A 68,873-nucleotide genomic window follows, 5' to 3' on the forward strand; every position below is an offset into this window, starting at 1 on the left:
GACCCCCGCCTTCTCTGGTAATGGGCCCCAGATCCCGACCCCAAGCTCAGGGTCTCACTAACTACTCCCTGTTAAAGGGTCGGGACTCCTTGTTTTCCAACAGCCAGGCATGAAGGACACCCCAGACCTTCTTTAAAGGACAGAGGAGTCCTGCCCCTCCCGCCGCCCCGGGCTCTGGGTCCTTTCGTCCGTTCGCCTCTCCGCACCTGCCGCAGGAGGACCGGGGCTCCGGACGCGCTTTGCTGGCTCAGCCGCCGCCCGGCGACCCTAACGACCGCGCTCGCCATCGCGCCAGAGCCCGCTCCGCACTGAGCCCTGTAGCCGCCCCGCCAGAGCCCTACGCACCGGGGCTGACCCGGGAGGGCGGGCCAGGGCGGGGCCTGCCTTAAAGGAACCGCAGTACACACGACCCAGGAAGACCAGGAGCAAGGGTTGCAGTGAGACCCTGAAACCGACAGGAAAGGGGCCAGGGACTCAAGGCATTCAAAGATACTGTTATAGAAACAGAGAGAGAGGTAGGGCTCCCTAGACAATTAGAGCCACGGGACGTTTTCCAGGAAAACACGTGTTCGGCTAGTCACCTGCTAAGGGAAAAAAATTAAATTCACGATCATTCGTATTTTGAGGACCTGTTGGACCAGTATCTGACACAGGTTCTCACTACAAAGCTAGTTGGCTGTTCCGGAAATCGTTCTGTAGACCAGGGTGGTCTCGAACTCAGAGATCCGCCTACTTCTGCCTCTGTAGTGCTGAGATTAAAGGCGCTTGCACACACCATGCTTGACTGAGACAGGATCTTATATAGCCCAGGCTGGCCACAAAGTCGTGGCTATCCTGCCTAAGTCTTCCAAGGACGGCAACAACAATAAATATTTAAGATTCTTCTTTGTATTATTTAAAATTATGTCTGTGTCGGGTGTGTGCAGACGAATGGGTGTGACGGTGTAGATCGAAGGCATTGGATCCTCGGGAACTGGATTACAGGAGGTTGTGTACTGTCCATGTCGGTGCTGGGAACAGAACTTGGATCCTCTACAAAAAAACAATACATGCTCTCCGGTTTGTGTGTGTGCGCGCGCACATGCATATTCTTTTTTGAAGGGACATATATGTGCAGTTTAACTTTGTAGGGTCAGGTTCCACCTTCTACTTTTACCTAGATTCCAGGAACCGAACTTGCTGCAATGGTTGCTTAGCAACAGAGCCTTCCGCTAGCCCCTCACAAGGGTTATTTAAGCACCTTTGTCAGATATAGTTATTTTTCTCTTTTTTTTTCCTTCTTTTTCCTCCTTTTGTTGTTTGCAGGAGCTCTCTCTCCCTCTCCCTGTCTGTCTCCCCCACCCCCACCCCCGTTATTGTTGTTTTTAGACTGGATCTTTGTAGCCCAGGCTGGATTCAAACTCCAATGTGCCTTAGAATGACCTGGAACTACTTGTGCACATACACATACACACACACATACGCATACACATACGCACACACATATACACTCACCCCACATATACATACACACCACACACACGAATACACGCACAACCCCCACACATACACACACACATATACACACACCCCACATACACACCATACACATACACATATACTACACATATACATACCACACATAGACACCTCATACACATGCACACACACACACACACACACACATCTTCACTTCCCAAATGTTGACATTACAGGTGTGTAGCACCATTCCTGGCTTAATGATTTTGTCTTTTGTTTGTTTGTTTGTTTGGGTTTTTTGTTTTGTTTCTACACAGGACGAACCCTTTCACAGAATCTGCTTACACACATGCACATACTTTGTCTCATATGTTGCGAGTTCAATGTGAGGGTCATTTGCCGTATTTGGGGGTTAAAGACTTTAAAAACATACAGATCACTTATGTCAAAGATACAGATAGCTAGGTGTTGGGATGCATGGGTGCTGGGATGCATGGATGTCAGGATGCATGGGTGTCAGGATGCATGGGTGTCGGGATGCATGGGTGCTGGGATGCATGGGTGCTGGGATGCATGGGTGCTGGGATGCATGGGTGCTGGGATGCATGGGTGCTGGGATGCATGGGTGCTGGGATGCATGGGTGCTGGGATGCATGGGTGCTGGGATGCATGGGTGCTGGAATTCATGGGTGTTGAGATGCATGGGTGCTGGGATGCATGGGTGCTGGGATGCATGGGTGCTGGGATGCATGGGTGCTGGGATGCATGGGTGTTGAGATGCATGGGTGCTGGGATGCATGGGTGCTGGAATTCATGGGTGTTGAGATGCATGGGTGTTGGGATGCATGGGTGCTGGGATGCATGGGTGCTGGGATGCATGGGTGTTGAGATGCATGAGTGCTGGGATGCATGGGAAATGAGATTCATAGGTACTGGGATGCATGGGTGCTGGGATGCATGGGTGCTGGGATGCATGCTTATGATCCCAGCACTCAGGAAGCTCAGGCAAGAGGTTGGCTACAAGTTGGGGCAAGCCTGGAGTCCACCGTCAGGCCAGTCCTAGTTGAGCTTGCTATAGCTGCAATGAAATACCATAACCAAAGCAACTTGGGAAGGGAAGGGTTTATTCTGCTTACTCTTCCACATCACTGCACATCTTTGAAGGAAGTCAGGACAGGAACTGAGCAGGAAGCTGGAGGCAGGAGCTGATGCAGAGGCCAGGGAAGGTGCTGCTTACTGGCTTGTTTCCCATGGCTTCCTCAGCCTTCCCAGGGGTGGTCCCACTCACAGTGGTCAGGACCTTTCCACATCAATCATTAAGTAAGAAAATGCCCTGAGGGCTGGAGAGATGGCTCAGTGGTTTTAAGAGCGCTGGCTGCTCTTCCAGAGGAACCTGGTTTAATTCCCAGCACCCACATGGCAGCTCACGACTCTCTGTAGCTCCGTTCCAGAGGCTCCAATGCTCTCACATAGACATACACGCGGGCAAAACAGCAAAGCACATGAAATTTAAAAAGATATCCTTCAGGCTTGCCTACAGCTCCATCTTCTGGAGGCATTTCCCTCCTCTTTGATGACTCTAGATTGTGTCAAGTTGGCATAAAACCAGCCAGCACTCCTACCCACTAAACTGTCTCAAAAACAAAGAAAGTCAGATCTGGTAAATTACGTTATCTTAGCACACAGAATATCAAACATTTCACTCCTGGAATCCTATCGATAGTGGGGACACTCCTAGGCTAAGGGTGAAGGGTGTAGCTTAGCCACAGAGCCCTTGTGTAACATGCACAAAGCCCTGGTTCACATTCCCAGCACAGGGACACGAAACCCAAACTCTCCATTCCAGTGGACCAATTCACAGTGCAGGTTGTCATAGAGAATCAGCCATGGGGCTTAATCTAGGGGCTGAGGTTCTGAGTCCAGCCGCCACAGTCCACCTTTCTCTGAACCCTGGAACTCTCACCATGCAAACCCTACCTGGGTGACTCACAGCAAGACCTATTCTATAAACACGACCGCTCTGAGGTATGGCTGTGGGGAAGGTTTTTATTGTAGATATGAGGGAGAGAACAGCCAGAGGCATCTGCGAGAGTTCATAAAAGGGACTGAACATGGCCGGCAGAGTGGACCCATGGTGGGAGTTGGGGCTGTTAGCTAGCAAGGAAGACAAAGAGTGGGGCAAAGTGGGAAGACTGTGAACTGGAGATGTTTAGGGTAGGGGCAGGGTGAGAAGAGCTGAGAGGAGCCCCAGGTACTTGTGATACAGAGGAGCCTGGTAGCCAGCATTTGTTTGATAGGCCACTAGGCACCACAGACAGCCATTTGTTTCCTTTGGGCTCACATGTTAAACCCTTTACATAGCCTCCTTTGCTTTGACCCTGAACTGTTTCAAGAAAGAAAAAGTTACATAAAGGCTACACTTTCCAAGACAAGACCTCTGTCTCCCTCTGTCTGGGGAACTAGCCAGGGATCCCATTGTGGTCCTTCTCTCCTAAGCTTCAAGTCAATTAAAGGCAAGGTTGGAACCTTGTAGTAGCTCAACAGTAAAGGCCTTGCCTCGGAGCTGGACGGCCCGAGTTCAGTCCTGAGGACCCACGCAGCAGAAGGTGAGAATCATCTCACCGCTGTCTCCTGACATCCATACTTTTGGCATGGTGCATGCATGCACACACACACACTCACACACTCTCTCACAAACGCACACTCATACACTACGCTCATACACACACATACACACTCCCTCTCTCTCTCCCACACACACACACTCATACACCACACTCATACATACACACACACTCTCTCTCTCTCTCGTGAATGCACACCCACCCACGCATACACCACTATTTCTGAAGTCCTCAGCATCCCTCATGGTCTTCATCATGAAAGAGGCACAGAGAGCGACTCAGAGATAGAAGTATATTCGAAACTTGAGTGGGATAGGAAGAAGGAAGCCAGATGGCTACAAAGAGACACATGAAAGAACAGAGGGACAGTCATGGCACTTCTAACAATGAAACAGAGACACACAGTTTCACTTGACTGCAAAGACTGAGAATCCAAGTGTGGTTGACTGATGTAAAAGTTTGTTATTGTTGCTTGTCTGTTTTTTCTTTTGATTTGTTTTGTTTTGTTTTTTTGAGACAGTTCTTTGAGTAGCTCTGGCTGTCCTGTAACTTGCTATGTAGACAAGATTCTCAAACTCACAGAAATTTACTTAACTCTGCTTCCCGAGTTCTAGGATTAAAGACATGGGCCACCATGCCCAGCTCTGCCAGGATTTTGAGGCCAGCCTGTGTTGCAGAGTGAGCCTCTCTCAGAAACGTAACAAACTCGATGCAGAAGATTGGAAGAGATGGATAAACACAGGGAAGTAGAGAGGGAAGTGATCCGGAGAAAGAGGAAGAAGACATGGCCCAAGAGAAAGAGGAGAGGGGCTGGTGAGATGGCTCAGTGGGTAAGAACACCCAACTGCTCTTCTGAAGTTCCAATCCCAGCAACCACATGGTGGCTCACAATCATCTATAATGAGATCTGACTCCCTCTTCTGGAGTGTCTGAAGACAACTACAGTGTACTTACATATAATAAAAATAAATAAATCTTTTAAAAAAGGGAGAGAAAAAGAGGAGAGAGCGTTGCTCATCCTTCCGCGTGCTCATGAAGTCCCTTCCTTGCCAGGCCCATGCTTGAAGCAACCAGGACCCAGAGGAGAGTCACCAGGCCCACTGCAGAGAGGAACAGTGGTACAATCGAGAGATACTAGGTTTATGGAAGTCAGGGAGGTTGGGGAGGGAGGGAGAGAGAGAGAGAGAGAGAGAGAGAGAGAGAGAGAGAAAGAGAGAGAGAGAGAGAGAGAGAGAGAGAGAGAGAGAGAGAGAGAGAGAGAGAGAGAGAGACTCTTAGGCAGAGCTAAAGAGTCAACTATATTTGTGGCACCTCACTTCCCTAGTGTTTTAGCAAGGCTTTCAGGCCATGTCCCCATAGGGAATCCCTGGCCTGTCACACTCCAGATACATGCTCTGCTAAGCTCTACCTAGTCTACAACGCCCCACCCCACCCCCAGCCCCTCACTGGGGGATTCTAGGCAGGGGCTCCACCACTGAGCCATACCTCCAGCCCCTCACTGGGGGATTCTAGGCAGGGGCTCCACCACTGAGCCATACCTCCAGCCCCTCACTGGGGGATTCTAGGCAGGTACTCCACTCCTGGAGACAATTAGTAAGCTGTCCATGTAAACAAAGAACATTCTAGAAGACAGATGTGCAGTGGGAAGAGCAGAGAGGAAAGAGAGAAGAATAGAGGGGAGAGTTGCCAGGGAAGCCTCCTGCCATAGGGACCTCTGACCTGAGACTTTTGCAAAGGGAATCAGGTAAGCAAAGAAGTGAATGAAGGCTCCTGGGGAAAGCAAGAACAGAGAGTGCAAAGGCCCTGAGGTAGGACTGGCCACAGCATGCACAAGAAACACAAGGCTAGCCAGACTCTCCGGAAGGGAACGCCTGGTGGGGAGATCCTCTGGAGACAGTGTGGCCCTTCCCTTCTTTAGGTCTGCTCACCTGCTGTTCCCAGGACAATTTAACCCCATTGGGTTTAAGTTAATGCACAGTAAAAACAAAATATTGTGCCTACAAGATGCCTCAGTCAGTAGGTAAGGCTTGCATCCAAGTCTGAAGACCTGAGTTCAATCCCCAGGACCCACCAATGGGAGGCAACCTCCACAAGTTGTCCTCTTACCTCCGAATATGGATACCACAGATGCACAACAAACACACACACATAAATAACAAATGTGTATATATATATATATATATGTGTGTGTGTGTATATGTATATATATGTGTATATATATATATATATATATATATATATATATATAGAGAGAGAGAGAGAGAGAGAGAGAGCAGGCTGTCCTCAAACTCAGAGATCTGCCTGCCTCTGCCTCCTGAGTGCTGGGATTAAAGGTGTGTACCACCACACTCACGGTGTAATTTTTAAAATATTCATAAAGGAACTTGAGAGAGAGACTCAGTGCTTAACAGCACTAGCTGGAGCAGGGCTTAGTGGTGCATACCACTGATTCAAGCACTGGGGAGGCAGAGGCAGGCAGATCTCTGTGTATTGGAGGCCAGCCTGCTCTATAGCCAGAGCTATGTAGCAAGACCCTGTCTCAAAAAAAAAAAAAAAAAAAAGCAACACTGCCTGAACAGAAGCAATGTTCAAACAGTTTCCATTGGCTCTCTAATATACTTGAAGACACTGAGGCCCAGAACTGTGAGGTGACTTATTCATCGTCACACGACTAGAAATTGGCAGAGTCCAGCGCAAACCAGTTACTGAGCCCCACCAAATAACTCCTGTGGCTCCCAGGGTTGACCAGACTTCATGGTTTATCCGGCTGAGTGCGGAGGACTTTACGAGCATGTCACAGGCATACTAGCGCTGGGCAGGAAGTTGTACTGTCGCTGCCTGGAAGTAGGCCAAGTACTCAATGTCACCCTTGGCCTGGCACTCCTAGGCCACCTAGGGAGGGGCAATGGGTAACACCGGGTGCTAGGCGCCGTGAATGTCAGTGAAGGGTGCCTAAAGTACTATGCAAGTGCCTTTGGGGCGGGGGTGTCACTGAGTACTTCCCCTTGCCCTTCCTGAAGAAATAGCCAGACTTTCTGTAAAGGCTTGGAGGAATAGAATCGAATCGACCTGAGCTTTTTGAAACGGCTCCCAAAGGCTGAAATCAGACTATACATGGAATTCTCAATTCAAGGCCAAAGAGACACCTCAGTGGTTAAAGGCAGCTGCAGCCAAGCCTGAAGATCCGAGTTTGATTCCTGGAACCCACACGGTGGAAAGTGAGAACTGAGTCCACAAGAGTCCACAAGCTGTCCTCTGACCGCCACACTCAAACATATCCACAAATGACAAATAAGTAAATAAATGTAATTAACATTTGAAAGAAAATAACAGGGACAGTAACAAAAAGAAGCCGGAGTGAGGATGTGGGGGAGCGGGCCTGTGCAGTCTGTCTTAGCAAGGCACTTGGAAGGTGAAGACATGAGGACTACCAGTTCAAGGCCATTCTCGGCTATGTAGGGAGTTTGATGCTAGCCTGGGCTACTTGAGGCCCTATCACAGGAAGGAGAAAACAGGAGGGATGTGCATACACTCCTGCTAACCACATCCTTCCAGATGTGCACTTTCCTAGCTAGGGTCCTTAGGCGGATAGCTTCGCGCTTGCTCACTAACTTGCCTGCTGGGTGGTTCAGTCATCCCCTCCTTCCATCACATCTTCCCCCTCTGCAGCCTCTTGCTGGCCGAAAGTGCGCATGCGTGCTGACGCCCCCTCCAGCCCCGGATGGGAGGAAGGGATGGAAGTGAAGCTGGGCTCTACGGCTCTCGGCAATCTCCTTCCCGCTCTTCTCTCCTCCAACGGCGTCCCAGCGCCCGCTGGGAGGTGCAGGTCCGAGGGCTACAAGGTAGCTCACGAGGCATAACTGAGACGGGAGGGTTCCGGAACCCCACCCCCGGGGAGGGACCGCCCTGCAGGTGAGAAGGGCTGGGTCCTGGTCTCCTGGAGATGGATTGGGGGCTGGACGCTAGGATCTCTCCGCAAAGGGTAGATGTGGATCTCGGTGCTCTGGTTTTTGAGGAGTGCATGCGATGCCAGACGTTTGGGACTCCCTCCATGAAAGTCTATTCTGGGTCTCTAGGTGGTTCTATAAACCACACCTTCCTTTCGTCTTTTTCTCCAGGTTTCCCTAATTCTCCGAGTCCCCAGTTCTATGCCAGAGATGCGATTTAGCGACACAGCATCAGTAGGCTGAGACTAAAGACAGGGTAAGCCCCCCTTTCCACTAGAATCCCTTCCACTGTACCCAAAGCACTTCTGGGACAGGGTGGCCAAGGGCACACCCACTGAGCTCAAAGACCAGCCCCTGGGCTTGGGTGGCCGGGCCACTGACTGCTATCGTTTTTTTTTTTTTTAATAGCCCCGCCCACTCCAGATTTAGCGGTCCCGCCCACTCTGAGATAGCCCCACCCCACCCAGTGAAAAGATTATCTCTTGGTTTTATTTTCATATCCCCTCCGAGTGTGTACTTAGGCTCCACCTTCCAGCCTTCTGCTCTTGAGTTAGGACTAGACTTAACCAAAAGCCTGGTTCTAAACAGACTGGCCTTTTGATTTTAGGCCCGCACCCCTGTCTCCATGAACTTGTTAACCACTGGCGCCATCCTCGCCCCTCGCCCAGCTGCCCCTTGGTCCCTCTGCCAGCCAAGATGCTGGGTGGAAGCGTGAAGTCCGAGGCCAGGGTCTCGGAACCTAGTCCCACCTGTCAGGACCCGGAGATCAAAGGTGAGAGCAGCCCAAGTTCTCATAGGGATCATTGCCCAGGAGTGACAGCCCAGGAGAACCAACGTAATAACCACTGGGGCCACCACCACTACTACCCTCAGCAGATTGTGGGGGATTCTGGGTAGTGTTGGAAATGGACACTTTAGAAGCTTTCGGCACTGGCTTGGCAACTCTTTGAGGCGCTCATAGAACGTGGGGTCAGAGGTCAAGCAGAAATGTCCCCGAGTGGGACACCAGTGTGACACTTGCCTCCTCAGACACTTTGAGATACCCCTCTAGTACTAAGAGATGACAGGGCCCGACGTGGTGGCGCACACCTTTAGTTCCAGCGCTCAGGAGGTAGAGGCAGAGGGAATCCCTGTGAGTTTGGGGCCAATTGGTCTACAGAGAGTGTTCCAGGCCAGCCAAGGTTACATGGTGAGGCCCTGCTTTATACAGAGTGTTGGGAGGTGGAGCCTGGCCTGGACCCAGGGTGTGCCTGTTTCTAGAAGCCCACCAGTTCTCCTGTCCCCCAGACCCCCACCAGGACCTGCCGAGGCCCAACCAGCCCGCTGCCTCTGGGAGCGTGCCCTCCCGGCCCCGCCGGCGGCCCCCTCCCCAGCGCCCGCACCGCTGCCCGGATTGCCCCAAGGCCTTCTCGTACCCATCCAAGCTGGCCACGCACCGGCTAGCGCACGGCGGCACTCGCCCGCACCCGTGCCCCGACTGTCCCAAGGCCTTCTCCTACCCGTCCAAGCTGGCTGCGCACCGCCTCACGCACAGCGGAGCTCGCCCGCACTCCTGCCCGCACTGCCCCAAGGCCTTCGGCCACCGTTCCAAGCTGGCGGCGCATCTCTGGACGCACGCACCCGCCCGTCCCTACCCGTGCCCCGATTGCCCCAAGTCCTTCTGCTACCCGTCCAAGTTGGCGGCCCACCGCCACACCCACCACGCCACCGACGCCCGCCCCTACCCTTGCCCGCACTGCCCCAAAGCGTTCTCGTTTCCTTCCAAACTGGCGGCCCATCGTCTGTGCCACGACCCCCCAACTGCGCCCAGCAACCAGGCTACTGGCAGCCACCGATGCTCCAGCTGCAACCAGGCCTTTGGCCAGAGACGCCTCCTGCTGGTTCACCAACGCAGCCACCACCAGTCAGAGGGCCAGGGAGAGCGGGAGTGAGCTCACCTGCCCACTCTGCCTCCATCACCTGTCAATAAAGACCTGGAATTTCTAAGCCCTGCTGTATGTGTGGACTTCCCTCTAACAGGGAGAATGACAAGGTCTTGATACACGTAGCCCAAGCTGGCCTGGAACTTTTCTGGTAGCCTTCCAAAGCCTGGTGGTCTAGATATGTACCCAGGGTGGTTGGGGATTACTGGTTCTGCTGGAATCTTATTTAGAAGGCTGAGGAATTCTATCCAGGCACAGAGGCAGGTGTCATCAGATTGGTGCTGGGGTCAAACCTTGGGCCTGGAGTTGTGCGGGTTGTGGTGACACTGGCCCTGAACTCTCAAGCCTGTGATAAAGGCATAAGGGATGTCCACTGCGGTGTGGCCACACTGGGAACAGGCCATCACATGCCCACTGCCAGAGGCCAGTGAACAGAGGGGAATGTGTGGCCTTAGGAAAGAGGCCAGCATTGTGCGTACATGTTGCTGTGAGCACAGGAGGTGGCCACAGGAGGTGACAGAGGCAGAACCAAGGGCACATATACTGGAGAGCTCAAGGCTGCAGTGCCTCTGAATCTCTTGGGGACCTTGGATGAATGAGGGTTGTGATTCTTGGGGTACATTGTCTGAAAGCACTTTGGGTTTGTGGGATGTTTGTTTTGTGATGAGGTCTCCCGTCTCCAGTCTACCCTGGGACTCTCACGGTTGGTTCTGAGGTCTTTGTGCCTGCTACACAAGCATTACACAGGCAGGCACACACGCTTTTGGATTTTTTCTTTCCTCCTTCTTCGATTTAAGTGCATCTGAGTGTTTTCTCTGCATTATGTATATGCACATTTGTGCCTGGTGCCTGTAGGTGTGAGGGGGTCAGATCCCCTGGAATATTAGGGATAGTTGTGAGCCTCTGTGGGGGTCCTAGGACAAGAACCCAGCCCCTCTGCATAAGCAACAAGTGCTCTTTTTTTTTTTTGGGGGGGGGGCCAAGAAGTGGGAGTGGATGTGTGGGGGAGTGGGTGGGAGAGCATGTGGGGGACTTTTGGGATAGCATTGGAAATGTAAATGAAATAAATACCTAATTAAAAAAAAAAAAAGAACAGGGAGTGTATGACATGTCTACCCGACCCCTCACACACACACACACACACACACTAAACAAACATAATAAAGACAAAACCAAGCTGGGAGTGGTACCACACACCCATAGCTCCAGCACTCAGAGGGCAGAGGCAGAAAGACTGCAAAAGTTCCAGGCCAGTCTGGTCTGCACAGAAAGTTCCAGACCAGGCAGGGCTATCATGTGAGGCCCTATCTACAAATAAAATACTATCAACACACATGCTAGGTTTATATGCAAGAACAAGTGTAAGAGGCTTGGCAGGCGCCTTTCCAGACGTGGTAACATCTGTGGTCTCAAAAGCTTACAGTCCTGGGCTTGTCAGACATATGCCGATCCCTGCCTGTCACCTGGAATGGCAAGATTTCCCTGTAAGGAGCCAGATAACTTACAGGAATCAGCTGTCTGTCTTCACCACGAGGGGTCCAGGGATCGAACTCAGGTTGCCAGGCTTGGCAGCGAGTACCTTTACCCACTGGGCTGTCTCCCTGGCCAATCTGGTGGTGGTGGTTGTTGTTTTAAGAGATGAGATGAGGGGGCTGGAGAGATGGCTCAGCAGTTGAGAGCCATAGTGATGTAGAAAGTATGATGGCTGAGCCAGTCAGCGGTTAGGTCCATGGCAGTGGAAGCGTTAAAGACTGTAGCATGGGTGCTCAGTGGTCAACAGCACTGACTGCTCTTCCAGAGGTCCTGAGTTCAATTCCTAGCAACCACATGGTGGCTCACGAAACCTCTACCTGTAACGGGATCTGATGCTCTCTTCTGGCGTGTCGAAAAACAGCCACACTGTACCCATGTACATAAAAATAAGCAATTCTTAAAAAAAAAAAAAAAATTGTAGCATGGCCTGCTCAGACACCTCCTGGATTACGAAGCAAAAGCTGTTTTGGGTTTTTTGAGACAGTTACCCCAGGTGGTCTACACTACATTATGTAGATACCCTAGGCCTTTTCCTTTATTATCTATCTATCTATTTATCTATCTATTTATTTATTTTTGAGACAGGATCCCACTATGTAGTTCTGGCTTGCCTGGAACTTACTATGTATGTAGATCAAGCTGGCCTAAAATTAGAGATCTGTGTGCTGATTAAAGACGTGAGCCACCATGCCCGGCTAAGTTTAATTTACTATCATGTGTATATGCATGACGGAGGGTGTGTCACATCATGTATGCGGAGAGCAGAAGACAATTTTGTGTAGTCTGTGCTCCACTTGTGCCCCTATGTGGCTTCTGGGAATCAGAGACAGGTCATTGGGCTCACACAGCAAGTGCTGGGGTCTAGGTCTCAATTTTTCTTTCTTTTTGGTTTTTCGAGACAGGGTTTCTCTGTGCATCCCTGGCCATCCTTGAACTCATAGGTATCCATGACATCTGTCTGTCTCTGCCTCCTGAGTACTGGGATTAACCACCACATCTGGCTATAAGTCCTAACTTTTTTTTTTCAGTTTAGATTTTACTATTTTATGTACATGGGTGTTTTTGCCTGCATAAGGTTAAAGGTGGTTGGAAGCCACCATGTGGGTGCTGGGAATGGAACCAGGGTCCTCTGAAAGAGCCACCCGTGTTCTTAACCACTGAGTCAACCACGAAGCCAACTCTCCAGCACCTAAGCTATATTTTTTTTTTCCCAAGATGGTATCTCACTATGTAGCCCAGGCTGGCATCAAGCCTACACAGTCTGCCTGCTAAATGCATCTAGACCTGGGTGAAGATACAAATCTAAAAATTCCAAAATGTTTAGGTGGAAAGATTTCTCGTAGAAAGCAGAGAAACTAAAAAGGAGCAAATCATGAATGAAGAGAGTGGGTGTAAAGCTATGCCCACAAAACCTGCCCTGGGAACATGCTAGTTTGTGCACCTTGAGACCTGCGGAGGTGAGGAAGGGTCTTGAGGTGATGTTGGAGCTGAGATCTGAATGTTCTGGAAGTGGCCATTGGAAGTGAGCAGGCTGTTGTGCTCTAAGCTGCTGGGAAGGCTTTGGAGGGATCAGCAGCCGGGCCTCTTAACTGTGCCACCTGCCCTGTTAGTCTTTCCAAAACTCTACAGCAACAATGGCTGCCCCAAAGCAAACTCACTCAAGTGAATCATAGAGGCTCATATTTCATGCCAATACTTGTGAGGCGCGGAAAGGAGAATCAGGAGTTCAAAGTCACCTTCTGCTACATAAGGAGTTTGAGGCCACCCTGGGCTAAGAGAATATCTCTGTTGTAAATTTGGTCTAACACTTGCATTATGTTAACTGGGTTCTCAAAATTGCACAAGAATCCAAATGTAAGATTGTAAGACGCTGAGGGTCCTTGCTCCCAGCTGGTTCTGATTGGTAAATAAAGCTCCTGGCAGCCAATAGCTGGGCAAGGAGACAGAGGCAGGACTTTAGGATTCACAGGCAAGGGGACTGAGAGAGGATGGAGGATTTAGACCCACCATGCTGGGAAAGGAGAAAGACCAGGTCTGAGACATGTAGGACAGAAAGACAGCCAACATGAAAGAGTCAGGGATTGTGGCCCAGGAGGGCTGCAAGCCTGGGTCTGGAGCAGCCAGGATGGAATATAGGTTTTAGAAGTAATAATTCAGCACTGTTGAAGGGGAGAGTGTGTTAGCCACGTGGAGGTTTGGAAGTGGCCCAGCCATTGAGCTGATTAAGGCATATTAATATAAGGCTCTGTGTGTGTGTGTGTGTCTTTCATTTGGGAATCCAGAACACTTGGGGCAGGTAGCAAGAACACTACTGTCACCACTGGGTCAATTTGAATAGCATTAATTGCCTACTGCAAAGGTCTCAAAAACAAAGGAACCAAAGGTGTTGTTCTGGTCCCCCTTACCTTGTACGGGCAGGGAAAATGAGACTTCGAGGATTTACCCACGACCAACAGGACAGTGGCTGCGTGAGTGGAAGTGGGTCTCTAGGCAGCCTGATGCTCTAATTCCTACCTGTTCTTGGTGTGCGATGGCTCTCCCAGGTGCTCCTGTGCCTGTCCCAGGTCCCTGCAGGGGCTGCAACTCCTCTGAGCAATCTTTCTGTATAACCCCATCTAAACGACCCGTCCTGCCCCAGTGGTGCCATTCTGCAGTTAAAATGTCACACTGCGCTGCCGCTGCCCATGCTGCACTGCACAGCTGCTCCCCGTGCCTTCAGGCACATACGGCCCATGACATCACTCAGCATCCCCAGCGTCTCACAGGCGAGGAACATGCTGCACAGAACAGTGGCTAACCAAGGACAGTCATTTCATGGTCCTGGGAATGTGGTATGGCATGTGGTGAGGGAGAATGAAGTGGGAGGAATCGACGATTTTGGATCACTGGTCATTACACAGACCAGTGCAACGCTGGGGACAAAGCTTAGAGGTGGAGTGACATGCTAAGGGCTTGCATTAAATTCCCAGTACTGTCACAAAAAATAATAATTAGCCTCGGTGGGGATCATGTCACCAGAGTCTTTTTTTTAAGTTCACTGAGAGGGTCTCATGTCATCCAGGCTAGCCTCAAGCTTGCTATATATAGCCAAGGATGCTATCACAACCCTCCAGGGCAGCCCCATCCAAACTTATACTCTGGGTTCTCTTGCTTCTATCTTTCCAGCACCTAGATGACAGGCATGCACTACCTACCCGATGTGGCAGGTCAAGGGCACAGTGATGTGGACAGACTCAGCCAGCCATAGCTGCCCTTAAATGGAAGGACCATGGGCAGCCCCTAGAAGTTGGAAAGGCAGCAGATTGGTCCCTGAAGCCTCGGGAAGGCCGGCTCCTGTTACCCCAGTCTTACCCCAGCCTATCCAGATCTTAGCCAGCCAGACCTACTGGAGAGCGTCAGACAGAACACTGTGGGATCTGGCTGCAGTGTCGGGAGAGTGACAGGGAGAACAGTCGGTGCAGTGGAATGGACAAGTCACTGACCCACTGACTGAGCCCAGAAACGGCCAGGGTGAACAGTCATGAGACAGTCGGGGGTGGGGGAGAGCTCGGTAACCCTTGGTTGGTTAAAGTTAGAAAACATCCAAGAGGAGGTTACCCGAGGGTCAGGTCTCACCATGACTGACTCTGACCTTTGCCCTGTCTAAAGTCCCTTCTGGTCCCACCCCAGGATGAAGTCCAAACCCCTCAGACTGGAGTTCACAGCCCTCAAGGGCATCCAAAGAACTTTCCCAGAGACGGAGTGTTTTGAAATGTGGGACTGGGACTGGGGCCCTGAAGTTGGCCTCCCTGCCTGCATCCATCTCTCCCTCCCTATTCCTGCTTTTCATAGGGAAGGGGGTGGATAAGGTCTCACAATGCACCTCATGCTTAGAGATCCTCCTGTTTCCACTGTTAATAACTGGGTCCTATGCCTTTATTTCTTTATATTAAATGGCCACCTGACTGGTGGCCACAATGGACAGCACCGAGGACTGTGCCCCGGAGCCCCTTGCTGAGAGCAGCCTCAGGCTACTCCCACCATGTGGCTTCTGCCCCACCCCCACCCCACCCCAACTCCATCCCCTTCTGCTTTGGCCCCCTACCAGCTCTGTTCCATTCCCAGCTGAGACTTGGGGGCTCCAGGATTTGGGCAACTTCCTAAGAACAGCCTTCCTCCCACCCATCCTGCCTCCCCAGGAGGATGCAAACCATGCTGGTGACGCCAGTGACACCAGGGAAGGGACCTGGTTAGTCTGGCACATGTGATAAGCATCAATGCCTCCAGCTCACTGACCATAGACATGTGACAGGATGGATCAGATCTATTTGGGGGACAGCATTGAGTGGCACAGTTCCAACTCCCTGGCTCCTGTCAGCACAGAACTACAGAGGGGCGCGGGGAGCTACTTAGTAGATCTCTGGTGGAGGGCCCCACTCTTCTCTTCCCAGACCCTGGGACAGGGACACGGGGCAACTCAGGCCAGCAAAACCTTGAGTCTCCTAAGAGAGAAACCGCTGCTTCAAACAAAGCCTCCTTTATTAAACTCATGTGTGTACACGTGTGCACTCAGGCCTGTGCATACATGTGCACATCTGTATGCATGTACACAGGTGTACACTCAGGCCTGGGGCACCACCCCATAGAGCTGATGGGGGAGTAACTTCTGCTTCTCATTACAACTGTAGATCCACCGGGGCCGGACAAAGGCCAGGGAAGGGTTCTCCATCAGGGCCTACGGGAGAAGGGTCCACTTGGGAATATAATCGGAAGACAGAGGGAATGCCAAAGTGGGCTGGGGTTCTCCATGTCTGCCCCTCCAGGGCTCACCTCCTCAAAGTTGGGGTCCCACTCTTGCGCCGTGATGACGAACTGGACCCGCTCATTCATATAGTCCTCGAGCTCACTGGTGGGGGAAAGGGAAGGGTGGGGCAGCTGTGAGCAGCCTGCTTGCACACTCAGGCAGCCACGCTGCCAGCTACAGCTGCCCGCACACTTGGACGGGCCACGCTGCTGGCTACAGCACCACCTTTCTGGCTCTCATTCTGGACAAATATCCCCACCCCCGGCTCTCTGATTTATTCACTATGTACAGTGTTCTGCCTGCATGTATACCTGCATGCCAGAAGAGAGCATCAGATCCCGTTACAGGTAGAGGTTTCGTGAGCCACCATGTGGTTGCTAGGAATTGAACTCAGGACCTCTGAAGAGCAGTCAGTGCTCTTAACCCTGCACCATCCTCTCTAACCCCTCTCTTCTTTATTTCTTTTTAAGCGTCTGTCTGCATGTACACCTACATGCCAGTAGAGGGCATCAGATTCCTTTATAGATGGTCCTGAGCCACCAGTGGTTGCTCGGAACTGAACTTAGGACCTCTGGAAGAGCAGCCATCTCTCCAGCTCTTTTCTTCCTCTTTCTGGCTTGCTGGTGAGCCTGGCTTTTAGCTTGACCTCTGGCCCCTGCAGCTGCCTGTGAGACCTGTGCCTTCCACGCAGCAGCCTTGACAAGCCAAACCAGCAATGCCCAGTGCTGCCCCTCAGGAGGGGTGGGGGAAGGGCCCTGCAGGGTGACAAGCATGGTGGGCAGCAGGACTGTGCAGACGCTGCAGCTATGCTCATGCTGCTGGGCACTGATGCCATCCTCCCGCAGCCCATACCCTCTGACGTGGCCTGCAACTGTACCCACCCAACCCCACAACCCACCCATTGAAAGCGGTCACGTAGCGGATGAGCTTCCTCCTCTCATCCCCAGGGAACTCGCCATACAGGAAGAAGTGTTTGCCCTCGAAGAAGTCTGCGGGAGAGATGGGAAATGGCAGACTGTGAGGCACTGACCAAGCTCCTGAGTACTTAGAAGCACAGAGGGAGGGCGAGGCACTGAGGCACCATAGCTAAGGATAAGGTGCTCGGGAGGGAGGGCCATGACTAATGCACTCATCCAAGTTACTAGGAAGCTCCTGCACACCTCTGCCTGGTGCTAAGCAGTAGCTAAAGCACACAGACATGGGGCTCTTACGGTCTTGGCCCAGGCTGGCCACCACTTCACCTCAGCTGGCTCCCACACTGGCCTCTGAGCTGGTTTTCTTCTTATTTCCACACGATGTCCAAGGATTCACTCCCCTCATTGGGGGTTCACAATACTCTCCTGACATTGCCCACAAGCTTGGAAAGGGTTCCTGCAGTGACCCTGACCCTCACTGCTTGAGAGTGACTGCTCTTTTCTCTCCTGCTCTCCTGCCCCTCCATTCTTTTTTTTAAAAAAGGGTCTTAGTAGCCTGGCTGGCTTTGAACTTGTGATCCTTCTGCCTTGACATCCCAAGTACTGGGATTATAGACAAGAACCCCCACAGCAGGATCTCCTCCACCCTTCTTAGCAGCTTTCTGGTAGGCAGGGTGTGCTGGCACACGTGTAATCTAAGAACCTGGGAGGCTGAGGCAGATGCAAAGCTACAGGTTTCAGACTAGCCTGGGCTCCCTGAGACCCTGTCTCATAAAAACCAAACAGGGAAGAATCATGCTCAATAGCGCACGCACAAACAGAGTTGGCTTAACGTTATCAGTAATGAGTGCAAACACACTGGGCCCAGCGCTCAGGTGTCCAGGGGCAGCAGAGCTGATGACAGACAGAGCTGTGTTTAGGGGCGAGATGGGAAGTCCTGAATCACAAGTCAGGCAATGAGGTTGCTCACACAGGTGCTTGCCAGCGCAGGACGCTGTCAGCAGGGTAAAGTGGGGGTCACAGGGAAGGGAGCACTTGCCAGTGCAGGACGCTGTCAGCAGGGTAAAGTGGGGGTCACAGGGAAGGGAGCAAGTGGTGCATGACACAGCAGAGACCCAGGGGACCAAGGGGACATGTCACAGAGTCAGGGATGTCCAACCTGGGAGCTCTGGGATTGGCAGGTCAGCCTCTGAGGGGGTCTCGCTGTCTGTGTTCTCATCTGTGGAGCCTGCATACGGATCCTCGCCATTCTCCCCTGGGGCTGGGGGCTGCCTCTGTTCCCTCTGCTTGGCCACCCTGGGCGGTCAAGAGTAGTGGAGGGTAAACATTTAGGGAGCAGACACCCACACCCAAGGCCAGGCAGACTTACCCCCTTCAATCCTACCTCCTCAGTTCATCCTCGGTGTCCCCAGAATCTTCTGCCCCATTGTCCCGTCCTTCTGCCAGCAGCAACCCAGTCAACAGGCTTGGTTCTTGGGACATCTAGTAACACCCCTCCCAGAATGGCACCCAAGAGTACATCCAGGGCCTATGAACTTGACTTCAGTTGCCCTCTCAATCCAGTTTTCAGGGTACACAGTGGCCCCTCCTCTATTCCTTCACCTCCATACATACCCCCTCCCTCAGATCCAGAAATCTAGACACCAGCCCTGCCCCCAAACCCAGGGCTCAAGGCCCTAGCCCTCCTCCTCCCTCAGACCTAAAGAGTGTAGGCCTCTCCCTCAGATTCTAACCTGACTCTTCCCCCTCAGTGTCACTATTGTCCTGGGGTCCTGGTGACGGTGCTTTGGTCTCTTTTGGGGTTGGTGGCCTCGGGGGTGAGCTGGGTCCTGCTGCCTGGGTCTTGGCTTTGGGCTGGGGCCGCTGAGGAAGAAGGGCTAGGTGAGGTTGGGGCAGTGTGCGGCTATGGGCAGCCAGCAGCGGGGAGAAGCGGGAGGCAGGGGCACTCAGCAGACCTGGTTGGCACCCAGTACTCCCTCCTGGCCCCGCAGGGGCATCAGACCTTTTGGGGAAGCTTGGGAGCTTCGTCTTCGCCGCTCTCACTGTGAGAGTCCCCTTCGTCCTCACTGCTGGATCCAAGGCCTGCCATGAGGTACCTAGGGGAGGAACTGGGCCTCAGGCAGAGGACTGAGAAGTCTAGGAAGGTGGGGAGAGAGAAGGAATCCTGCTGCCCTCTGACCCCTCCCAGCCCGAGAGGGGCTCCATGCCGTGCCAGGCAGCTCAGCCATCCCAGGCTCTTTCCCTCATGGGGAAGATCTGTTCCATTTAAGGCAAGAAAGAGCAATGGGAGGTGGTCTACTCTTTGAGAATCAAAGGAGAATGCCAAGCAATGGGGGGAAAGTCTCAAATGCAAATTCAGGTGGAGCCCCACATCTGGGGTCTCTGCATTTGTACACCCAACCAATCACAGACCAGAAAGTCTGTGTCTGCACTCAACATTCAGACTTTGTTTGCTCACCATTCCCTAACAACATGGTGTGAAGATTTACATGGTATTTACATAGTGCTGGATTTAAACCACAGAATGATTCAAAACATGGAAGAGTGCCGGGCGGTGGTGGCGCACGCCTTTAATCCCCGCACTCGGGAGGCAGAGGCAGGTGGATTTCTGAGTTCGAGGCCAGCCTGGTCTACAAAGTGAGTTCCAGGACAACCAGGGCTATACAGAGAAACCTTGTCTCGAAAAACAAAACAAACAAAAACAACCCACCCCCCCCCCAAAAAAAAAACATGTAAGAGCACCCTGGCCTAGTGAGCAGGTCTATAATCTCAACTACTCAAGAGGCTGAGAGGCAGAAGGACTGCTTGAGAACAGAGTGAATTGAAGTCCAGCCTGAACAACTTAGTAGGACCCTCCTACCCTCCAAGCCAAAACCAAAAAGGCTAGGGATATACAGCACAGTGGTAGAGCCCTGACTAGAATCCCCAGTGAGGGCTGGGGTGTGGCTTAGCAGTTGCATAGCACGTGGGAAGCCTTGGGTTCAGTTCTTAGACACACACACTCACACAGAAGTATGTGAGGCTGGAAAGATGGCTCAATATTTAAGAGCTTGTACTGTTCAAAAGATCCAACTCTGGTTCCCAGGACCCACATCAGGTGCTCACAACTGCCTGTAACTCTAGCTATAGGGGATTTGACACAACTGGTCTCCTCAGGTACCTGAGCACACATGTGCACCACCGCACAGCTACACATACACATAATTTAAATAATAATCTTTTTTAAATGTTTGAAAATATTTTATGCAGTTTTTATGTAAATACTCTCCCATTTTATATAAGCAACTTGTATATATGCATATTTAAAGACTAACTTTTTTATTTTACATGTATGAATGCTTTGCCTGTAACAGCCAGCAGCCATCACTCTGAGACTGCAGTTACAGACGGTTCAGGGTTGCCGTGTGAGTGCGGGAAACTGAGTCAAGGTCTTCTAAAAGAACAACCAATGCCCTTAACCACTGAGCCATCTCTTCATTTGCAACCATCCTAAGATTTTTGATTCTTGGTACAGTGTGTGTGTGTGTGTGTGTGTGTGTCCTGAATTCAAGTCCCTACTGTGGCACACTAGCTAACTATCCTTACACACCTCAGGGAATAAAGGCGCCCACAGACACCCTCCGCACATCTGTTCAGGATGATCACAATACTGAAGCTAGATAACTAGCTTCCAGGGATCTGTGGAATCCAAACAGGATGTGGAGTCCCCACCTCTTCCAGATCAACTGACCAACCCACCCACCTTCCCCATCACAGTCCCCGACATGAATGTGTCAGGGTTAGCCCTGCTTATTAAACAGACTCAAGCCATGTCCTCACTGGGATCGGAGTCTGCTTCTCTCCAGCTCCACAGCTCCTGCTGTTGGCAGCCAGTGGTTCTTCCTCCTCCCACTGCGTCAGGAGATGGATGCACATGCTGCCCATCCCTGCTTGCTCTGCAGCCCTGCATGCCCTCTGCCTGGCTGCTACCCATGCTTCTTATCCCGCGAGACTCTCACTCACTGCGCCCCTTCTGAGCTCCTCAAAGCTGGGCTCTAACACTTCTGACCCACTCGCTGAAGTGAGCACAGGGTTCAACCCCAGCGTCCTTGCTTCAGTCACAGCTCTGCCTGGTACCCAAAGGATCCCAAAGGATCAGTTCTGAGGAATGACATACAGCCCTGAGGCTCCCTTCCACCTCTGCACAGCCACAACCCACAATGTGCACAAAGCAGCCGTCATTACAAAATCCAGTGGCCCACCCAGCCAAGTGACTTCCCATCTGCAGGCCCAGCCCATCTTTGAAAACAGCTTATGTTGGTTTGAGATAGCCTGAGCTACCTAGCAGGCCCCAGGCTCTTCATTGCCTGCTCTGGGCTAAGGGGCAGGTGTGTGTGCTGCCTAAGAGGCAGGTCGTGGGGCCTCACCTCCGGGAGGGCAGCCGGCGCCGCATGCGGTGACAGTCCAGCACCCACTCTTTACGCACAATCCGGCCTCCAAGGCCCAGGACCTGGCTGTACTTGGGAGTGTTGGCAAAGGCACAGCTGGGAGATGCAAAACAGGAATGTCAGACATGATCTGATGGACAACTGAGACAGGGTGAGGGAGAGACAGAACAGAGATGGAGCTTAGGATGGAGCTTAGATGGAGCTGCAAAACAGGAATGTCAGACATGATCTGATGGACAACTGAGGCAGGGTGAGGGAGAGACAGAACAGAGATGGAGCTTAGGGAGGGACGCAGAAAGCAGAGAACTAAGGGGTAAAGAAGTGGGGGCTGGAGGGACAAGGAAGCAGGGAGGGAGGATAGCAGAGCAGGGACAGATGAAGCAAGCGGGGGCATGCAGGGCAGGGCAGAGGCCTACATGAGATGTGTGCTGTCTGGGGTCCAGTCTGGCCGATACTTGGCCCCCAGTTCCAGGGCCTTGTCCCGGAGCTCTGAGCGGAAGGGGTTCTGGAAGCCACTGAGCACCACCACCACCCCCTGCAGGATCTTGCCAAGCTCCTGGGGTCCAGTGCGAGCCCCCCTAGGCTCTGTGCCTTCTCCCCGGGGCTTCCCTGGGACGGCTCTCTGTGCTGGGGTAGAGGCTGGAGCTGCAGCTGGAGTACGACTAGGGACAGACACTGGGGAGAAAAGAACAGAAATTAGGTTGGTGCCCCATCGAGCCCCAGCTCTTACAAGAAGTCAGGCTTTTCGCCTCCCTTTTTAGGATGGCAGGTTCAAGACCACAGCCCTTCCCTCATGACACACAAGCCAGGGTCACTACAGAATCAAGGAATCCAGTTTGCTTACATTTGGGTCTCTTGAGGGTGGATGGCCCTGCCGAAGGTTTGCTGGGAGGTTTCCTGTCTTCTAGACTCAAGTCCAGTTTTCTCTTCCCTTTGGGAGACTCCTGAGGCTGAGGAGGTAGAGATGGGTTGGCTTCCAGCTTTCCTCACTCTCCACTGCCCCAACGTCTGATGATCTCACCTTGGAAGAGGTGCCCACAACCTTGGGGACTGGAGAGGCTGAGGAGGCTGCAGTAGAGGCCTGCAGTGTAGCTGCTGCATAGCTGGGTCCTGCTGGGTCACTCGCAGAGGCTATGGAAGGACACAGTGGACTGAGGGTGAGAGGGCAGGGCCACAGTCACCTTAGCTCCCATCTATCAGGTATCAAGTCACTCTCACATCCAGAGGCGACCCAGAAGTCTAGATTGTACCCCTGACTCAGCAGACCAGGCCCCAGCCCTCCTCCCTGGACGGACCTAGGGACCTGGCCATGCCCTCAGCTCTCAGGCATCATTACATCCTAGGCGGAACTCAGACTTCCTACTTACCGGAGGAGACCTTACACAGCTGGCCCTCCTGCCTCGTCTCCCCTGAGCTGAGATTTCAGGACTGGGCTCTATGCTAAGTAAGCACCCCACCAACGCCATCCCTAGCACCCGTGTCCCACAGGCACCTGATGACGTCTTGTTGACACGACTGAAGAAGAGAGCCCCTGGCTTCAGGGAGTTGGCACTGTCATCCTCCTCTTTCACACGAAACTGGCCGAGCTTGGTCACTGTCACCTTCTAAGGTCCCACAAGGTCAGTGCTGTGAGAAGATTGCTGGCAGGCAGGGGTGGAGAGGCAGGGAGAGGCTCTGGGGTGTACCAGGTACAACTTACCTGAGATGGAGCCTCTGCCTCATCTTTGTCGGGAGGGCTGTGAAACTTCACAAAACTTAGGCCGTATGGTGAGTCCTGGAACAGAGGGCTGGGTGTGAGGGTGTCTGCATAGGACAGAGCTAGGCTCTCATGCCCCTTCACTTAGGGAAGCCCTTTATGGCTCAGTTGAAGCTGGTGCCCAGGGAGCAATGGTGGTGATGCTGACATTAAACCTCACTGACCCCTAACTGTGGACCAAAGTCAGGGCTCACCCCTCAACCTGCACCGCTCTTTGACCCTCACTGCCAATGGCAGGTAGCGAGTCCACTTCTGTGTGCCCAATCTCTGTCTGGAGCCACTTCTGGAATGCAAAACTACATCAGGCTCTTTGCTCCTCCGCTGTCTGGATGCAGAAGCAGAAGGTAGGAGGAGCCTGAGTTCCCGGCCCCAATATGACAGTAACAGTGACACTAAACAGAGCCTGAGGGCCTCAGCTCATCCCCTCCAGAGAACCAAGCTGCCTGTCCCAGGAGGACCTGACCTGAGCAGTCCCTGAGCTCAGGATAGGCCCCCGCAGACCCTCCCCATGCCCTGGGCATGCCTCAGCTTTTACACCATGTACCTTGCTGTATGGCTGGCTGCACACAATTTTAACACGGTCCCAGCGCTTCTCCGCTGCTGCCCGGACTAACTTGTCAGGTCCAAAAATTCGAACACGGTTGGGATTTGAGCCACTTCGGCTCTCAGAGGGGGACATGAAAGAGGAGGTGACCAGAAGGACCTAGGTAGAAGACAGTGTAAGATGGCACCTCTAGGAGCTGGGTGCATTAGCATGGGTGTGTGGGCACATGTACCATGTGGAGGCAGGGGAGGACTGCTGGGTGTCTTCTCCACTCTCTCCGCCTTACTCCTCCAACTTCGGTAACAACTGCTGCCGTGACAGATTTTAATTTTTGCATTGTTCTTGGACACTATCCATGCATGTATGCAATTTGTTTTGATCATGTTCACCCACCCTTCCTTGACCCTCTTCGACTCCCTGGGGACCCCTTCTTCTTCCCAACAAGCCCTCCTGATTGTGTGTCTTGGTAATGGTTTGCTGAGTTCAGCGGGGCTGTTCACATGATGTGGGGTTGTCCCCAGAAATGCTGAGTTCATTTCTCCGTAGTGAGGTCACCAGGCCATATGCAGTCCAGACACATTTTCACGTAAAATCAGGCAGTACAGAGGACCATGTGCCCTAAGGGACTGTCCCACAGAGGCATCTTGGTGAGGGGCACAGTACTCAAGTGCCCTATGGACATGCGTGGTTGAGTCAGCTCAAAGGCCAGGAGTTACAAGATGTCAGAAACAAGATCAAATCCAGAGATGGAGCACAGCAGCGTCAGGTATTAAGTGATGCTTCCCGCCCACACCCTCAGGCTGGGCAGCTCTGTGGAGACAGCGCTGGTGGCCAGCTGTGCTTTACCAGGCTCCGTCAGCAGGAGGAGCTAGAGAGGCTGCACGCTGCAACCTTGCCCATCTACAGGTATCGGGAGCTCCTCCTGATGCAAGGATGAACCCAGTTTTCAGCACCCCATACTAACCCCTCTCTTGGGGCCACCAGCAGTAGAAAGGGAAAGGCACACCTTCTCAGCCCCCGTGACCCTTCCGCACTGTGGCAGATGTTTCTATCATTCCATCCTGCCTTCTGTTCCTCACCCCAGTGGGGACAACAGCCCTTGCCTTCTCTTCATCAGAACCCAGGCTTACAGTAACAGTTGGTAACTACACTCTTTTTTTTTTTTTTTTTTTGGTTTTTCGAGACAGGGTTTCTCTGTGTAGCCCTGGCTGTCCTGGAACTTACTCTGTAGACCAGGCTGTCCTCGAACTCAGAAATCCACCTGCCTCTGCCTCCCGAGTGCTGGGATTAAAGGCGTGCGCCACCACACCCGGCTGGTAACTACATTCTTATATAAAACTCAGTCCACAAAATAATGTGCACGTTCTCTGGCTGCAGGTGATGGCAGGCCATCACAGAAGGAAGAACGAGTGGGTAGCCCACCCAGGGTGGCCCAGGATTGGGAGAAAGCAGGGGACAAGACATAGGCTCCCACCAAGGAAGATCTCAGCGACCCTTAGCACCTGGCAGGGAGCTGGGGAAGGCAGCAGCTGCAGGAGCTAAGGCAGGGGAGTGTCTCTGAGGAGCCGGTGTCTCAGCCTCGCACAGACCATCCTCTCTGGAGAGCTGCAAAGGTCAGTGCTCCTTGGCAGGACTCTGTGTGAGACTTCATGGGGCAGGATGGCAGGGACAGCTCAGCAGGTAAAGGAGCCTGTGGATCTGACGTCCTTCCCTGGGGCCACACAGTATTAGGAGAGAATCCAGTCCTCAAAGTTGTTCTTCAGCCTCCATACGTGACCACACACGCGCGCGCACACATTCTCCACCCCCCCCCCCCAACAAACAAGTAAATGTAATTTATAATGGGAGAATTCACTAGCTTTCTGGTGTCTCCGTGGTGTGGCCTGCCTGACCCAGGGCAACTGCTCCCTGGAAAGGTACTTTTCCAAGCAGCCCCACAGTATGCTGCTACAAGCCTGGCTCCCCAGCACTAGGGACTTGAGGCAGGAAGATTAAACACTTGAGGTCCATCTGGGCTACTTACTGTCTTGAAAAAAATAAATAACCCAAGCGTGGTGGGTCATAACTCTAATCTTAACACTGGCTAGAGAGTAAAAGTCTCTGTCCCAATAATAGTAACAATAATAATAAAAAGAGGAAGAAATAAACGATAAATATGCATACCTACAAGCACACAGCTGCCATGACAGGGGTCCCAGAACCCACAAACCACACACTCTGACTCAGGAAGGCTGCATATACTCACACCCTCAAACACACAATTGGCCTGCTTAAGATTAGCTCAAGAAAACAAATGGAGATACTGACGCAGATGAGGAACAGATGACAATCAGAGCTGACCACATAGTTCTGAACCATGAAAAAGCTGTGTGCCCAAACCAATGGAATCATGGCCAGTGCAAGCAAGCCCCACCCCTCTGCCAGCAGTTGGACCAAGATACAGCTCTGGCTAATCAGAACACAAAGAAGAGGGGTGTGAAAGCCAGGGGCTGGGGTTGGGGGCGGGCCTATAGTTCAAATACTCATCTAGTTCAAATACTCAGGAGGCAGAGGCAAGATCACGAGTTCAAGGCCAGTCTGAGCTACACAGTAAGGGAGTGGGGGGAGAGGATGTGGCTCAGTTGGCGTTTGCCTAGCACACAGGAAGCTGAAGTTCAATCCCTGTACAGCAAGCATAACTGGAACATGGTGCCAAACACTTGAAATCCAATTACTTAGGAGGTGGAGGTCGGAGGGTCAGAAGGCACAGCCACCCTGAACTGAAGAACTAGGTTCCAGGTCAGAGAAGCAGGGGGTTGGGGAGCCAGTGTGAGGCCCGATCCTGCAAGCCTGTCACTGGCGCTTGGTGGTGCTGGCAGGAGGTTAAGCATGCGAGGTCAGGTAAGTTTGGTCTACATAAGACCTTCCCTCAAAAAAAATCCCAGGGCGGGGCAGAGGATGCAAGGAAATGGAGGAGGAAATAGGAATGAAGGGAGGGGGAGGCAAACCAAGGCCACGATGTTTCTCTCAAGCCACTTGCTGTACTTGCTGCTTCCGAAGCTATGAAGCTACGGATGAGAGACAGAGCAACAGCAGTCACTTCTGACCACTGGGCCAAATCTGAAAGAAAGCCACCATCCCCAGCCCAAACTGTCAGAGCAGTGCTGAGTCTGCCTGGGGCTAGCCTTCCCTCCCGAGGACAGACCACAGTTGTCTCCTGATGCTGTAAGCAATGTTCAGTTAGGCTTATTCTATTTATTTCATCTCTTTTCCAACTGACATACTGAAAAATTTATAAAATTAGAAAATAAAAGCCTTTTACTATGGTTAAAAAAATATATAACAATATGCCTCTTGGTGCTCAGCTGGGATTGTGAAAAAGAAACAACAACAAAAACATACAGAACAGAAGCCACTCACTGGCTTCTATTGCACTTGTTACAAAGGGCCAGAATCTCAAGTGAAGTACAGGGCTGGATTTTGCATGGTGACATGTGTATGTATGTGTATGTGTATGTGTATGTGTGTGTGTGTGTGTGTGTGTGTGTGTACAACCAACAGCTGGGAGCTGTTACCAACACTAAGTGGCAGGGAACCCCAAATGTCTCGTCTTATTCACTGTAAAGCAAAAAACCACTCTGGTTGTGACATTGCTTTTCTGCTTCCTTCCAAAGTCAACCTTTACTCTAGTCTGGGCTACCTCCAACTCTAGTAAATCTCTTTTATACAATTTTTTGTATTGGAGATGAAAGCTAGATTTTCACAAATGGTAGGCAGGGAATCAGCCACTGAGCCACACCCCCAGCCCCTCACTGGGGGATTCTAGGCAGGGAATCAGCCACTGAGCCACGCCCCCAGCCCCTCACTGGGGGATTCTAGGCAGGGGTATAGAGGGTGGATCTGATGCTTTGATCAGGAATCTGTGTTTATTGACACTGAAGGTCCTTGCTCCCAGCTGGAATTTAATCTATCAGTAAAGATGGCAGTAGCCAATGGCTGAGGATGGGGTGGGACACTGAGAGTTGTGTGGGTAGGACTCAGAGAGAATGGAGGTCTAAGAGAGAGGAAGAAGGGAATGCAGTAGTGGCAGGAGAAAAGCCAACCAGCTTTTCCAAGGAAGTGGCCTCTGAGACCACATTCCCAGTCCACAAGTTATTTCCAATCCAGTATCTGTGCCTTCCTTTACACGGAACATGAGGAACAGGCAGCATGTATATAAGGAGGAGGAGGAATGCAAAGGAGTTTTAGGCTCATGCACACAGAAATGTAAAGAGCTGCTCAGGCACACCCTTGGCTCACAATGAAAACTTCTAAGCAAACGCTACTCCACCATGGAGCTACAGCCTCAACCTGCACCCCATTTTTCTTTCTTTTTTATTTTTAAAATTTTGGCCAACTTGCTCATGCTGGCCGCAAGTGCTCTATGTAGTACCCTAAACTGGCCTTGACTTGCAAACCCCTTCTCCCTCTTCCAGAGTAGCTCGAATTACCTCCAAGCCTGTCCTCCTTTCCGTGATCTGCATGGAGGGAAAAAGCATGCCGACTCGCAGAAGCAGGGACCTGGAGGAGGAGGCCACCCTGGCCGACCCCTGGTCTGCTGATTTGTCCTTTCTTTGCTCTTCCAGCTGTCTCTAGTTCGATTGTATGTATGTGCATGTGTGTCTATGTGCAGGGGGCTGCAGATGACTGTGAGCCGCCTGACCCCTGGGCTAACAAGTGACTCAGGTCACGTAAGAGTGAGCAGAACTCTGCAAAGAACTGTTTTGGAGTAATACCAAAATCTGCTGACTTAGCATATAATTTTGAGGGAAAAAAAGTGGTATTGGTGCAAGCAACCTCATTCTGCAAAAACACATCTTACGGAGCAGAAACAACACCTGATAAAATTCTCGGCCAGTGGCCCAGGTGGGGACGGGCCTCCGTGACAGCGTCTTCTCTAACATGTAGAAGGCCCTGCAACCCATTCCCAGTGTGAGGAAAAGAAGAAACTCGACCCAGAGAGGAGGGCATGTGGCACAGGCTGCCATCCAGGGCCTCAGGGGGCGAGGAAGGGCTGAGTGAGGAGGGCAACCCAGCCTAACAGACCAAGACAACACTCATGAAAAGAGCTCCCAACCCCAGCACCCAGGAAGATCTGTGGGTGCGAGACGAGCCTGCTCTACAAGGGGAGTTCCAAGGCAGCCAGAGCTATAGAGTGAGACCTTATCTTTAAAAAGCAAGCGCCGGGCGTGGTGGCGCACGCCTTTAATCCCAGCACTCGGGAGGCAGAGGCAGGCGGATTTCTGAGTTCGAGGCCAGCCTGGTCTACAAAGTGAGTGCCAGGACAGCCAGGGCTACACAGAGAAACCCTGTCTCGAAAAACCAAAAAAAAAAAAAAAAAAAAAGCAAGCGAGCAAGCAAACAAACAACTCCATTAACTAGGAACAAACAAGAAGTTCCTCGGTGTAAAAAAACAAAACAGAAACCTACAGCAGTGGCCCTCAGCCTTCCTCAGGCCCCTCATGTTGTGGTGACCTCAATCACAAAATTATTTTCATTGCTACTTCATAACTGTAATTTTACTATTGTCTTGAATTGTAATGTAAATATCTGTGTTTTCTGATGGGCTTAGGGGTCTTGGGGCAGCCTACCAGCTAAGAACCCACCCTACGGTCATCGTCATATTTAACAGTGAAAGACACAATTTTCCCTCTATGGCCAGGAAGGTGACAAGGGGCCTGCATCCACCCCTCGAACCTGACAGTGCCCTGCGGTGCCAGTCAGCAGGACAGAGGGAGGGAAAGAAGGCTGCTCACAGCTGTAATGGCAGCACTTAGTCATATCAGATGGGGTGGGAGGATCAGGGATTTCAGACCAGCTCCAGCTACATGTGAGTTCAGAACCAATCTGGGCTCAGTGAGACCCTATCTTAAAAAAAAAAAAACAAGGGAGGGGGAGGTGACAAAACATTCAAAACATCTTTATTTTCAACAGGCACGGCTGTGCAACAACGACCAACGCTGGGGTAGTCTAACATCAGAACGCTGGACCTGGCTCTGCTCTCTCTCTTTCACACACACACACACACACACACACCCCTTCAATCTCCACTGGCTTAGGCTTAGACTTGTCAACTGCACCATGGTGAGTGCAGTTTTCACCGCCATCGCTTTACTGGAAAACCGGTAGGCTAATACTCTGAGTTATAGTGACCTTTGCCAGTCCTATGAGGCAGGCTTGACAGAGCACACCTACAGTAGTCCCAGCTTCCTGGAAGGCTGAGGCAGGAGAACTGCTTGAGTCTAGGAGTCAAGGCCAGCCTGGGAAAAACCCATCTTTCCCATCTCAAGGAAAACATTAAGTATCAATCACAAAGGGCCTGTATTGTGTAGGTTACCAGAGTCATGACAATGTGGAACCCCAGTTCCCAGGCCACTACCTAAGCTGCAATTGAATTTTACAAGTGACGGCCTCTTGTTCCTTATTTGACCACAATCCAGACAGCCCAGCTCTCCCCTGATGATCAGATCAATACCCCATGCCTGCTCTGTCTCCTCGGCATACCCGGGACCCTCCAGGAGGCAGGCAGGGTGGGTGGCTCTCCACACTCTTATAATCACAGGTGGCAGCTGGTGTGTGTGTGGGGGGGGGGGGGTTAGTGATGGAGACACGGGGTGTCGGCCTCTCCAACCCCGCTTACCTCATAGTCCTGCTCACCAGCTGTGGCCCCTCCAGCCGAGCTGCCCACTAGCACCTCCACAAAGGCCGAGCCATCATTCCCGATGTCCACACTGTGTATCTGCTCCTCCTTCTCCAGCTGTGGAGCAGAGAAAGGCTGCTGAGTCCTTGGTTCTGCCCTGGGCTTGCTTTGGAACAGGGGGCAGAAAGAGATGTCACCTGTGTGTCAGTGGGGACCGGAACTAAGTAGTGAGTAGAGTGATCTGTTCCTAGCAGGCAGCCCAGACATGGCACTAAGAATTGACTGAATGGATGCTCACCTCACACCTGCTTCCCCAGCACACACCCCACACTCCCGCACTGATCAGTCTATGACTCCCTGTCATGGAGCTCTCCTGGCTGCCAATAGTCACACACACAGTTAGGTGCAAGTTGTCATACAGAGGACACATAACTACAGCCGTTCCTGGACTAACTACTGCCTGCCAGGGGCTATCTGGTTTGCATACCACCGAGCCCTGCATTTGAACCCAGCTCTGCCACACACTAGCTGTGTGCCCTCATTAGATCAAGGATCACCGCATAATTAACATGGCTGAAGGTCAGGGCGCACAGTAGGTGCAGCTGTCAGCAAGCATTGTTTTAATGTTGGTGACTCCTGTGACATTAGTCTCACTGAAAAAGATGAAGAAAGGCAAAGCTGGGGCTTGGTGACACACACGCATAACCCCAGCATTTGGGAGGTGAGGGCAGAAGAATCACAAGCTTCAGGTCACCCTAGGCTAGTCAGGATCACATGAGACCTCGTCTCAAATATAAAAAAGAAATCAAAACAGGTGATAGCTTTAAGGGACAGCTAACAATACAGAAGTGGGGTGTGTGCGCACGAGCGAGAGTGCTTATGTGCAGTGCACATGTTTGTGTATTCACGTCTGTGTCTGAGTGCAGGTGGAGGCCAGAGGTTGATGTCAGGCATCTTCCCCGATGGCTCTCCACTTTATTTTCAGGGATTCCATCTCTGCCTCAGGAACACTGGGATCTCAGGCAGGCAGGCTACCATGCCCACCCAGCTTTCCTGTGGGTGCTGGGGATCCCAGCTCTAGGACTCATTCGCTGCCCACTGAGCCATGCCGAGATTCAGAAATGCTATATTTCTAACTGTGGCAAGGGTTGAAGTCTAGGCTTGGGATTCCTGGTCCTGTACAATGACCCAGCAGTTACAGGTACCTGCCACCAAGCCTGACTACCTAAATTCAAGCACCAAGATCTATATGGTGGGAGGAGGCCCACATGTGCCCACACACAGAGTCGATGTGAAAACTACAGCTCTCATCTTAAAGAGTTTAAGGAACTAGTTTATTCTGGAACCATTCTGAGTGACCAAGGCCTAGGATTACAGATTTAGGTTACCACAAACTCCATGTTCCAATGTATGAGCAGTTTCATTAAGTGTATTATAGTTTTGCAGAACAAAGAAAGACATAAATTGAGGCTTTTTTTTTTCAAGATTTATTTATGCTATGACTGCTCTATTTGCATGTATGCCTGCATGCTAGAAGAGGGCATCAGACTGGAAGGATCCCATTATAGATGGTTGTGAGCCACCATGTGGTTACTGGGAACTGAACTCAGAGCAGCCAGTGCTCTTAACCGCTAAGCCTCCAAATTAGGGCAACTTAAAAATACACTGACAGGTATACCAGAGATGTGGGTACACGGGGGGGGGGGGGGGCGTTTTATAGACCCAAGATGCTCTCTGATGATGTTCTTAGCTCTCTTGGTGGAGGCTAGTGTTCTGCTGCGTTAACAGCTTCCGAGAGGGTTTTACTTATTATGAGGAGTCAGTTCGGATGGAGTGAGGCAAGGAAAGGCTGTTCCTGAAGCTAAAACCAGCCCAAGAGAAAGTAATCGGCCTTGAGCGACAAGATCCCACTCTTGCCACAACACTGAATTCTCACCAGTCTACTAGTCTCTGCAGACACAACTTCTTTTCAGGAGTTTTTGTTCACAAGACACACTCAAATAAAAATACACAAAAATGTACTACTAAAGGGACCTGAGACATGGACCCTCGAAGTTACGCGCACAGGCTGCTCTTACACGGGGACTGAATTCCGTTCCCAGCACTCACGTGAGGCTGCTCATAACCACCAGTAACTCTGGTTCTCGGGGATCCGGCACGCTCTTCTAGCCTCCCTGGGCACAGGCACACATGTGGCATGCATGAAGACACATTCATACACATAAATAAAAATTAGTCTTCCAAAAATGTAATAAAGAAGTTTTAAGGGTATAGGGGACTTTCCAGATAGCATTTGAAATGTAAATGAAGAAAATATCTAATAAAAATTTGGAAAAAAAAAAAGGAAGTTTTAAGGATTATTTTGTTGTTGTTGTTCAGCTAAAGATTTTAGAACTAAAAATAAGTGAACAAAAAGAGTGAAACCAATTTTAGCATCCGTTTAAATAAGAAACCACACACTATATAGAACCCAGAAGCTGCTGTAACTGGAGGCGGCTGCAGTGACTCTCCTGTACATCACAGGAAGGTCGGGTAGGGCTGGAGTCATTTCTCTGAGACAGCTTGAAGACTGCCATCCAGTGCAAACGTGAGGCTGTAGTTCCTTTCCTTTCTTAAGTTTATTTATTACTTGCATATGAACATTCTGCCTGGACGTTTGCCTAACTCCCATCTGCTCCCTGGCCCCACAGAGGCCAAGAGGAGAGTGTCAGAACCTCTGGAGCTAGAGTTAAGATAGTAGTGAGCTGCTGTGTGGGTGCTGGGAATCAAACCCTGGTCCTCTGTAAGAACAGTGCTCATAACTGCTGAGCCAACTCTCCAGCCCATTTCGTTTTTGTGAGACTTGGCTGCTGTAAACAGTTGTGACCCACAAGGCCATTGCCACACACAATCTAAAAGCTGGGATTACAAGTATGAGCCGCCACACTCAGCTCCGTTTTCACATGCCTAGTTGTAGTTTTCTTTTGTCAGGTGTCACTTAATAACCAGGCACACCTTGAACTTAAGGGGATCCTCCTGGCTTCACCTTCCAGGGGGGTAGAATTGCAGGCAGGAGACTCTTTGCCTGGTCCCTGTTTCCCTTTGACAGGAGTTGTTTTGTCAGTCCATGGCCTAGAAAAGCCCCAGGCTTCTTACTGAATCTATTATGCAGGAACAGAACCATTAGCTGATACAGGCTCATTATTCACTGAAAGAAAGAAAGAGCTATTTATGAAGACTTCACTCACCAAAGGACCTGTGGCTCCAGCCTGAGGCTGAAGACACTGAAAGGTGTGTGGGTGTGGGGCAGTGAGGACAGGCAATGCTAAGTGTCCAGTCTGGGGCTCTTTTTTTTTTTTTTTTTTTTTTTTTAAAGATTTATTTATTTATTATATGTAAGTACACTGTAGCTGTCTTCAGACACTCCAGAAGAGGGCGCCAGATCTCGTTATGGATGGTTGTGAGCCACCATGTGGTTGCTGGGATTTGAACTCTGGACCTTCGGAAGAGCAGTCGGGTGCTCTTACTCACTGAGCCATCTCACCAGCCCCCAGTCTGGGGCTCTTTAACAGGGTCCCCGATGAGGCGCTGTTACAGCCCTCGAAGATGTCTTGGCTTCAGATGTGGCTGGCTCAGCTGGAGCCAGGAGGCAGGAAGGCCTGAGTTTGATCCCCAGTCAAGCATAATCAGCATACTGAATGAAGCACACCTGTAATTTCAGCACTTGGTGTGGATGCAGTGAAATGAGAAAAACACATGCGCTCAAGCCTGACCTGGCTCAATCTGGCTAAAACTGAGGTCAGCCTGACACTCGGGTATACACAACACTTCCCAGGGACCACAGATCTCAGCCGTTGTTCTGCCTGGGTGATACCATGGTGGCACAGCTGTGCCTTATTCTTATGAAAAGTTCATACCTGTCATGCTTGGTAACAGCCATCCCAGCTACATCAATGGGACCTACCAAACGTGTGGCTGTTCCCTTTATAAGCTCCCTGCTCACTCTCAGCTAGAGGCCCACCTCTTTACACATGTAGTCAGTCTGTGGGGTTCAATAAAAACTTCATAGTTTTCCCGTAAGTGAGAACAGCCTAGCTATAACAGCAAGAGGATCAGAAGTTCAAGGTCAGAGCTGCAGAGATGGCTCAGTTGTTAGAGCTCTTCATGCCCAGAAGAGGTTCATAACATCCTATAACTCTCGGTCCCGAGAAACCCAATGCTTCTGGTTTCTGCACTAACACACACCTACCCCTCGTACAGATACTTAAAATAAATCCTTTTCTTTTCTTTTCTTTTTTTTTTTTTTGGTAGCAAAAACAATTTTTTTTTCCCAGAAAGGGTTTCTCTGTATAGCCCTGGCTGTCCTGGAACTCCGTCTGCAGACCAGGCTGGCCTCAAACTCAGAAATCTGCCTGCCTCTGCCTCCCAAGTGCTGGGATTAAAGGTGTTCAGCACCACTGCCCAGCTGCAAAAACAAAATTTTAACTGCCTATGTACTTCCACCCAACATGGCCCTCCTCTGCTCTGGGACCATCTGCTGTTCCCTTCTGCTCTCTCAGACCAGTCAGGGCACCACAGCTCTGTGGCAGAAAGGAACCTTGACTTGAGCAAAGTGGTCTGTGTTCAAATCCAGCCCTGACATTTCTAAACTACAGTTAATGTTTCTAAGGGGAGTCCCAGTGGCGTCACTCCACAGGAAGCTGAGATGCCCCAAAGTCACAAGGGCAGCCAGTTGAGCCTGCAACCCCAGCGACTTGGTAGGTAAAAGCAGGAGAATTCAGAGGTCAAGGTCTGCATGAGCCACAGGGCAAGTTCAAGAGCAGGAGTTACCTCAGCAAGACTGTCTCAGGGAGAGAGGTCTGGGATGTGGGGCAATGGTAGAGCACTTGTCTGGCCTGCACAGGATCCTGGTTCAATATCAGCACCACAAAAGAAAACAAAGCAAAACTGAGTGCTCTCATCTCTAACTGTGGAAGACATGTACGATCTGCTCTTCTCGCAGGGGTGTAAGTGCAGGTGCTGCGATTAGATGAGCAGCCTCGGGCAGGAAGTGGTTATGCCACAGCTGTGTAGGCAAAGCCCAGGAGAACAAAGCCAGGCCACTGCTTACAGTGCTTCTTCCTGGGCCCACGGCACTACTGCATGGCGACAGTGCAGGCCAGCACAGACCCTTCCGTCCTGTGTGCTCAATCTTTCTTCTCCGGTTCCATCACCTATCTTATATCCAGTAAAGGCTGAGGCCTCCTGCTCAGGGCCTTCCCAGCTGCCACCCCAGAATCCCAAACATGCCTCAGACCTCGGCACTCCTTCTGACCTAGATTCAGACAGCAATGCCTCAGACCAAACAAAGTAGCGTCTGCCATCTCCCACAAGGGGTCCCTCTATTCCTTAGCCTGATTTATCTCTCTCCACTACTACTGAGCCATACCTGTGGCTTCGACTTGTATATAAATATATATATATTTCTCCCCCACCACTAGGTCTCTTGTATCCCAGGCTAGTTTCAAACTTTCTATATAGCCAACAATGTCCCAACTTTGGATCCTGTCTCCTTCTCTTCCCAGGTTAATGCAATGCCAGGGATCAAACTCAGAAGACTATGTATGCTAGGCAGGCAACATACCAAGTGGGCAGCACAAACAGCCCCAACCTGGTATTCTATACTTGCACATTTGTTTGTATTTTTTGAATTTTTCTATGCACACATGATACATGATACTGAACAGCCACAGAAACTAGGCAAAGCTCTGAGAGTCGGCTAGTTGAAAAGCTGTCCTGTATGCAATAGTGAAAAAAGAGGGGGAGGGGCTGGAAAAAAGGCTCCGTAAGGAGAGTGATGGCCCAGAATGTAGGAGGCAGGGGCAGGAGGTCACAAGGAATTCCAGGCCAACCTGAGGTACAGAGTAAGACCCTGTCTCAAAATGATACTAGTAACAAACAGCAGAACAGGGGTACACACCAGCAACCTCAGCACTCTATAGAGGAAGCAGGAGGATCACAGGCAAGGCCAGTCTGAGCTACACACACAGTGAATGTCTCTCTCAAAACACTGAAGGTCTGGGGGCGTGGCTCAGTGGTAGAGCCCCTGCCTAGAATCCCCCAGGGAGGGGCTGGGGGCGTGGCTCAGTGGTAGAGCCCCTGCCTAGAATCCCCCAGTGAGGGGCTGGGGGCGTGGCTCAGTAGTAGAGAATCTGCCTAGAATCCCCCAGTGAGGGCCTGGGGGCGTGGCTCAGTGGTAGAGCCCCTGCCTAGAATCCCCCAGTGAGGGGCTGGGGGCATGGCTCAGTGGTAGAGCCCCTGCCTAGAATCCCCCAGTGAGGGGCTGGGGGCATGGCTCAGTGGTAGAGCCCCTGCCTAGAATCCCCCAGTGAGGGGCTGGGGGCGTGGCTCAGTGGTAGGGCCCTGCCTAGAATCCCCCAGTGAGGGGCTGGGGGCGTGGCTCAGTGGTAGAGCCCCTGCCTAGAATCCCCCAGTGAGGGGCTGGGGGCGTGGCTCAGTGGTAGAGCCCCTGCCTAGAATCCCCCAGTGAGGGGCTGGGGGCATGGCTCAGTGGTAGAGCCCCTGCCTAGAATCCCCCAGTGAGGGGCTGGGGGCGTGGCTCAGTGGTAGGGCCCTGCCTAGAATCCCCCAGTGAGGGGCTGGGGGCGTGGCTCAGTGGTAGAGCCCCTGCCTAGAATCCCCCAGTGAGGGGCTGGGGGCGTGGCTCAGTGGTAGAGCCCCTGCCTAGAATCCCCCAGTGAGGGGCTGGGGGCGTGGCTCAGTGGTAGGGCCCTGCCTAGAATCCCCCAGGGAGGGGCTGGGACATAGCTCAGCAGGTGAAAGCACTAGGTCTTCCAGAGGACCCAGGCTTGATGCCCAGCACCCACACAGCAGCTCACAACCATCTGTAACTCCAGTTCCAGGGGATTTGATGCCCTCCTCTGGCCTCTTCAGTGACTAGGCATATGCACAAACATACATTCAGACAAACACTCATACACATAAAACAAAAATCTGCCAGGTCTGGTGGTGTGTGCCTTTAATCCTAGCATTCAGAAAACAGAGGCAGGAAAATCTGTGTGCATCCAAGACCAGGCTGGTCTACACAGTGAGTTCTAAACTGGCCATAGTTACAAAGTAGGACTATGACTCAAAACAAGGAGGAGGGTGGGGCAGAGAGATGGCTCAGTGGTTAAGAGCACTAGCTTCCAGTGCAGACTTCTTCCAGAGGTCCCAAGTTCAATTCCCAGCACCCACATGGTAGTTCACAACTGTCTGTAACCGTAGCTCCATGGCATCCAGTGCCCTCTTTTGGTGTGCAGATGTGCATACATAAATCTTTAAAAATAAGAAAAAACATGGAAAAAAAAATCACACCAACTACAGTGGCCCATACCTGCAATCCCAACAGATGTGATATGCAGGGGATCAGAGTTGGAGCCAGCCTGGGCTGTCTCAGACAATGAGACCCTGTCTCAGGCAGCAATAACAAAGCAGGTGTGATGTGTTCCATGTACAGCTGACACTCAGGTGATGCAGTTGGACCTATCCCAGCAGCCCCTCCAGGCCAGGAGGGGCTGGCAAAGATTTAACTCCCTGTCTGGAAGCAGGTGACCAGCTGGGCACAGAGTAGCCACGGCTGACAAAGAGATGTGTGGAGCTGACACAAGCAGAGGGCTGAGCCCTGTTTGGCAATACCAATGTTGTGTAACAGTGTTTAGAGAGCACACAGGGAAATAGGTGAGCACACAAGAGTCTCCTGTCTTGGTGTCCAGAAATCTCTCCCTGTTGTCACTGAAAAGGAACCAAAGCTAACACTGGTTGAACTCAGTTGCCCACAAATCAGCCAGTGTCAAGTGCAATCGGATTGTCCCAGGGGTCTCTGACATGATGGGCTCTGTTTATTCTCAGGGAACAAGAAGGATCCTATCTTTCCTATGCAGAACCCCCTGGCGAAGCCCTGGAGCCCTGGTCCTACCTTGCTCTCTGGCCTTCTTGACCTACCTCTCACGTGCCAGACGGACACAGCCCGCTGACCTCTATGTCCCTTCCCTGTGGATGAACTTCTCTTTTGTTCAGAGTCACCAGACTCCAGGCTGCAGAGACGGCTCAGTGAACAAAGATGCTGGCCTAGAAACTCAGAGTGGAGGCAGACTGACTCCTGCAAGTGCCCTCTGACCTCTAAAGAGACACACACACGCTAAATGTAGTTAAAAAAAAGTTTCACAACTTTAACCCCAGCACTCAGAAGCAGGCAAGTGGATCTCTTTGAGTTCTAGACCAGCCTGGTCTTCATAGCAAGTCCCACCGAGGGCTCTGCAGAGAGACTGTCTCAAAAACCACCACCAAACAAACAAAAAACGTTTTAAAAAGTCACCAGTGGGCACTTACTGCTTGCTCTTGTGGCTCCCAGCATGCACATGGCTCACACCAACATTCCTAACTCCAGTTTCAGGGGATCCAATGCCCTTGTCTGACCTCGAAAGCACCAGGCATGCACGTCATGATATACATGCATAAAATAAATCTTTTTTTATAATGGGGACAGGGCATGGTTTGAGACAGAGTCTCACTACGTAGTCCTGGCTGTTATAGGCTTTACTCTGTGGACTAGGCTGGTCTTGAATTCTCAGATATCCACCTGCCTCTGCCTCCCCCGTGCTGAAATTAAAGGCATGCACCACCATACTCAACTAAGAATAATTTTCAAAAGAGAGATTAGACGTCCTATTTAGAATAAAAACCTGACCACACCACCTCTGGCTGGATGCACCGCTCACTCACCCTGCCCCACTTCCTCCACAGCACTCATGGCTCATCATCCAATACAGGGTCACTTCACCGAGCCTCTGTCAGCTTTCCATGCTGGTCTCGTGCAGCCCCGGCTGACCTCAAGCTTGCTATGTAGCAGATGACCTTGATTTCCTGATCCTGCTGCTCCTGAGTACCAGAATTACAGACTGACTGAAGGCACTACTGCTCCCAATTTTGGGGGTGTTGAGGTTCAAACCCAGGGCTTGGGGTATGCTAGGCAAGCCTCCTCTAGCCCAGCAACACCCCCAGCCTCCAGGTGCGAGTAAGCTCATCACTGACTGCCCACAGCTGTACAGACCCGGGAGCACAGAGTGTCCACGCAGAGCAAGAGCTTAGAGCGCACTTGTGGAATAAGTGAAGGAGGAAACAAATGATGCTACTAAGACTCTTGACCTTTGCCACAGAGCTAAAAAGTGACACGTGAACCCCTCCAAGTACCACCTTCTACACCACTGTCTGCAGTTTGCCTATGACCTCTAGTTGTCTCCCATGTTTTTTTAATGACATAAAATGTTTACTTTTATGCATATGGGTAGTTTGCCTCTCAGAGGCTAGAAAGGACATCTGAGCCCTTGGATTTGTAGTTACAAAAGGTTACAAACCACCATGTGGATGCTGGGAGTCAAACCCAGGTTCTCTGAAGGAGCAGCCAGTGCTCTTGCCCACAGCATCTCTCCAGCCGGACATTTATTCTGACGTACACAGGTGGGGATGAGCGTGCGTGTGGAAGCAGAGGACAAGCTCTGTGGGGCAATTCTCTCCAAATGGAGTCCAATGATGGAACTGAAGCTGTCAGGCTTGGCCACGAGGACCCTCCCTGCTGAGCCTCCTCAGGACCGTGGATGTTGCTTTCTGTTCTCACCACTCTTACAGAGCACAACATTATTTCCCACAGTATGTGTAGGGGTATCGTGGGGGTGGTGGGGGTGGGAGTGGGGGGGGGTCACCTGATGAAGGCCTGAAGAATCAACATCCCATAATGAAATCACCAACCCCTCCCTTTATCCCAGCCCCCACATGAAGACAGAGTACTTCTGCAGACATTATGTCACCAGGTTTTAACAACCACCCCAGCCTTGGGTGTCTGTATTTTCAATGGGCATGTTTAGAGAAATTAAAAACATTTGCCTGAGGTCAGAGTGAGTAAGAGCTAGGATTTGAATCCAGATCCCCAAACTAAATGCTAAGCAATCTGGTTCTCACACAGTTTAAGAGACAGGTGCTGGGTTTCATAATTTCTCTGGGCCTCGGTTTCCTTATCTGTAAAATGGGGATAATGACAGTCTGTGGGTCACAGGACTTTACAAGGAGGGAATGAATCAAGCCATGTGAGGCGTGATGGTTGCTGACTGGCAGGTTACAATGGGGAACAATGTTAGTTTTCATTACCAGTCTCTAGGGATTTAAAAAGGCATAAATACCTCAGATTGGCCAGAAAATGTTATGGATTCGTGCTTATTTCTTTTCTGAAAACATCTCTATAATCCTCAAAACATTCTGTAACCCAAAACTACTCAGCAAGAAAGAGGCCAAGAGTGTGTTAGGTATAGGAATAGTCAGGTCAACTTTGTCCCCACTAAAGTCCTTCTCCACTCAGAACTGAGGGGTGAGGCTAACATCAAGGAAAGTCAGTGTGTGAGCTGGGCACAGTGACCCATACTGGGAACGGAAGCACTCCAGGGAGGAGGAAGAAGAGGTCAGTAGAGATAATGGTGGCGGTGTAGGCTAGGGATTGCAGCTCAGTGGAACATATGAATACAACAGGCTGACGAAGCTGTCCAAAGCACCCACTCTCTAGTGTGGACTGAGTCTTGGGACTGCCATTTGTGAGTGGTAACCAAGGCCCTTACAGTAGGACACTCAGAAAATCATGGGGTCAACACCCAACTGGCAGTGGGCAGGTGCTTAAAAGCATCTAATTTTCTTCTTCCACTGATTTTTATTAAAGATACATTTTTAATTTATTCATTTATTTTATGTATGTTAGTACACGTTAGCTGTCTTCAGACACACGAGAAGAGGACATCAGATTCCATTACAGATGGTTGTGAGCCACCATGCGGTTGCTGGGATTTGAACTCAGGACCTCTGGAAGAGCAGCCAGTGCTCTTAACCTCTGAGCCATCTCTCCAGCCCAAAGATACATTTTTATTGTTTTTAATATGTGTATGGAAGGGGGATGAAGCCCCAGAGACAGAGGTATGAGAGCCTCTGGGGCTAGGCTTACAGGCTGTTGCTGTACGCAATCAGACACGGGTGTTAAGAACTGAACTCAGTCCTCTGGGAGACCGGTTGGCACTCTTAACCACTGAGCCATCTCTCTAGCCCCTTCCTCAAATTTCTGTACCTGTCAGAAACAACCCCCTAACTCCTCATGGGAGCCTCTCTGTGTAGCCCTGGCTGTCCTGGAACTCACTCTGTAGACCAGGTTGGCCTCAAACTCAGAGATCCACCTGCTTCTGCCTCCGGGGTGCTAAGATTAAAGGTGTGCCACGACCACTGCCCAGCTTAAAATAAATTTAAAAAGCAGTCAAAGTCAGAAAGATAGGGACATGGCTCAATTAGTAACCTCTTGCCTAGCCTGAGTTGTAAGCTAAATGAAGGAAAGGCAAACAGACAGATGCTAGGCATGATGGTATACACTTGGAATTCCTCCGCCCCAGATGGACAGACGAGGATCAGGAGTTCAAGACTAGCTTCAATTTAAGAAAAATTTAAAAAGAGAGTAGGGTGGGGTGGTACATGCTTTTAATCCCAGCACTCTGAAAGCAGAGGCAGGAGGATCTCTGTAAGTTGGAGGCCAGCATGGTCTATGGAGTGAGTTCCAGGACAGCCAGGGCTCTGTAGAGAGACCCTATCTCACAAATAAAACAATAAAACCAATCAAAAACTTCCCCTCCCTACACGTTTCATTCATTTACTCTCTGAGGTACTAGGGATGGAACCAAGGGTCTGAAATGCTCCAGGCAAGCCCAGAACAGCCGAGCTATCTGCCTAATACTATGTTAATATTCCTCGTGAGGGTAGTTACTTCTCATTTTGAGACAGGTTCTAAGTTGTGCAGGCTGGCCTTGAACTTGTGATCCTATCTCAACTGCCCAAGCAACCAGGATTACAGGCCTGGGCCATCCGCCCTTCCTTGTCGATTTATGGAGATACTCTTCTTGGCTACCTTCTGGCCCCGGGGACACAGTTAACAGTAATGGCTGACACTGTCCCAGCTGATGAAACTGAGACCCAGAAGTAGAGTCAACCTACTCGGGGTTACCCAAGGATTCCTGGAGGCACAGGGATTTCTAAGCAAGTTAGCCGAGCAAGCTCTCAACCACAAAAAGGAAACGACTCAATCTGCAGCCAGCTGGCAGTGGAATGTGAGCGGGGGTCTCACTGCCCCGGGGATGAGGAGGTGGGAGAGGGCAGCATCACCTGTAGGACCACAGAGATGGTCTTCTCTCCTGCCTTGGCTGCCCGCCACTTCCGGTAAGTGTCCGCCTTGAGAAGATTTTCGGCACAATGGGTCTGCAGACAAGGGTGGAAAGGTGGAAGTTCTTTAAATAAAGCTGACTTTTAAAAATAAGATAATTTTTGAATTTTTAAACTCCCAAGAGCTAGCCGACTCTCCACACTTGACTTTACGCCAGTACCACCACACACACACACACACACTGACACACACACACAGACAGACACACCCCTGCTTCGAGTTTTCCTTTCACCGAGTTTTTCTTCACAGTTAGAACCTCCCAGGCCCCCCTTTTTCCTTACTCTCCACAGTGGCCCCAAACTTCCCTAATTGCCCGTCTCTCTCGGAATGCACGTCCAGCCTCTGGAAACCCCACCCGGAGCCCCGCTCAGAATCCCGCCAAGTTCCCCCCTTTGCGCTTCCAAAGTCCTCAGCATCCCTCAGGAAGCCCCTGTCTCCCCGCTGCTTCCTCGTCAGCCCCTCACCGAGTCCTGGCTGCTGCAGGACACGACGTGGCGGAGGCTGATCTCCGGCATGTCCACTCCCGTGGACGCCCGACCGTCCAGGGACTGAAGAAGAAGCGTTGCAGCTCCGGGGGTCCCCCGGAGAAGGTTGGGGGAGCGCGCCCTGCACGGGACTCAGTGCGCAAGCGCGCAAGGCTCGGGCCTTTCAAACCGCGGCGCGCCGGCGTACACGTCAACATTGCGCATGCTCGTTGCGTCTCTCCGGGAGCGAGGCGCCGGGTCCCCTTAGCAACAAGAGTTCCCCTCCGGCCCCGCCTCTCTCTGGTTCCACCACTCTCCGGCCTCGCCGCCCGAAAACGTGGAGACTCGGCTTCCTGGGAGCCTAGCAACAGGAGCGGCCGCAGTGATTGGGTCCTAGGTGTAATTTGCCCTGGTCATTGGACCGTGAGGTCACCAACCAAACCGAAGCCTTGCTCAGAAACGCTGAAGCTAGCTGAGAGTTTCCCGAAGCCTGCATCCTGTTTGAAATAAGATCTCCGCTACCTGTTGTTGCGGACACGCTCTGTTCCCCTTCTCTCTCCAAATGCAGACAGACAGATGGACGGACGGACACACAGAGACGGACGTTGACAGACAGATGGCCGACAGAGATCTCAGACCTCTCTTAGCTTTTGACTTGACACCAAAAGAGAGGGAGAAAGATCTTAATACAAATTATGTACAGTATACTTGTGTGCGCGCAAGAACAGCAGAGCGTGCGTCCACAAATACCTTGGTTCCCCAATGCCTTGTAAGCATTTGTCTCCATCTTCGCCCGTCTGTCTGCTGACAGGACCTCTTTTGTTCGGTCCCCTCAAGACCCAGGGGCACATCCCTGGGTGGGGTTGGAGCTGGACACAGCTCGAATACAAAAGCATGAGGGTGAGGCAGGCACACGAATGAGAAAGGAAAGGCCACAAGGCGCCCAGCCCCCGCAGGACGGGTCTAGACATGCTGGGCGCTCCCCGGTTAGGACCCAACCTACGCTGGGCGCCTCCTTGGGAAAGGAGAAGAGGGGATGCCAGTCTCCAAAGTTGCTCTGCACCCTCAGGGAATCAGATGACCCACTCCTACCTTAAGATTTGTGAACAACAACAATTAAAAAAAAAAGGTGCTTGGATACATAACTGAGCTTCTGGGTCCAGGTGGAAGAAATTTGGGCCCAGGTGCAGAAAAGGGCTGGGTCCAAGTGGTTCAGTTTTCTTGTGGATGCTGTCTCCGTGGCTCTGACCCGGAGGCTGTGGAAGACTCCCATGGGTTCTGAGCTCAGCTATTTCTCACCCCAGGGTGAAGGTGGGACAAGACCCGCCCTTCCCCAGCTTCTTATAAGGGCCGAGGACCTGGGACTACAGGTTCACACACCATGATTCTGTTTAGAAGACACAGGACCTTCCTGCTGGCCTTCACACTGCTCTGTACCCTCCTGGGTCTCGGTAAGTGACAAAGGGACCTGGCCCTCTTCCCCAGTACCTCAGAGGGCATTGAGCAATGTCCTCAAGAGAGGGATAGCCTGAGAAATGAGATTTAGGAGATTAAAGAGGTGAAAACCTGGGGTCTGAGAAGGCTTGATGGGTCCTGCATGGTCTGTCCCCTAGGAAGGGCCTCAAAACATGGCATCTGAATTCTAGGAAAGCAGATGAGAGAGCTTGGCCATCAAAGGCAAACTTTAAAATTAGTAAGAAGGAGAGAGATGGCCTTTCTCTCTGAACCTAGAGGGATTCAGGCCCTCATCTTACTCCTCTACTTAGACACAGTACTCCAAGCCAGCTTCACTGTCCCTGTGACCGAAATGGCTAGGTTCCTCCTCTGTCAGGACCAAGGAACTGATGCCAGCGATCCCCCTGGGCCTCAGTCTCCCTTTCAAATGTAGGACCCAGACCTCAGAGTCAGGTACCCCTGCCTGAGCTACCAGACTTCTGTGGTACCTTCTTAAGGGAGGGAAGTTCCACACCCCAAGAACCAGCTGGACCTGAAATTTTGCAAAACCTCCATAGCACCTCTGCCACGATCCCTGCCTCTGAGCTTGCTCAGGGGACCCTGGCATCCAAAGTCCCCAAGCCTTATAATTATTAAGTAAAACAGGCTCTGTGGTAGAGTCATTTCCTGCCCTGGACGCCACTTCACTGGCATCGCCACCGCTTCCTTGACTCTATAGACAGTTCCCTGGACAGTTCTCAATGTCCCACCCATGGAAAACTAGAAAGAGCCCGCTCTCTCCCCAAAAGTCGCCTCTCCTAGTCCCCTGTGAGCTCCAAAGCCCAAGTCACGGTCTGAAGACCATCTTTAACCATGACCATATACCCTGCTCTCCACTCTCCTTGCTGCAGGGTGCCCTCTAAGTTGTGAGGTGTGCAAAGGCTCGGGGCACACGTGCAGCGGGAAGATGAAGACCTGTGAAGATGGCAAAGACGCATGCGTGGTCCTAGTGAGCGAGTCCAGCACAAGTAGGAGGGTGTGGCTTCAGCGGAAGGGATTGGGAGGGACCCATAACCATAGGTGGGGGATAGTCACAGTGAAATGTAGGAAGAAAATCAGGGGAGGGTTGAAATGGAGGAAGGAAGAGATAAAGCGCCAGTCAAGTTCACTGGACCAGAGTTCAATTCCCAGTACCGACAAGGTGGCTCACAATGGTCTGTAACTAAAATCTCGGGGGATTTGATGCCCTCTTCTGGTTACCACTGGCATTGCACACTTGTAATGTACATACATATAGGCTAAATACTCATGCACATAAAATAAAACTCGGGGTGGGGAGCTTGGTGAGGTAACTATGAGAGGACACAAGAAAGTAGCAGAAGGGAAACAGTGGTTTTTCTTTCTGTTTCTTTAAGAAAAATTCTATTTGTAATTATTTGTATGTTGGGGACGGGGGGGGGGGAAGCTATGCAAGAAAGCACAGTGTTTATGGGGCCTGGAAGAGAAAGATCCCTTGGAGCAAATGTTTCAGGCAGTTTCGAGACACCGGTGAGATGAGCTGAGTTTGGGTCTTCTGCAAGTGCAGTTGGTGCTTTTTTTTTTTTTTAATATTTGATTTATTTTAGATTTTATTTATTTATATGAATACACTGTAGCTGTCATCAGACACACCAGAAGAGGGCATCAAATCCTGTTACAGATGTCTGTGAGCCACCATATGGTTGCTGGGAATTGAACTCAGGACCTCTAGAAGAGCAGCCAGTGCTCTTAACCACTGAGCTACCTCTCCAGCCTCCAGCAGTTTGTGCTCTTAAGCAAATCTGTTGAGCGCAAGGGAAGAGGAGATGGTATTAGGGTCAGGAGAGAAGAGAAAGGAGCTGCCTGATGAGAGAAAGACCATGACCCTGAGGGATGGAGCAAATAAATCTAGAGAAAGTAGAGGTGCCGGGATGGAGTGATGAGCAAGAGGATTAGTCACGGGTCTGAAACCAGCCTGGGCTGTACAGCAAGACCCTGACTTAAAAACAAGCACAGAAGAAAGTGGGAGGTACAGAGGGCAGAAAAGGAGGAGGAGGAGAGGGAGGAGGAGGAGGAAGATCTGGAGAGGGAGAGGAGGAAGGGAGAGGTGGAGGGAGGAAGAAGGAAGGCTGAAGGAAGAAAGGGAAAGGGAGGGTGAGGGAGGGGAAGGAAGAGGAGGGGGGATGAGAGAGAGCAAAGAAGGCAAGGGAGAGGTGTGGAGGGGTGGGATAAGAGGAGGAAGGAGGGAGAGGATGGAAATGGGAAGGCCCAGAGGTACATTGGGAGAGGCTGGCCTAAATCAAAGAGAGAGCACCCCAGACCTCAGAGATGATGGGGAAATAAGGACGATTGGGTTGGATGTTCATTCTCAGTGGTAAGAGAGAGCATTAGTTATAGGACAGTGATTCCAGCTGAGAGATGGACAGACGGAAGGCTGTAACAAAGGAAGGTCGTGGCTTCTGTCATGGCCTTTTTAACATTAAAAGTGTATGTGTGTGTGTGTGTGTGTGTGTGTGTGTGTACAGTCCTGAAGGTCACCTCTCTTTTTTAATAATTTTATCTTATGTACATTGGTATGAGGGTGTCAGATCCCCTGTAACTGGAGTTACATACAGACAGTTGTGAGCTGCCATGTGAGTGCTGGGAATTGAATCTGGTCATCTAGGAAGAACAGCCAGTGCTCTTAACCACTGAGCCTTCTCTCCCGCACCCCCTCCACCCCCCGCCCCATGATGTCCTTTAACCCATTCAGCAAGCTGAGCTCTTGCTCAAGGGCTTTATCCTCAGCTTCACGGTATACCACGTAAATGATTTTTCCAACTTCTTTAATGACATCCTGGCAAGTCGTTTCTCTTGCCCGATGCTCTTCTTTTTTTTTGTTTGTTTGTTTTGTTTTTGTTTTTGTTTTTGTTTTCGTTTTTTTTTGAGACAGGGTTTCTCTATATAGCCTTGGCTGTCCTGGAACTCACTCTTTGACCATGCTGGTCTCGAACTCAGAAATCCACCTGCCTCTGCCTCCCAAGTGTTGGGATTAAAGGTGCGCGCCACCACACATCACACACTACAGAGAAACCCTGTCTCGAAAAAAAAAAAAATTTTTTTTTTTACTTATTTTAGCCAAGTATGGTAGCACACACCTTTAATGCCAACACTCTGGAGGCAGAGGCAGGAGGATGTCTGTGGGTTCAAGACCAGCCTGGTCTACAGTGAGTTGTAGGTCAGAGCTACATAGTGAGACCCTGTCTCAAAGGCTTATTTTAATGTACGTATACATGAATATGCCTATGTGTTTGTATGCACATATGAGTGCAGATGCCATGGTGATCTGGAGAGGGATGGGGAGGGGTGGGGAAGAAGTGATTGGCAGCACTGCCATCCCTCCACTCCTGCCCCCTACTCTGCAGAGGGCCGAAAGTCAGTGAACACCTTCAAGGCCTGCATGAAGTACAAAGACTGCTACTCAGGCTTCGTATCGACCACCATGACTCCCAGTGACTACATGGTGTCCAACGCCCACTGCTGTCAAAGTGACGGTTGCAACAGTGGCTCTGTGCCCCGTAAGTACCATTCAAGAACAGTGTGCCTGTCCTGTGACATCTGGCGTACCACCCTTGACTGCTTCCGGGCCTCTATTTCCTTACCTGCAAACTCTACCAACTAACTCCTGTTCCCCAGGGTTCAGAGGGTGTTGGGGTAGCAAGCCTTCCAGCCTGCTTTATGCAACGTCTTTCTTCACAGCTCCCTTGAACAATCGGACAGAGAACGGCCTGATGTGTCCCTCCTGCATTGCGCCCTTCCAGGAGACCTGTCCAGGAACCCAGGCAGCTCGCTGCGTGGGCCGGGAAACGCACTGCATCTATTTTGCTGGCAATGTGCAGGCTGGTGAGTGGTGCTTAGACTCTGATTGGGGGAGGGGGTGTCTCAGAAATAGAGATCCACACTTTCCCATTACAGGTGAGGAGGAAGTTCCATAGTACTGGATGATGATGATGATGGTGGTGGTGGTGGTGGTAGTGGTGTGTGTGTGTGTGTTAATGGGATGTATGTGTGTGTTAGACTCCTGGGTCACACAGAAGTCGACTCCATTCTGAAATGTCATCGTCACAGGTATTATCCACACGAAATTTGCCACGAGGGGCTGTGCTACAGAGAGCGCCTGCCACACCAAGGTAGGGGCTGAGGTCCCTTCAGCCTTCTATCTCTACTTCCTGCGCCGGGCAGACTGCCTTCCAGCCCCTTACCCTCCTGGCAGAGGAGAGTGAAGAACCGAGAAGTATGTAACTTGAGGAGCCCTGCAGCTTTCCAGCTACCTGTAAATTAAAACAGATCGACAGTACAAACCTCATTCCTTGTGACCAGATGCATCTTGGGAAGGTGGGTTGTAAACAGTACAGGTCTCAGTGTTCTTTTCGGAGCCCTTCTCCTGATTCAAAGAGGAGAGGGTCCCTATGTGGTAGCGTGGACTGAGGCTGAGGTAGGAGGATCATGAGCTCAGGACTGGCCTGAACTGAGGCTGCATGGGCAGACCCTGTCTCAAAAACAAACAGGAAGGCCGGGCTGTGGCGGCACACGCCTTTAATCCCAGCACTTGTGAGGCAGAGGCAGGCGGATTTCTGAGTTCGAGGCCAGCCTGGTCTGCAGAGTGAGTTCCAGGACAGCCAACCAAAATAAAAAAAGAAAAGAAAAACAAAACAAAAACCACGGTATAATAGCTCTTGCCTTCATCCCAGTATGCATCAAGTGTGATGGTGTATGTTTTTAATCCCAGCACTTGGGAGGCAGGGGCAGGTGGATCTTTGTTAGTTCGAGGCCAGCCAGAGTCACACAGTGAGACTCAGTACAGAAGAGAGAGAGAGAAATGGAGGGACAGAGGCGGGGCTGTCATCCTGGCTCCTGCTCTTTTATAAAGCAAAGGGAAAAAGAAAATCAAGTAGCCCCTGCTTTATAATAAGAGGCACCCTGCTGAGTGTTTTATATTTTCTAGTCATTTCCTGATCATAGCTCCATGAAATTGATTTGCTGCTCTGCTGTCGTGGTTTGAGATGGCCTCATTATGTAGTGTAGTCCAGTCCAGCCTCAAACTCAAGGTGAGCTCTCTGCCTCACCATCTGGAAGGTTGGGATTACGGCTGTGAACAGCCCCGCCCAAATGAAATTGATATTATTCCACCATACAAGTGGACAAACTGAGGCCTTAAGTCAAACAGCTAGGAAGGTGAGAATCCTGATGTGAGCTCTGGTCACATCTCCTGCCTCATCTCCGTGTCCATGTTGGTAACATGTGGCTATTAACAGTGAGAACTTCAGAACTGTGTGATGAAAAACCTCCTTTGAAAGCAGATATGAGAGCAGTGGGTGCTACCTTTAAAAAAAAAATGATGGTTCTTCAGAGAGTCTGTCTCAGTAAATACTAATTAATCATCTTGACAGCTGCCACTTACAAAGGGGCCATTAGCGGGCAGGTGCTAATGTTGACACCAATCTGAGCTGGCTACATTATGCTACAGTAACAACTTTGTATGAGTCAGTTCTTGCAACAATAATGCCATGTAACAAACAATCCCCACACTGAGATTTAAGACAACAAACAATCTTGTTTCTAAGGGCCTGTAGCTTGCCTACCATAGCTCTCCTAGCTGGTTTGAGTCACAACTAGCTCCCCATTGGACTTCCACATATCCTCTGTCCAGCAGATCCCTGGCACAGCATGAAAGTCAAATGCATTTAGGGTTTTTGTTATTGTTGTTGGGGTTAGAGCTGGTAACATTCCATTGACTAAGGTGAGTCACCAGGCCAAAGCCAACATCAGCATGGGAGTTTCACCTGGAGAGCGGGTGTGTTTGCTGAATGAGCACCCATTCATAAAAGGCTGGTGCTTGCCTTTGCTCTACAAGTTCAGCATAATCCAAAGCGGGTTTCTGCTCATTCCAGGTATGGGTCAGCCAATGCCTTTGCCAAAGGGAAGTGCCTAGAAATGCCTCACCTGTGTGATTAACCACTGTGTGACCCAGAAGTGACTCAACACTCTCAGCTCCAGGGACAGAGTTAGACACATAGCCATACCTAACCAGGAGTAGGTTTCTCTCCCAGTCGGAAGGCAGAGAGCTGGGCAGTTTCAGAAACAGCAAGTGTGAGCACCTTGGCCTGTGAGAGGCTGCCTCTCATTTTGTCTGCTTGATGGCGGCGACAGGCACTCAGTAGCATTTATGTTCTTGAGATGAGTCTTGAGGAGGGCATGTATCAATTTGAAGATTGCACAGGTTGTTTTGTTGTTGGTGGTGGTTTTTTGTTTTTGTTTTTTTGTTTTTTGAGGCATGGGTTCTCTGTGTAGCTATGGCTATCCTGGAACTCACTCTGTAGACGAGAGATCCACCCGCCTCTGCCTTCTGAGTACACTACCACCGCTTGGCTCAGAATTTAAGATTTTAGCAGAATGTGGTAGACTACACCTGTAAACCCAGTGCTTGGGAGGCTGAGGCAGGAGGAGGATGAATCCCAGACTACGTACCAAAAGCTTCCGTCAATTTTGTGTCAGTAGGGGGGATAGACCTAGAGCCTTGAATATGCTAGGCAGGGCTCTGCCACTAAAACAACCCCTGGCCCTTCCCTGGGGGGGATTCTGGGCAGGGCCTCTCCCACTGAGCCACATCCCCAGTCCCTCACTGGGGGATTCTAGGCAGGGGCTCTACCACTGAGCCACGCCCCCAGCCCCTCACTGGGGGATTCTAGGCAGGGGCTCTACCACTGAGCCACGTCCCCAGCCCCTCACTGGGGGATTCTAGGCAGGGGCTGTACCACTGAGCCATACCCTCAGCCCCTCACTGGGAGGTTCTAAGGGAACACATTTCCAACCCTTAGCATTGTAGGCTTTCCAGTGTGGCAGTGAGCCCAGGGATAGCCGGAAGGAAGTTCAATTTATGCGCACTTTTGAAGCCTCTGATTGCATCACATTTGCTGTTGTCCCCGTGGCTAAAATCCAGAGCCAGGCTGAGAGAGCACATCCAAGTGCTTGTCTATGGAGAGGCTGGACTGGGGAACAGTGAGTCACGCTGGCTCAAGAGTTCAGCTACTTGGCCATCACAAACTAAAAGCATTTGAAAATCACCACCTTGCCGGGCAGGGAAGATGCTCAGCAGGTGAAAACTGCATCTTTCACAGCACACACCCACACAGACACTTAAAATTAATAAATTGAATAGAAGACACACATAATAGCATTCCTACCCTTTTATTCTTTTTTCCAAAACACACCACAGGATGACCAGACAGATTTGTCCCCCACATTCCAACAGACAGCTCCTTCATGAGCCAGAAGTGTGGGACTCTCTCCATGTTGAGGAGGGCACCTCATCCATTCACCAACGTTTGAAACCTGCTCTTCTTTCAAGGGCAATGCCAAGATTGTGTAGCTGCAATTCCAGCACGGAGGACTGACATTTCCCAGAGTTCCTGCGCCCAGGCTCTTTCAGACCCGAGGTGCCTCACGGGAGCACCCTGCTGGCAGCAGGTGGCCTGTACCGAGGGAGGCTGAACCTTTCCTATTTGGAGGCTTCCAGGGGCCTGGCTATCTACTTTGCTTACATTCTAGAAAAGTCTGAAAATCCTAACAAAAGATCGTATAGGCAACATATGTAGTCATTTACACCTGTAATCCCAGCTCTTTAGATGCCCAGAGCTATAGAGTAAGGCCCTATCTCAGGGGTGGGGGTCGGGGATCATAGTTTAAAAGGCAGCCACCTCTACCTGTAATCCAGGACAAGGAGAGGCTGGGACCGGAGGAGAACCTGGCGCCAAGTGTTTGAGACAGCCTGGATCCTCTATCTCAAGTAACAGAACAAAAATGGGCAAGGAATCACAAAACACAAAAGTGCCCTATACAGTTTATGGAGCTGACCAGGACACACACAATGGCTACAATATGCTTCTTCCGATGCATCTAACATGGGCCTCCTGCCTCAAGAAGGGAGAGCAGCAAAGCACAGGACGGGGATGCCAGGCAGCACCAAAGCAAGCCACGGTGAGAGCCGGGCAGCATGCCATGTGCCTGTGACCCTGGCACTGAAGAGATGCAGGCAGGAGGATCAGGATTTCAAGGCCATCACCAGCTACATGCCGAGGTGAAGGCAAGCCTAAGCTATGTCAAAATACCAGAGAAGACAGAGTGTTTAGAGAGGTCAGGACACTTAATAGGAAGCCACAGGAGACCGAGTTTGCCTGTTACTGTAGCCAGACCAAGGGAAGTAGGGCCCAGGCAGTAGAGGAATAGCATTTGAGTTTCAAGCTTCTCAGGAGGGGCTGCAGTACCTGGGAGCTGGGTATGTGTGTGAGCACATTCACGTGCCAGTGTGTGCATGCTTAGCCACGCATGTGCACATGTAACAGAGCATGTTCTCATGCCTGCTGGGATAGTTAGTATTAACTGACAGAATTTTCATTTGCCCTGGACATGGCTGTGGAGGAGTGTCTAGACTTTGTTAAATGAGGCGAGGTCACCTACTGTTTGAAACACTATTCCATAGAGCTGTGGTCCTGGGGTGAAACAAAGGAGATTTCTCAGCTTCCCAAATGTGGTTGCAGTGTCTCACTTTCATGCCGCTATGATTTTTCACAATAGACTGTATTGTTGAACGATGATCCAAATATGTGGCTAAAGCCACTGAGGAGGAAAAAAAATCCATCTCAGATTCTATTTGTACTTGACCCACTGGAACATCACAGGTTCGGGGAAAACTACTAAGCCAGGAGGTGAGGCAGGCCTGTGATCCCAGTTACTTGGGAGGCTGAGGGGGTAGGATCCCAAATTCAAGGCTTGACTGGAATAAAGTGAGTTCAAGGACAGCCCAAGCAACTTAGTGAGACCTTGTCTTGAAATATGATGTAGCTCAGTGGTGGAGCCCCTGCCTAGAATCCCCCAGTGAGGGGCTGGGGGTGTGGCTCAGTGGGAGAGCCCCTGCCTAGAATCCCCCAGTGAGGGGCTGGGGGTGTGGCTCAGTGGGAGAGCCCCTGCCTAGAATCCCCCAGTGAGGGGCTGGGGGCGTGGCTCAGTGGTAGAGTCCCTGCCTAGAATTCCCCAGTGAGGGGCTGGGGGCGTGGCTCAGTGGGAGAGCCCCTGCCTAGAATCCCCCAGTGAGGGGCTGGGGGCGTGGCTCAGTGGTGGAGCCCCGCCCAGAACCCTACCTGCAGCCTAGCACAGGGCTAGGTACATGGTTCCAGCAGAGTGTTTGCCTTTAATATGTGAGGCACTGATCGAAACCCCATTATTGGGGGGAACTTATCAATATACTTGAAACACGGGTATGTGAATTGGGCCCTCCATCTATCAGTTCAAGTATTTCCGATTAGGTGTATCGTGTGATCTGAGGTGTGCTCTGGTGTAGGAACACATTGGTTCTGATGATTTAGTGAAAAGAATGTCAGGCTGATCTAAGATGGTTTAGAGTCAGAATCCCGGCACTGGGGAGGCTGAGGCAGGGCCAAAGCTGGCCAACTCAAGCATCAAGGACTTAGTATCAGGCTGGCTCCAGACTGTGTGGAGTTCAAGGCCCGTCTAGACTCTAGTGGGAACAGGCACATAGCTTACGAGCCTGCAATTCTCTCTCACTGAAGACTGCCTTAAATTTCAAATTCTCCTGTGTCAACCTGAGGTGCGGGGATTACAGGCATGAACACCCGAATAAGTTGCCTCCTCATAGGGTGGATGGTGTCAGAGGTGAGTGTTCAGGGTTAGATGGGAGCAAAGCCCAGCTGTACAGGCCTCTGATTAGCCCTCAGAAGCTCTTATGGGTCTAGCCCAGTCCTTTCATCTACCAGGTGAAAATACATGGCCCTCGTTCATGTAGTGACAGCAGCCAAGCTGCTGCTACCGTTTGCTCTCCCACCAGGTGCTTGCTTCTCCCTCTTTGTAACAAGATTATGACAACCTGAATTCCAGGCCATGTGCCAGTGACCAGTAAACTAAGAAAATAAATACTAAGCACCTACTGTGTGTCAGGCACTGCTCTGGGTGCTAGGGTACACCCAAGAGAAAGACAAACAAGGAGCAAGAGCCAACGAACAGGCAAGTGAGAGAATGAGAATACAGCCATTGGTAGTAATGTTCGCTACAGGGACTACCAAGTGGCCAGGATCAATGCAAGCTACTTTGGGTGACCATAGAGCCATTTCAAGGAGACCTGACAGAAGAGGACCCTATCTCAAAAAAAGACAGGGAGGCAGAGTGTCCCACAGAAAACCAGAAAATGCACAAGTCCTGAGGAGGACTTGTGGCATCAGGCTTGCTGGAGATGGGCTGAAATGGAGAAGAGGCAGGGCCAGGCCACACACTGTCCCGCTGTGTTGATGAGCCTTTGGCTTGCATCTCTGAACCCCGTGGTCCTACCTGCACAAAGCTGACAGCGCTGTGGTTTCTGCCTCTGCCTCCCTCCAGGCACTTTCCCACGGCATCAAAGGCCTACCTAGCTATCCTGAGGGGGACCCCCCCCACACACACACACAGCAGCAGCAGCATCCTATGTGGACCAGCAGCAGGTGTCTTGGAGAAATCAGAAGAGGTCATGCAGAAAACCACATAGACTGCTACAGCAGGAGCCCATCACTCTGAGGCCCTGCAGTTAAGGTCCATATGACAGAAGAAACCAGTAATAAAGAGAAACAGGAGCGTGCATGCCAGAGACCCTGAATCACCCAGCACCTATAAAATGGGGGTAGTCACACCTTCCCAGTAAAGCAGCTTCCCAGAGAGGCAGCTGCCAGGATCCCACGGGAGGTATTTCCACGTGTGGGCTTCTACTCTTCCACACCCTAAAGACCCCACTCCCAGGCTCTAGCTGTCCGAAGACAACCTTATCCACACCCTCCCTTGTCCCTTCCCTTCAATGTTGTGGAACATTAGCGTCTACACCAAAGCTTTGGAGAGCAAATGACTGACAATCTTCTGCACTCCAAGAGACTAAAGGGTCTCCAGCAGGCCCCTGGTCTCCACAGGGCTTCATGCCACCTAAGAAATGACAACCAAAGCCTTCTTAGGAACCAGACTTTTCCTAAGACTCTCACAGCTCCCGCAAAAATCTGTTCTTTCATCGGGCAACTTACACCTCTTTCCTTTTGGGAGCCAGCACTCCAAGGGCTCTAACTCCCTGCAGGCCCATAGCCATAGGTTCGCTCACAGGCAGGCAAGGATCAAAGCTTCTAGAGATCCATGACCAAGTGTCAGCTGGATGCCAAGAAGCTCCCATTTCTACGAGTCCCAGGCCCTCAACTCCCTTTACTGCATTGGTATCTGGATGACACACTTCTGGCGCATAGACCCTACTCCCATTCAGTACCTAGGAAATCGGGTGACTGTAAATCTCACGTTTCAACGAGATGTCAGTCTCCTTCAAGTCTCCCGGTTTGAATAACAAAACTGTCACTTCTTAATCTCAGAGGCTGTGGGGCCAAAAACTAAGTCACCAGACACCCCAAACCCCACCGCACACCTCATTGGTTGGACTCTGGGGGTCCCAGCACCGCCTCCGCATCAGCCAGCATCTCATCTAAGGCTTGTAGCAGTACACCGTGCGCAGCACGGTAACCCAGCCCACCTGTTGCCGCAGCACCACCCGCCGGCCATAGGAAGGAGAGCGCGCCCAACGCCGCACCTCCCGCCGTGCCCTCACCTGCCCAGGACCCCAGCCTGGCCTCTACCTCGGCTCGCGTCACCGGGCCCGGGAAGCGCGTGCGCGTTGCCAGTACTCCGGGAGCGAGGCCCAAGGCGCGCTCACGTCGTGCAATGGCCGCGGGTTCGAGGCCTAGCGCGCGCCTCCACTCGGCCAGCTGTCCCCGGAGAAGCGCCACATCGCAAGCCCAGCCCAGCCCTGGTACTGGGGCGGCGGCTGCCGCCAGGCTAGCCAACAGGGCTGGCCTCCACGCCCCTGCCCGTAGCGCAGCCGCCTTCCTCCGCGCCGCCTGGGGACTTGCGGGTGGCAGCGCCAGCAGCAGCGCTCCGGCCTGAGCTGTAGGCAGTGCGTGCTGGAGCCAGGTTCCGAGACCCGGGAGACCGCCGGGCCGCATCGGGAACACCGGCGGAGGCGCCTCCTCCAGCACCTCCCACAGCTCATCCTCCGGGCTCCGAGCTGCAGTGCACCCCGAGTCCCCGATGCCAGCTTTCTTTCCCTCGCTGCGTGCATCCCTTGAGTTCCCATCGCTTGCATTCTGGGCCTTTTCTTCTTCCAGAACCTCGGGTGGATCTTCGCCCTGACCGTCCGTGCGCACACCGACGAGTGGAGCATCTGGGGACACCAATGAGCGGACTTGGGCCCAGTTCTCTTCTGTGGGAGCCCCGGGGGTGACGAGGATCAGGGCATCGTAGTGGGTTGGGTGAGGGGTGACAGCAGGAGATGTGGCCGTGGGGCCCAGGGGAACGGTCCAGAGCACTACATTGGGGCGCTCTGGAGCAGGATAAGGGGTGGGTCCAGTGGGTGCTGAGGCAGGCGCAGCACCTGGGTCTCCAGGATCCAACCCCAGCAGCATATCTAGCACAAGGCCTACATTGGTGGTGCCGGCCACCGCCAAGTCCAGTCGTGCGCTGCCCAGGCGCTCCAGACCAGCGCGCACCCACGACAGCGCCGCCTCCAGGCCACCGGTCTCGAAGGCCTCACGAACAGCTTCCAGCTCAGCTGCGCCCAACACCTCGAAGCCATCCTGGGCAGGAGGCAGGAGCCTGCAGGAGTTTCAAGAGAGGGTGGGAAATCGGTCAAAGGCAGCAGAGCTTTCAAAGCAGGAAAAGCTGGGCTGAGCGAGCAATTACGGGGGAAAAAATCTTTCTGAATCTCAAGAATTTAAGTTGGGAACTAAAGCATATAGAAAGAAGGTACGGCCGGGCGTGGTGGCACATGCCTTTAATCTCTGCACAAGGGTGGTAGAGGCAGGCAGATCTCTGAGTCAAGGCCAGCCTGGTCTACGTAGCCAGTTCCAGGACAGCCGGAAATACAGAGAAACCCCCATCTCAAAAAACCAAAAAGAAAAAAAAAAAGTAAAAAGGAAAAAAGAAAGAGAGAAAGAAACCAGGTGAGGCGGGAGCATAAAGTTAAGAGAGTTCAGGGAAGAGCTTAAGTCACCCAGATGTCTGGGTCCCGCAAGTAAACTAACCTAAGGTCAGGTTTCCAACAGAAACTACGATGAGGACCCTATTTGAACTTCTGTTGATACAGCCCTCGGGATCAGAGCTTTTCCAGTGATGCGCTGGTCAGGACACGTTTTCTATGGAGTGGGGCTTAGAGGAAGGCGAGGACATAATGGGAATTTCTGTATGGCCTATGGTGTCCCCAAGGGTGTATTCCTGAGGGTGGATGTGCAATGAGAGACCTCATCTAGTACTGGTGGGCCAGCAAGATTAACTAAACAAATGAGAAGCAGCTCTCCAACTTATGCAGACCCTTCCCGAGTCGCATTTTGAGAACCATAAAATGAGGCAGCTGGCAGGTGGGGAGGGGATGGGTGGATTGAGAGGCAGTAGGCAGGGTAGACCTGAGAGGGAACTGGAAATGGAAGAATGGGGCGAGCAATCGGAAATAAAGCTCCTTAAAGGTTTGGTGTTAGCGACAGGAAGGATGGGAGGGGAGTCACTTGAGAACCAAGCCAATGAGGAGGATGGGAGTGCTGGAGAGGGATCTCAAATGTCACCATGTCACCGAGAGATGGGAGTCCAGCATCTTGTCTGACACAAGTATTTGCATATATATATATATATATATATATATATATATATATATATATATATATATGGGCTTCTCGAATTCTCACCAGAGAGGGGCTGTGGTGTCAGAGAGCTTGCAGGAAACAGGACCTCTGTGGTGGGCTTTCCAGTTGACCCTTGACGGTGCAGGCTTTAAATGACAGAAAAGTGATCCCTGCTTATGGCAGAGTCTCCATGATCTCAAAATCTGTGCTCATGGGTGTGGTGGGGTGTTGTCCTAAGCAAATAAGTAGGGTATGGACGAATGGGCAGCCAAGAAAAGCTTGTATCTAACACTCTAGGAACAGGGCTCGAGAACTTTAAAGACCTCCGTAGCTGAGTTGGATCTAAGGCCACCCCATCCAGCCCGAACTGTCCCCTCACCTCTGCAGCGCCTCCGCCTGGGTCCGCAGCACCACCTGCAGGCGCTCTAGCTCCTCGCAGCGGTCACTGCTGCTGCAATCCGCCGGCAGCACAAAGAGAGGCGCAGCTCCTAACCCAGCACTGTCCAACAAGGCTGCAGTCTCATCCCGGGCTTGAGCTGCATTCTGGGAATCTCCAGGGCGCAGATTCCGGACAGCCAGCAGCGGGGTTCCTCTAGCCAGGGCGGCTCGCGCTGCCTCTCCCAGAGCTGGGCTCAGGGGCTCCTCGCTCCCCTCAGGTCCTGGTAGCACCAATACCAGCAAGTTGGCCTCCGCCGCCCAGGGACCGGGAGCTGCGGGTGGGCAACTCAGCTCACCCAGGAAGAGGCCCGGAGCTGCAGCTCTCAGGCTGGGGACTCCAGAGTCCTGCCGTCCATCGGGAATCTCTACTGTGTCCACATTCTTACCGCATAACGCGGCGATCAGGGCGGACTTTCCCGAGCCAGGAGGCCCCAGGAATAAGGCAGTCACGTCACCCTGGGGCAGAGGCATTGCTGGAAAGCAAGAGGCGGGGAAAGAAATCGGTCAGGGAGCACGTAAGATTTTTTTTGTTTGCTTCTTTTCTAAGACAGCGTCTCGCTGTGTAGTCCTGGCTGGCCCGAACTCATTACGTAGACCAGGCTGGCCTGACATTCAAGAGATCGATCCTCTTCCCTCTGCCTCCCGGAGTGCTGAGATTAAAGGCGCCGCACTCCCCCACACCAGTCAACACCCTCTCCTAACTGCTTCACTGTAGATCCAGGCTTCAGTCCTCCAGCCTGTCCTCTACTTCCATTCTCCAGTGTCACGCTGCAGGACCTAGAAACCCAACCCCCAGGGCCTATTCCTGGGAGAGCCAGGTATATGCCCATTCTCCACACGAATGCATTTCTTTATTTAGAAAAAAAAAAAGAAGAAGAAGAAGAAGCAGAAGAAGGAAAACAAAAACAAAAACCCTCAAAAACCTGACTGCCAATCTCTCGGGAACTCGAGAATGGTCTTTCCCCTCCCCGTTCCAAATCACCAACCGAGCAGAGAGGTGACACGCCTGGAGAGCACAGAGGCCCAGCCCCTTAAGACGAGCTGACGGAGGCTGAAGGGGCAGGAGTGTCCGGATTTAGAAACATCCGGACTCCTTCAGGTGGCTCTATACTGACGTCATTCCTTCCAAGACCGTTGTGTCTTGGAGTGCCACTGCGGAGAGGCAGAATTTTTGGCAGCTCCTTCTTTCTAGCTAAGGCTGTTTGGGCAAAGGCACAATAAAACCCATGCGCGTGCGCAGAAAGTTTTGGGGCGGTGCCCCACCACGACCAGCAACCAACACGCCTGCGCAGTACGTGCAGGGTTTGTACGGCAAAGGGGAACAGGAAGCGATGAGCCCACGCATTAAGCTTAACGTTGTACGGAGCACACAACCAACGTCATCATCACGCACCCCTGTACAGAAAAGGACCTCTCCACGTTCCCTTGCGAAGACTTGCCTGCCGTGACTATATTAGTGCCGGACTGCAACCTTGAACCTGACTCGGAGACAATGGTGGTGCAACAGGAGATCACTGGAGACTAGGAAAAACAATCCTGCTCTCGTCCGGTGGCAGAGCTGTGGCGACCGACTGTCAGGCGCAGCTAAGGGACAGTCTTCGGGGAGGAAAGCAAGAGGCGTCCGTGACCATCAAGAACTAAGAGCAGAAGGCAGTGCATGGGAGCAGCGTGATCCAGAATGAATTAGTGAACAAGGGCGGCGGTGACTACGGGTAAAACAGTAATCAAATGTCAGAGAAGGATGTCTCCTGGGAGAAGGCGGGCTCAAGTGTGAGCACCACTGCTTGTGCGGGGGGATTAGGGTTAGGGTTGACCCGTGAGAAACTAGGATGGGGCTGGTACGAAAGACCAAGGGTTCCACCTTCAAGGGAATTCGGTTTCGTGAAGATGAGGACACAGGGGCTTGAAGACCGAGGTGTCACAAACCCGAGGAGTCTCCCATGTGAGACTGCTGAAGCTTTTCTAGTGAGAGTATCATTAGAGTTCAGTGAGTGTCAAAAAAATAGAGCGAGGCCCACTGTGGTTGGTGGCACAAGGGTAGCCACGCCCACTCTCTCTCTCTGTCTCTCTCTCTCTCTCTTTTTTTTTTTTCATATCAGAACATCGCCCTGAAGACCCTGTAGAGGGCAAGCTTCTCCCAAGGAATGGAGTCCAGACAGCCCAGGAGGCGACCTCTTTGAGTACTGCCAGAAAGAGGGGTTGGGTGCAGGAGTGACACTAAAGGGACCTCCATATCTCGACGCCCCGCCCCGCTACAGGTGGCCACAGTGACTACCTGCCAGGAATGACCTCCTCTCATGATCAAAATTATTTCCCTTGATTTGGGCACACAAACAGAAGCAGGACGACATTTAGAGGAATAAAGGGCTGCCAGGCGAGGATTGGGTTGTGGGGTGTGACATTGTGACTGGCAATATCATTACCTGGAATGAGTCCCCAGGGTTCTTGTCCCACTTTCCCCCTAGACTTTCAATGAGTATGCTTCAGTTTCCCGTAGCAAACGTGTGCAACACGGGCTATGGTGGTAGCACACCTTTAATCCCGGCGTTTAGGTGGTAGAGGCAGGCTGTTCACTGAGTTTGAAGCCAGCCTGCACTATAGAGAAAGTCCCAGGACATCCAGGGCTACACAGACAAATCTTGTCTTAATAAACAAACCAAAAAGGACATTACAGCTCACTTCCATGGGGTAGTTATGGAATTAGCTGTAGAAAGGGGAAAACTTGAGTTGAATGAAATTTAATTTAAATGATAACATCTACTTTATAACAGCAGTGCCCCTGACTGAGTGTTCTCTGCACTGGGTGCATTCGATGCCAAATATGAAGGAGTGACCTTGATTATCTCATTCGGCTCTAATGTCGGGCTGCGGTGTACAGCAGCTGTAGTATCAGTGTCTCATAGGCAGAGACCACAAGGAACACACCTGGCTTGGACAAGCTGGGATTACCGTTCAGTTTTCAAAACCCTGTATTTAAGCCAGACACACGCCATTAATCCCAGGACTCTGGAGGTAGAGGCAATTGGATCTCTGAGTTCGAGGCCAGCCTGGTCTACAGCATGATTCCAAAACAGCAAAGGTTACACCGAGAAACCCTGTCTCAACAAGCAAAACATAAAACAACCACCAAAAACAAACAAACCAAAACCCCCTGTATTTAAAACAAGTGGTGGTGGCTCATGTCATGTCTTTCATCCCGGCACTCAAGGAGGGAGAGGAAGGTGAATCCATGAATTTGAGACCAGCCTGGCCTACAGACTGAGTTACAGGACAACTAGGGTGTTACATAGAACAACCCTGTCTTACACGACGCCCCCCCCCAATTTGGTGGTGCTCAGAACAAAATTGAGAGACAGCTTAGGAGTTAAGAGCATTTGTTGCTTTTACAGAGATTTCAAGTTCAGCTCTCAGCACCGGCATATTGGCTCACACCATACATAACTCCAGGTCCTGGAGATCCAATGCCTTCTAACCTCTGCAGGCACCAGGCATGGATATGGTGCACACACATACAAGTAAACTAAATAGATAAAAATAACCAAAATCAAGAACTTGTGCATAGTAGGCAAGTGCTCTGCTACTGAGCCACGCCCCAGCCCCTCACTGGGGGATTCTAGGCTGGGGCTCTACCACTGAGCCACACCCCCACCCCCTCACTGGGGGATTCTAGGCAAGGGCTCTACCACTGAGTCACATATCAAATTTATTGGGCACTACAAAATATACCATGTGGAAAGAGCCAGGCAGAGTGTTCCGAAGCGTGTACAGAATTGGGCTTATGTATGTGGCTTTAGGAAGGGTTCGAAGAAGAGGGTTAGTAGTCAGGATCGGATGCTGCCAGGAAGCAGAAGCATCCATGACTGGGTTTTTGAGTTGTTGTCCTGTTTTTCTGAGAGAAGGCCTCTAGCTAGGAGCAGTGCTACAGTGTCTACAATTAACTGAGACAGCAACTGCATGTCAGATGTGTAGCCCCTGCTGGCCTATAGACCAGGCTGGCTCTGAACTCACAGTGGTCCACCTGTCTCTGCTTCCCAAGTGCTGGGACTAAAGCCATGTACCACCACACCTGGTAATGACTTAAGAAACCCACAGTGGTCAGTCAACCTGACCCAGGAGAGAGGGGGTGGGGCGAGACCTGAGATTGCTACAGCAGCACTTCCTCGTGTGAGCCAGTCATACTCATGGCTTGGGCAGGATACCTTCTTGTCTCCCATCATTGCCTTGCCTCCAGCTGCTGATCTGTGAAACTATGTCTGCTCCTCTAGACAGAGGCCTAGCAGTGTCAACTCCCAGGTGCCGGGGCTGCTTGTCACTGTCTCAGGAGCAGTAATAGCCACCATTGCAGCATTGCAATGGTGTGGAGTTGCTCTGGTCAGGACCCCATTTTTCCAACTGATGAAACTTGTCCTTGCCTAGGAAATAGAGATTCTGCCCCGACAGTGTCTTGATCATCATGCCCTCTGTCAGGCAGGCAGATTGGGCTCGAATACTGGCTGCACCTCTTCATTTCACCACGCACACCCAGCAGACCTACATAGGGTGCTGTCCAACAGAAAGCGGTTCCAAGGCCAAAGACAGGTCTTAGGGATTCCTCCTGGCCTTCCCTTCACCTCTCCCACATCCCTCAGGCTGCCTAGAGGTTCTGCAGTACAGCCACTGCCCCAGGTTTCAGTTATAGTGTATGAGCAAGAACACTGGAAGACTTTGTGGCCCAGAAGCTGCAGGGGGCAGGATGTGATGGTGGTGGAGGGGTTGGTGATGGAGAGCTCTTCATTCAGTTTCCTCTCTGCCTGCTCCTCCCCCTCCTCCTTGTCCACCCATGCAGCCACAGTCCAGGCACCAAGCCACTCTGTTCACCCACCAAGACCCAGTCCTCTTCTCTGAGGCAGCACCATCAGATACAGGATACCCACACCACCCCTGGCCTCTCAGCCTGCACTGAGTATGGTGTGGGCATCGCTCAGGAAGCAGGGCCTCGTCGGGCGTGCTCAGGGGGAGCTCTGAGTAGCTGTGAACCCTCTCTGCAGTGATGGGGCTCGACAGCTGGGGGGGGGGGGCTCAGGTCTACTCGAAGAACTGAACTACCCTACCAGGAAGGCAAAAGGTGAGAGTCACGTCTGCAGTTTTTGGAGAACACAGGGCCTTCCCAGAAGCAGAGATATCAGATAAATAGACGTGTTGAGGAAGCGAGAAGGGCAGATTACTCCTAGCTCCCTCATTCCCAGTTAAATAGCTTCAGATTCTGTAATCACACTTAATTTTTCCCAGATGGATGCCAAGGCTGCAGGAGGAAATTGCCCTGGCTCTGTGCCTAGGGGGAGGCAGGGAAGTGCCGCGCTGCTGGCTGGCATCGGACCTTTGGAGAATGAGAAACAGGAGTGAGCCGGACCCTGAGCTACCAGGGGTTGGGGGGTGTGGCTCACAGTTCTTGTCCCCATCTCTTCCAAACCTATGCCAGCTTTCCCTGACTCTGAGGGTCAATGGTATTGCCAAGTACCGCCCACTGCTGTTAGTTTACGCCGTATTTGACTAATTCTGAGTGCCATCCTACTGACAGGATATTTTTATATGCACAAATGAGGAGGCGTGAGCAAACCAGCAAGGAAGGGCATCTGAAGACCATACCTCCATATTAAAGTATCTACACAGGGAGGCCTGGCTTCTGTGTGGGGACCGCCAGGGAGCATATGGAAGTGGCAAGAAAGGGAGCACAGGGCTGGCCGGCCGGGCCTGTAGAAGAACTGGTTTGGAATCAAACAGAGAGCCTTCTGCTTTGTGTTTCACTTGGCTGACACTGAGCTTTCCTGTGGAGACCTTAGGTTGTTGGTTTTTTTTGTTTTTTTGGGTTTTTTTTTTGGCTCTCCTGAAAGGCCAAATGAAGAGCTTACACTGTCAATAGGGGCAGATTGGTGTGTGTCTTCCTTGCCCCGGGAATGAGTCCGACTAAGCCTATATTACTCCCTGAGGAATGTTTTAAATGCCTACAGGTTAAGTAGATGTGGTAGGAATGATTCCTGTCTCTCAAATTTTAGTGAGACCAACAAACAACACTTTGCCAGACTCCCTTGCAGCTAGTTATAGCTAGTTATGATGGAGTTCTGACTAAATTCCCCGGGGAGAGTCCCCAAGTCTGGGAAAGAGACCTACCTTTCCTCCTACTAAGTGGAATGTGGACATAGATAGGTACCTAGCAATCTTTACCATGAAGACAAAAGCAACACAAATGGCAGAGCAGCCAAGCAGTGGTGGCCCATGCCTTGAATCCCAGCCTTCTCAAAGCCAGCCTGGTCTACAGAGAGAGTTCCGGGACAGCCAGGGCTACACAGGAAAAACCCTGAGTAGAAAGAACAAAGAAGTTTGGAGAGCTGTTAAGAGCACTGACTGCCTCTTTAGAGGTCCTCAGTTCGATTTCCAGCAACCTCATGGTGGCTCACAAGCATCTGTAGTTGGATGTGATGCCCTCTTCTGGCATGTCTGGAGTGTACTCCTATACATAAGATAAATAAATCTTTAAACAAAAGAAAGAAGAATGGCAAAACAAGTTAGTAGGACCCTAGGCCACTGTTACCTTCCTAGAGCATTGTTCCTATGTAACAGGGAAACAGAAATGCTGACTTAATTAAACCACCACTATTTGAGGTCCCTGTCCCATACAGGAGAATTCACAGCAAAAGGCAGGCAGGCAGGCAGACACAAAGTAGGACCAGTTCCAACTTGTTGCTTGGTTTTGCAAATCAAGTTTTGGGAACACACTTGGACTCCGTTATTTACTGTCTGGCTACCTTCACTATGACAGAAAACTGAGAAGCTGCCTCAGACTGTAGGACCCTTTACAGTTAAGTAATGGCCAAGCCCCTGTCCAATGGCTGGCTTCACCTCTCTCTCTCTCTCTCTCTCTCTCTCTCTCTCTCTCTCTCTCTCTCTCTCTCTCTTAAAGATTTATTTATTTTATGTATATGAGTACACTGTAGCTGTACAGATGGTTGTGAGCCACCATGTGGTTGCTGGGATTTGAACTCAGGACCTTTGAAAGAGCAGTCAGTGCTCTTAACCGCCGAGCCATCTCTCCAGCCCCTGGCTTCACCTTCTTGGACTTACTTGAGTCTAGGCAGTGATTCTCACATGAAAACGGCCACCTCAGGCTGGTGTGGACAGATGTGTGGCAGAGTAACCCTAGGACTCCTTTGCCAGACACCAGAACACAGTAGAGTGCAGAGCTCACCCATACGGTGGCAGTGCAGCTGGCCAGTAACCACAGATGTCACAACAACCCACTTTATGCCTTTTGGCACCCAGTGGCTGTAGATCATGCCTGGGGTTTGGGCTGTAGTTGGAAACCTGGGGACCACCATCAGATTCCTGGGATGCCATCTGGGGTGTGAGGAGTGCCAGGGTGATGAATGGGAGAAGGGAGAACAGGTACCTGGCCAGCACTTTTTCTCCAATACACCAGTTTTACAGAAGTGAAGCCTTCCCTTTGGCACCCGTGAAAGCCACTTCTGCCTTAGGTATTCTCCAGAGCCCATAGAGCTGCTTCCTTTACCTCGAACTGATAGATCAAATCCCCCCAAGGTAGTGGCCTGAGCTGGTACACTCCTCACACCCCACAGATGTTACCCAGACTTTGAACGGCACTGGTGGTGGTCCCCAAGTTTCCATCTATAGCCCAAAGCCCAGGATGAGTTACAGCCAGCGGATGCTGCTGTGGCTTCTGTGGTCTCTGGCCAGCTGCACTGCCACTGCATCAGTGAACTCTGTACTGTGTTCTGAAGTCTAGCAAATTCTCATGCAGCCATACCCCTGACTTCTGGCTGTCCCCCTGCCTACCACACCCGCCTTCCAGTCTCCACTATAGACCACACTGTATCAGCCCACGTTCCACCCCATGGCCTCACTGGCATCCTCCAGTGGCATCTGAGATCTTTACTTGTGAGGATCAGCAGTCACCTGCTTCCCAGCTGTGCGCTCAGTATTTTCTAGCCATAAATGCCAGGCTGGGGTCTGCCCCAGGACCTTTGCACTTCTTTCCCAGGTCCCTGCAAAAAGCCTCACTGTTAGCTCTGGTCTCAACTCTTGCCACCTCCTAAGAGAAGTCCCAGCCTGCTCAGCGTGCTCTGGTCTACCTTTTACCTTAGTTTCTCTGCAGAATTCTCGGGGGCCTGGAGTCACAGTTTTGGAGGGAATTTTCCTTATATTCAATAAGCTTACTTGAATTCAAGCTCCTACGGATAAGAAATATTGGGCTTCCAACCACCACAGCCTCACCCCCAAGTGACAGTGTGTAGGATGCAGGTTCCGCATGTGTCAAGAGCAGTCTTTAGCTGTGTTGACTTGGGGTTTTAGCGAGAGACCACCCATTCCAGAGGCTCAGTGATGCTGGGGCTTTCTGCAAGCTGTGCCAGGCTTCCTTCCTCCAGTTCTGAGCTTGAGGTGAGTACAGACTAGGAGAGGGACAAGAGACTTGCCTGCTTGAAGGTGGTCACGGCAACCACTGGGACTGGGGCACTCCACCTCTCCAGCAACATTAGAACTCCAGCACTTCTCTGTACCGAGTACAAATGCAGCTTGCAGCCCCTGGGGTGGAAGCATGAGCCAACTGGCAATGTCTTCAGCAGCTGCAAAGGACTTGTCCCCGCCCCAAATTCCTGCTATCCCAGTCACCTCTACAGTAGGACAGATACTTGTTTGTTTTTTAAGACCAAGATTCTCCATTTAGCCCTGGCTGTCCTAGAACTTGCTCTGTAGACCAGGCTGGCCTTAAACTCACGATATCCGCCTACCTCTGTCTCTCAAAGGGCTGGGATTAAAGGTATATGACACCACTATCATCACCATCACTGCCTGACTGGAACAAATTCTTGACAAGCAGATTTCCAAGTGATTTTTTGTTTTGGCTATTCCAAGAAACAGACCAGAACCTTGGGTGTGTTAGGGCAAGCACTCTACCACTGAGCCACGCCACCAGCCCCTCAATGGGGGATTCTAGGCAGGGGCTCTACCACTGAGGATGCCAGAGAAGCACTCGAAAGCCCTGTTGTTTTTACTTTCTTTCTTTCTTTTTTTTTTTTTTTGGTTTTTCAAGACAGGGTTTCTCTGTGTAGCCCTGGCTGGCCTCAAACTCAGAAATTCGCCTGCCTCTGCATCCCAAGCGCTGGGATTAAAGGCGTGTGCCACCACCGCCTGGCCTGTTTTTTACTTTCTAAAAGTTTTTTTTTTTCAATTATATGTGCGTGGTATTTTGCTTTCTTTTATTATTATTATTATTGTTGTTGTTGTTGTTGTTGTTGTTGGATATATATGGGTGCTCTGTTTGCATGCTATGTCTGAACACAAGAAGAGGGCATCAGATACCATTATAGACAGTATGAGTTACTACGTGAGTGCTGGGAATTGAACTCAGGATCACTGGAGATACAGCTTAACTGTTGAGCCATTTCTATAGCCCAGGGTATTTTGCTTTTTTTTTTTTTAATATATTTTCTTTATTTACATTTTTTTCAATTTTTTTATTAGCTATTTTCTTCATTTACATTTTAAATGGATATCCCGAAAGTCCCCTATACCCTCCCCCCGTATTTTGCTTTCATATGTACCACGTGCACGTCTGGTACCAGGCCAGTGCAGGCCAGTGGAGAGCATCAAATTCTCTGTGAGTAGAGTTAAAAGCAGTTGTGAGCTATGATGTTAGCTCTGGGAACCAGACCCAGGATTTCTGCAAAAGTACTCTTAGTCACTGAGCCCTAAGTTGCCTACACTGCCCTTAAACTTTGGGTCCTCCTGCTTCACCAGGCCCCACTCCTCCTTTTTCAGGTTCAAACACCTGAGCACTGCTATCCACACCCCATGGTCTAGCCCTTCAGGATGCACCTGTTCAGTTCCCGGGCCACTATGACCAATATGGCAGCTGCAGTTCTTCCCACTGTTTAGAATGCAATCTTGTGACAGGCAGGTTAGGCATGGGGCACACTGGCGCTGTATC

General features: G+C 51.3%; 5 protein-coding genes across 8 annotated transcripts in view; 2 read left to right on the forward strand and 3 right to left on the reverse strand.

The window, feature by feature from the left end:
* The window catches only part of Ethe1 (ETHE1 persulfide dioxygenase), a 16,013-nt gene extending 15,665 nt beyond the window's left edge, over nt 1–348 (reverse strand). The window contains exon 1 of the mRNA XM_021168714.3: nt 207–348. Coding sequence (XP_021024373.1) covers nt 207–287 — 81 coding nt within the window. The 5' untranslated portion in view covers nt 288–348. The remainder of the gene's footprint in view (nt 1–206) is intronic.
* Nucleotides 349–7,800: 7,452 nt separating this feature from the next.
* On the forward strand, nt 7,801–10,347 carry Znf575 (zinc finger protein 575). 2 transcript variants are annotated; one of them, XM_021168716.3, is made up of 4 exons: nt 7,801–7,994; nt 8,201–8,285; nt 8,637–8,801; nt 9,317–10,347. In XM_021168716.3, exons 3-4 carry the CDS (start codon nt 8,726–8,728, stop codon nt 9,958–9,960), a joined length of 720 nt encoding a protein of 239 aa, XP_021024375.1. In that variant the 5' UTR covers nt 7,801–7,994; nt 8,201–8,285; nt 8,637–8,725; the 3' UTR covers nt 9,961–10,347. The 2 variants fall into 2 exon arrangements, with proteins under 2 accessions (XP_021024375.1, XP_085697099.1); XM_085840973.1 differs by having other exon boundaries at nt 7,801–7,924.
* Nucleotides 10,348–15,984: 5,637 nt separating this feature from the next.
* Xrcc1 (X-ray repair cross complementing 1) lies at nt 15,985–43,487 on the reverse strand. 3 transcript variants are annotated; one of them, XM_021168312.3, is made up of 17 exons: nt 43,287–43,487; nt 42,765–42,857; nt 30,567–30,683; nt 23,909–24,067; nt 23,308–23,382; nt 23,101–23,212; nt 22,630–22,739; nt 22,453–22,558; nt 22,025–22,283; nt 21,588–21,704; nt 19,184–19,277; nt 18,915–19,044; nt 18,566–18,617; nt 18,341–18,477; nt 17,166–17,256; nt 16,294–16,369; nt 15,985–16,198 (listed from the first exon to the last, which is right to left on the reverse strand). In XM_021168312.3, the coding sequence occupies exons 1-17, from the start codon at nt 43,335–43,337 to the stop codon at nt 16,085–16,087; spliced, it is 1,893 nt and encodes a 630-aa protein (XP_021023971.1). In that variant the 5' UTR covers nt 43,338–43,487; the 3' UTR covers nt 15,985–16,084. The 3 variants fall into 3 exon arrangements, with proteins under 3 accessions (XP_021023971.1, XP_021023969.1, XP_085698159.1); XM_021168310.3 differs by having other exon boundaries at nt 18,566–18,620; nt 43,287–43,486; XM_085842033.1 differs by lacking the exons at nt 42,765–42,857; nt 43,287–43,487 and adding an exon at nt 35,376–35,528 and having other exon boundaries at nt 18,566–18,620.
* A 192-nt stretch (nt 43,488–43,679) lies between these two features.
* Nucleotides 43,680–49,065, forward strand: Pinlyp (phospholipase A2 inhibitor and LY6/PLAUR domain containing). The gene is made up of 6 exons (XM_021168787.2): nt 43,680–44,055; nt 44,591–44,737; nt 45,632–45,748; nt 48,143–48,295; nt 48,477–48,620; nt 48,846–49,065. The coding sequence occupies exons 2-6, from the start codon at nt 44,668–44,670 to the stop codon at nt 48,998–49,000; spliced, it is 639 nt and encodes a 212-aa protein (XP_021024446.1). The 5' UTR covers nt 43,680–44,055; nt 44,591–44,667; the 3' UTR covers nt 49,001–49,065.
* Nucleotides 49,066–51,949: 2,884 nt separating this feature from the next.
* Nucleotides 51,950–60,121, reverse strand: Irgq (immunity related GTPase Q). Its single transcript, XM_021167194.3, has 3 exons — nt 59,881–60,121; nt 58,836–59,367; nt 51,950–57,437 (listed from the first exon to the last, which is right to left on the reverse strand). The coding sequence occupies exons 2-3, from the start codon at nt 59,363–59,365 to the stop codon at nt 56,216–56,218; spliced, it is 1,752 nt and encodes a 583-aa protein (XP_021022853.1). The 5' UTR covers nt 59,366–59,367; nt 59,881–60,121; the 3' UTR covers nt 51,950–56,215.
* Between the last annotated feature and the right edge of the window lie 8,752 nt (nt 60,122–68,873).

The sequence above is a fragment of the Mus caroli genome, unplaced genomic scaffold, assembly GCF_978045245.1.
Source record: "Mus caroli unplaced genomic scaffold, Mus_caroli_1 scaffold_8, whole genome shotgun sequence".
Taxonomy (NCBI): Eukaryota; Metazoa; Chordata; class Mammalia; order Rodentia; family Muridae; genus Mus; species Mus caroli.

Excerpts from the sequence above, each read along its gene's own strand:
- Xrcc1 (XM_021168310.3), bottom strand. The coding sequence starts at position 43,337 with ATGCCGGAGATCAGCCTCCGCCACGTCGTGTCCTGCAGCAGCCAGGAC. Across the intron at positions 22,559-22,629 it reads TTGTGGGCACCTCTTCCAAG|CCTCAGGAGTCTCCCAAAGG; the intron begins GTGAGATCATCA and ends CTACCTCCTCAG. Across the intron at positions 22,284-22,452 it reads CACCCTCAAGAGACCCAAAT|TGTCTGTCCCTAGTCGTACT; the intron begins GTAAGCAAACTG and ends TTTTCTCCCCAG.
- Pinlyp (XM_021168787.2), top strand. The coding sequence starts at position 44,668 with ATGATTCTGTTTAGAAGACACAGGACCTTCCTGCTGGCCTTCACACTG. Across the intron at positions 44,738-45,631 it reads CTGTACCCTCCTGGGTCTCG|GGTGCCCTCTAAGTTGTGAG; the intron begins GTAAGTGACAAA and ends TCCTTGCTGCAG. Across the intron at positions 48,621-48,845 it reads TGCTGGCAATGTGCAGGCTG|GTATTATCCACACGAAATTT; the intron begins GTGAGTGGTGCT and ends TCATCGTCACAG.
- Znf575 (XM_021168716.3), top strand. The coding sequence starts at position 8,726 with ATGCTGGGTGGAAGCGTGAAGTCCGAGGCCAGGGTCTCGGAACCTAGT. Across the intron at positions 8,802-9,316 it reads TCAGGACCCGGAGATCAAAG|ACCCCCACCAGGACCTGCCG; the intron begins GTGAGAGCAGCC and ends CCTGTCCCCCAG.
- Irgq (XM_021167194.3), bottom strand. The coding sequence starts at position 59,365 with ATGCCTCTGCCCCAGGGTGACGTGACTGCCTTATTCCTGGGGCCTCCT. Across the intron at positions 57,438-58,835 it reads CAGGCGGAGGCGCTGCAGAG|GCTCCTGCCTCCTGCCCAGG; the intron begins GTGAGGGGACAG and ends AAACTCCTGCAG.